This window comes from Malus domestica, chromosome 10 (assembly GCF_042453785.1).
Source record: "Malus domestica chromosome 10, GDT2T_hap1".
Taxonomy (NCBI): Eukaryota; Viridiplantae; Streptophyta; class Magnoliopsida; order Rosales; family Rosaceae; genus Malus; species Malus domestica.
This window is the reverse complement of record NC_091670.1, coordinates 16,294,724-16,366,812: the sequence shown is the minus strand read 5'-3', so window position 1 is coordinate 16,366,812 and position 72,089 is coordinate 16,294,724. Positions and strand designations below refer to the sequence as shown.

The 72,089-nt window shown below is 37.6% G+C and overlaps 2 protein-coding genes and 1 long non-coding RNA gene across 4 annotated transcripts; 1 reads left to right on the top strand and 2 right to left on the bottom strand.

The window, feature by feature from the left end:
* Positions 1-15,780: 15,780 nt before the first annotated feature.
* Positions 15,781-16,338, bottom strand: LOC139188574 (uncharacterized). Its single transcript, XM_070806185.1, has 2 exons — positions 15,978-16,338; positions 15,781-15,914 (listed from the first exon to the last, which is right to left on the bottom strand). Exons 1-2 carry the CDS (start codon positions 16,336-16,338, stop codon positions 15,781-15,783), a joined length of 495 nt encoding a protein of 164 aa, XP_070662286.1.
* A 10,086-nt stretch (positions 16,339-26,424) lies between these two features.
* On the top strand, positions 26,425-29,934 carry LOC139188573 (uncharacterized). The gene is made up of 6 exons (XM_070806184.1): positions 26,425-26,490; positions 26,644-26,721; positions 26,986-27,090; positions 27,233-27,872; positions 28,008-28,138; positions 29,332-29,934. Exons 1-6 carry the CDS (start codon positions 26,425-26,427, stop codon positions 29,932-29,934), a joined length of 1,623 nt encoding a protein of 540 aa, XP_070662285.1.
* Positions 29,935-40,870: 10,936 nt separating this feature from the next.
* Positions 40,871-48,946, bottom strand: LOC139188836 (uncharacterized). 2 transcript variants are annotated; one of them, XR_011572181.1, is made up of 6 exons: positions 48,751-48,946; positions 48,509-48,668; positions 48,335-48,403; positions 47,579-47,637; positions 42,034-42,092; positions 40,871-40,988 (listed from the first exon to the last, which is right to left on the bottom strand). It is a non-coding gene; the product is annotated as an uncharacterized lncRNA (long non-coding RNA). The 2 variants fall into 2 exon arrangements; XR_011572180.1 differs by lacking the exons at positions 47,579-47,637; positions 48,335-48,403; positions 48,509-48,668; positions 48,751-48,946 and adding exons at positions 42,790-42,858; positions 42,964-43,123; positions 43,206-46,041.
* Positions 48,947-72,089: the final 23,143 nt, after the last annotated feature.

Genomic DNA, 72,089 nt, shown 5'->3' with positions numbered 1-72,089 from the left:
TAAAAGGGCTTTCTCTTTAAAATAATTTTTTTTTTTTTAAAAAAAAAGAGAGCATTGTATTGATCATTGATGCTAGAAAACAATAACTTAATTCAAAACAAACTTTTGAACTCGCTAAATTGTAAGTTTACAAATGTCATTAAATAATAAGTACCAAGAGCTGCGAACATAACCTTCACTAAATAGTAAAAAACAATTCAATCTTAAAATTGAAAAAAAAAATCTTGTTTTGGATGTTGTTATTGGTACTCACAATCATTGTGAACTCCAAATTTTTATGTTTAGAAGAAAAAAAAAATATGCACAATGATATTTATGTAATATAGCATTACTACACAATCATTATGTTACTGCACATTTCGCTTTCCAAAGTCGTCACTAGTGGTCACCCACATCTTTGGAAATACTTTTAAATTGATTGATAGTGTTTTTAAGTTTTAAAAACACTTGAAGTGCATTTGGAAGAATTACCAGTTATGTTTTTTTTTTTTTTTTTTTTTTTTTAGGAAGCATTGCAAATGTTTTTTCAATATTCACTTATATTTTTACTAAAGATTGATTTTAAAATCACATCAAAAGCGATGTCAATTATTTTAAAGGTACTTTCAAACACAACGTTAGAAAGAACCAAATTGTGCTAGGATAATCTTATTTCAAATAACTAAAGCAAATTTATGTGTTCTTAATTCTTTACATTGTAATGTGTTATTTTGTTTAGGATACTAACAAAATAATAAGACAGTATAAGCAAGTCCTTGATAGAAAGATCAGTGCTTGGATTAAAGGAAGTAAACTATTCCGGACATGCAAATTTATGCACTTTGGATGCGGTCCCTAACATTAATGTTATTTGACTAAAACCTTTGTGTTTTTTAGTTTTTTATTAAAGTCCGTGACATTAATATAATAACGTATTTCTATGTAGGTTATTTTATTTGTAAACAAAAAATAAAATTTGTAGTTATTTATATTAATGAGATTCTAAATAAAAACTCATAATTTATGGGATTAAAAATATTAAAGATAAATTATACTCTCCAATATATTATGTGTATACATGGGTACGTTCATAAAAAACTAACCAAAACATTATTGTACCAAAACATGGGTACATTTTTCAAAAACACAAAAAAAAGAAAAAGATATTAGGCTTAATAATTATTAAGCATTTCTTCTATTAAACTTGATATGGATACATTCTTAAATCAACGAAATAGAATGTACCCATATAAATTTAAAAAATGGATTAGAGAAAAGATTGAATGAATTTTATATGAAAAATGGATACATTTTATATTAAAAAAAAAGGTACATTTTTCATATAACAAATTGGTATATTTAAGAATGGGTACATATCATTCTTTTATAAAAATTTAATGGGTACAAACTTATTCTGATTTTATTTTTTATATTTTGGAAATGTTTGAATTGAAATTAATAGGAGTTTAATAAGGGTGTGAGTATTAAAACTATAAATCAATTACTAATTTTTATTATAAAAATTATGTAACTTACATATAATTCATTAATATATTAATGCTAGAGACTTTGATCAAAATCTAAAAACTAATAAGGTCTTAGTCAATGAACATTAGAAATTAAGGACCGGATACTAATTTTTCCTTAGTTAAATTAGTTAGCATAATGTGCTCTTCTGTCAACACATAAACTTAGGGATGGACAAACGGGTCCTGTACCCGTGGGTCAAGTATGGGGCGGGCGATCCACATAACTAGTGGGGCGAGATATGGGTCGAAAATTTTAAGGAAACGAGTTCCCACATCGAACCGTTTCCATCGCTGATTTGTGATTTCCTACACATATTTGATAGATATCTCTTTATTCTCTTTCTCTTTCTCAGTCTAGAGAAAATTTTCATTGTGACCGGAACACAGTTGGTACACCACGTGTTTTTATATAAGTGTTTGAAAATTGTACTTTTTTAAGTTATAAACTTTTTTACATATATATCCCACCATTTATACAGTGACACATGATGTATCATCCCGTGTTCCTGTTGACCTTAAAAACTACCAAGCCTACGTGGCACGCATGCCGAGTAACTAATAAGCTAACCATGTCTTTCGGTTGTGTGCGGGGCATGCCAGCTCGTCGGTCAAGTTCGGCCGGGCAATAAAATATGTTGATGTGGCATTGGGCGCGTTGCTACCTTATTGATCTCGCGACTGCAGCCGAGGAAGAAACATGTCTCGGCCTTTGGGTTCTAGAGCCTGAAGACAAGGTTGCTAGTTTCTTCGAAGTTCACAAATAGTTGGTGCCGAGTTAGGTTTCGGTAATTATTTGTGAGAGTATAAGTACGCCAAACTAGTAATGGACTATATGAACACAAATACTCGAAAGAGATAAATGTCTTGATTGTAAATGTGGTTCGGTCGTCAGAATGCCAAACTCTAAAATGTACTTGCGAATATCCAATCATAAAAAAAAACTCAGCTTTTAATGTGCCGAGCCTAGTAACTAGGTAACACCTCACTTCGCCAAGAAGGCTGATGAGATGACCTCTACCAACAAGGACTCAGAAATCATTCTTGACTGAGAATTAGATAAATAACCAGTCGGTCTCGAAGCAGTGTTGTTTATCCAAACTGAAGGTGGTCCTCGATTGACTGATTCTACGACTCCAATGTTGTCTATCCAAACTGAAGATGTCGCCAGTTATCTTCACAGTGTTATCTATCCAAACTGAAGATGTGTTGGCGAAAAGAAAAGGGGAGAGGAAAACATCTCAGGGTTGTTGAGAAGCTCACCCTGAGAAGTGTTGCGCAAGGCAATTTGTGTGTTGATTTGAAGGGGATTTGAATGATGCACTCCCCCCTCTATTTATAGCAGCGAACCCCTTTATGATCGAACTAGAGATTTACTTTGATTAGAACTCCACAACCCAATCTGATCAGGTTTCGGCCAATCTTAACCCCTATAGGAACAAACTCCTCAACCCAAGCTCTTAATTGAACCAGATTCATCCCCTAATTCTAAGTATCTTTAGCTTTAAGACACCTTGTTGCACTAGGATTCGACTACCTCACCCTTATCTAAACTAATTGTTGAGCTATATATTTTCACAAACAAAATATATTAGCAAGTCTTATTAAAAACAGGGAGACTTACAGAAAAAAAAAATAATAATAATAAAACTCTACACTTGCACGTATGTGGACTATGACAAGTGTGATGGAGTTTGTCATCTACGTGGCAACCAAATATAGAGGTCATGTGTGTCTAGAACTCTCCAAAACTCACACGTTCTCCACTCAAGTGATGGCTTTCTCTTAGCATCTCCACACCACAGAAAAATAGCATTCCACTAACTTCAACTGCCATGTCCACCGTTTGCCTATAAAAAGGCATCAAACCAAAGCAAAGGGGGGAAAGGACACAAAAAGCAAAAGAGAGACCTTGCAGAAATTAAGAGAGAAATTGAGAGACAAAAAGAACGTTGTCGAAATTAAGAGACGATGATGAAGAACGGACGGCAAAGAAGAAAAAAGCAAGAATGAAAGGGGAAAACCAACAAAGCATTTAAAAGGTAAAGATCCATTTTTTTTAAGTTTCTTGCTGTTAGTTTCTCCCTAATTTGCAGGAGGAAGAGCAGAATTTTGCTAGTCTCATTCCCGAAGCAAAAATGGGGTGGTGTCATCCTTCTCGCGAATTCCCGAACAAAAAAAAAAAACAGAAAACGCTTATCTTTCCTCTCACCAACGATAGCAAATGTAGCAGCAACGAAAGATGAAGGGGCAGCCTTATCTCCCTTCTCTGCCACCTCTGCAAAACCCATCACTGTACCGCTCGAATCTCAAATAGGCAAACACAGAGGCCTCTATTTCCTCCGCTGCCATGCCGCCAATGGGAGTCAGGTTTGTGTGGAAGAATGGCGCCCGGTGATGGCTCTGAAGAGCTCTCTGTTTTCACGGCAAACTGGAACAGGAAGACGACTTTCTCGCTTGGATTTTGATAGCAGCCCACAGTCATCAAACACCTTTGACTTCTCTGTAATCCTTCGCCAAGATCATAGTACCAGCAACGGCATCGGTAAAGAAAAGCACTACTGTCGTTGCATCTTCGTCGTCATCAACACTTTGCAACTTTTGATGCCCAACAGATGTTCTGCACTAACTCCTCTGAACCGTTACAACATGTTCGAGCTACTCAAATGTGACAGAAGTCTGCAGTGACTGCCACATATGGAGTTGAAATTGTTGCTGCTGCTTGTTGTAGGAGCTCATTGAGAAACCTCAAATCAAAAAGAGAGGAATACGACTTGAAAATTTTGGTATGTTGTTGCTGCTCCGTTCTTCAAATAATTGACTAGAAAAGTGGAAAATGATGTCTTTCAAAGGACTTAAATGTGGTTATCATCTTGATCAAGTATTGGGTCAAAAGTATTAACCAAAAGCATTAAAATAAAATTGATAGATTAACCAAGCGCAATCCATAAATAATATGGTCCCTCATTGCGGATTAACCAAGTAGAATCATCCATGTACCACTGCTACATGGTGCAGACTCGGTGTCACCTAACCCCGTGACACTAGGGTAATAATCCCCTACTAGCCCTCACACTTCTCAACATTTATTTATAACACAATTCATAAACATTTCAATGTGCACTTCAAATCACCTTTTCACAAATATTTCCAATCCATTCACATTTAATAGAAATAGATCGATGGCCAATTATAAAATCACATTTTAATATAAAACACATTTATAAAACCAAGTCATATCCACAAATTGGGTAATAACCATATCACATATGTTAAAGTCACTCACCAAGACAAGTTCGCAAAGCCTCACTGAGTATCTAGTAATACTAATTTTAGTAATTTAAATGGTTCAATACCAATTGACCAAAAGTTAACTTCCAATCAGCGGTGGGGTCCACATCCTTACGTAATTTGATTCGGAAGATCCACAAATTGGATTTTAGATCCGTAACTTTCTAAAGTCCACATTATGCTCATAGAACAACATACCAAAATTCTCATCGAGATCCGATGGCCGGATCTCCGCCAATTTCTAGAATTAAGTGACGGTCAACAATTAGTTTTACAAACTTAGAAATTCAATTCAGGAAAATCCATACATCGGATTCCTGATCCCTCAGTTTCTAATGTCCTCAAATATTATTTGCTATAATACATTAAAGTTTGGAGACGATCCAACAGTCGGATATTCAATTCATATTTTGATCAAGTAATGTATCATAATGAAACTAAGTTCAAACAATCAAATTACGTCATACGGATATCAAACATAAACTCAGGGCATCTAATAGTATATAGAAAGACATCGTCGGTCCACTAGCTACGCGCTACCGCGGGTGGCGGTCGGGCGCCCCGACTTGCCAAAAAATTCAACTATTTCCAAAAAATTACAAATTTTACAGGCAAGTAGATTTCAATGAGAGGAACAACTTTCATACCTGGGCTGAAGTCCAATTCGGCTAGAAAGTGGCTTGAAAACTCCTCGATCTGTTGGAACCCTAGAAATTAGGTACGGTTCAATTCAACGTGAAACTTGAAGGAAATTTTGTGAAAAACATGTTCATTTGAGCAACATCTATATAGCATGCAATTAACAATTAAAGGCGGAATCATGCTTGCATGCACTCAAAACAAAACATTACCCATTAAATTCAAAGCCTAGTAGTTAGGTGAACCAAGACTCAACTCAAAACAAAGTGAGTTGAGAAATTATACATTTGTTGATTCCTCTTTGCATAAGCAAAGGATAATCACCCAAGAGATAGGGCCTTCATTCCTTTCTTCTTAGCTCCATGGATTTGGGTGGAAGAATTGGTTTCTCCAAGTTCTCAAAGATGAGAACCTCTAAGTCTCCACACCAAGGAAAGATTGATGAAGAAATGAGTGACCTAGAGGAAGTAAGATTGCTAGCTATGTTCCTCTAGGGTGGCCGGCCCCTTAGAGAGAAAAGAGAGTTTGTGTTCTCATCTTTTCTCCAAAAGAAACCCTAATGAAGAAAAGGCTATAAAGTCATATTTATACCTTCCTTCATTGGAGTGGCAAACTTGTAATAAGTCCAAAACCCACTCCTTTATCAATATGGCCGGCCATAGGATGTTATTGGGCTATGTGGGCCTTTGTGAATATTTAGTCATTAAGTTGTCATACAACTTAAGTCAATGGGCTTGATGTTCGAAGCCTATTGGGCCTTGAGGCCCAAAACTAACAGGTCTTTAACGAACTTTATTCGTTTAATTAATTAACTTATTAATTAATCATTGCCATAAATAATTAAACCATTTAATTATCCTTACTCATCTCCGTTGTTTCTTCAATCTTTACCTTACACGGTGTACGATCCATTAGGTTCCTTTTAGCGAGACAGTGGGCGATTATAACTCTTTCAAATCGATTGTGAATTGAAACTTACTTTCAATTCTCCCTTTAGTGAGTATACACGTTTAGGGCTTCCACAAACCATGAGTGACACCTAGCAGTATGTCATGGTTACCCAAGCTAATCAGAAGAGGTGGAGAACCTATTCAGTTTAGGATTACAATGCAATACGGTCTTTCTCTAATACAATACTCTTGACCACATTTTTTGGATTGATAGTTTATTCATGTCTACTATCCAATGTGATTCATTCACTTATATGATTACCTTGAATGTGATTTGGAATGACTTCCTAAATCTCATTCATACTCTGGCCATAGATTCTTAATCATATCATAGAGCATTCTCCCTCAAACGGTTTGAAGGTTAGAGATCCCTTGTTGTGCATTCACTTGCCTCCATGGCTAAGTGGCTTAACCCCAACTATGCCGTGGACACCCTCGAATGGAGTGACTTTGACATAGTCAAAGATCAAGGACTTAACCACAAGACAACTATGATGCCTCAGGTCAAAGGACTACTTTGCATTATCCCAACCATGAGTTCTCATGTGACATGAGTATGAGAACTCCTCGTTGATCGTGTTCAGTGGACTCATTCGCTATTGAGCACCTACATGCTTGTCTTGGTGTCAATTACACCAATGACTCGAGACCAGTCACTCTTCATGAGAGAAGACACAACACGTACTGATCTTAATGGACTGTCAATGCCCAATTGGCAATCCTATGATCAGGAACGTTTAGGATATGTATTCGAAAGAGAATGGTCTCATAAATCTAACTTGTTTAAATTACATGCTCCTAATTACATATTCCTTGGACTTATCGTTTAAGCATATAACATTTATATGAGACGGCTTAAAACAATAATCTTTGCCCTTGATATTAAACTAGATTAGTTTAACATGTGAAATGTCCGTAAAGTATCATCATATGATTGGTTTTATGGCACATTTCCAACAAAACCCAACTCCACCGCCTCCAATGTTGATTGGGATTTGTTCCTGGACTCCAAAGACACTTGAGGGTGGTAATGGTTGACTGAAATCCCTTCTAAAATGGGCGGATTGCAACCGTGGCTTCAAAACACCCACCGTCGGTTCTTCACCAAATTACTCCAAATTCGTTCGAATTTTGGGTGAAAATGGAAGAAGGAGTGGCGAGATGAAGCTTGGGCTTGTTAATTCGGTCCAATTCGATGGAAATCCGATGGAAAACCATAAGAAAATATGGAGGAACGGGTCGGGTGCAGGGGTCAAGAGGAAACCCAATTTCCCCCTCTTTCTTTCCTTCCCTCCTTTCCCTCCTTTCCTCCTCCCTCATTCGCCACCTCATTTCTCTCTCCACCTCCCCTTGGCCGAATGATAGGAGCATATTTATGCGACTTAGTTAGCTTGTTTTCTTGTATTTACTCAGTTAGTTTCTATTTATTATAGTGATTTAAGCTATTTTCGTGTGTTTTCAGGTCCAAATAACAAAATTGGCAAGAAAGTGCATTTTGGTGCATTTTTAGAGCAGTTTTGGGCTTGGAATGCATAGCATGTGCATGGAGCAAGGTGGATGGACTAAATTGAAGACCTAAAGATGCTAGGAACATGCTACAAATCTGGAGAAACCAGTTCAAGACAAAGAAGATAAGGAAAGAGCAAGAAACATGGAACATTATCCAAAACATTATCGAAACCAACCTTATCTTATCCTGTCTCTACCCTATCCTATCCCTTTTCTACCTTGATTCCAGCTGCAAGGGGGAATTCTTTTCATATTAGGACATGTAAAACCTGATTTCTAGAGGACTTAGTGATAAGCTCATATTTATATATATTTTACATAAAATTCACTTGTCTTTTCTTAGTTAGTTCCTTATATTTTTGAGCTATTTACTATGTTTTTGTGTTTTGTGTGATTTATCAAGCAAAGAAAAGAAAAGTAGCACAAGTGAATTATTAAGTAACAAATTCGTCAAAACTGCCTGTGCAGATTATCTGACTTTGGAAGCATGTTACAAACAGCTCAGAATGAATGAGAGAATGAGCCTTATATGCGTGGAAAGCTACGGATGTCTATTTTCTGGAGCAATTTACGGATTGTTAATCTCATTTTTCTAGAAGAAGTTATGGGCATTGTAACACTGAAAGGTTAGAAAAGGGCTAAGCAGATTTGGCTAATAAAAAGAGAAAGGCAACACATGGGCAAAGGAAACACACACACATGGGTAGGAATTGTGTGTGTTTTGTGGTTGAAATGATGCAAAGAACATGTGTGTGTGCAAGTGTAACAGCTAGGATGATAACATGGCAGCAAACACATGGCAAAGAAAAGAACATGGCAGCAAACACATGGAGCACACACATGGGCAGAAAATGTGTGTGTTTGGTGGTTGAAATGATGAAGCATGTGTGTGTAAATGTAAAGGGGAAACATGACAACACACACCCACACAAGCTGCACATGCAAAGGAAATGGAGTGGTCCTCTCTCAAGCCAATAAATACCACCTCCCATATTCATCAACAAAAAAACAGATTTTCTCCTTGTTTTGGCCGAAACTTCCCACCACCATTCTCTCTAATTTCAGCCAAAAACCACCCCTAGCCACACCACCCATCAATCCTAAACCTTTCCATACCATTCCCCATCCATTCTACACCATAAAAACCACCCAAAACCGTCCAAAACCTCCAGTGCCACTGCTTGCAAGGAAGGAAAGAGAAGGAACATCTTGTGCCGTGCCTATGCCCAAGCCTTGGGAGTGTTGGAGTGTTTCTAGGTGTTTTCTATCTTTGATTTCAATGTTTAAATTAAGTTATCTTTGTGTAATTGCGAGTATGAGGAACTAAACCCCCCTTGGCTAGGGGGGGATTCAAAACCATGTTTATGCTTGCTATATGATTTGATTACTTCCAATTGCGTTTCATGAATTGTGAATTTAATTTACTTATCTCTATGAATTAAAACTAATTTGTGTATGTTGGTTGAGAGTGCACGCTTAATTTTCATGCATAAGTTTGATGCTAGGATATAAGGAAGTTTCACCTAATCGTTATGAACTTATATTCATAAGTAGTAAAGGTTGTTGATCACAATCGTGTTAAGTAAATTCTTGGCATAAGTTTCATGCAATTCATAGTAACGAGTGCCTCGTCAATGCTTATGTTTTTCATAGAACTTAATGATTCTTGCATATATCTCTATTATGCAATTCATGTAGGGAACTTGTAGGGAATGTTTTGGGTTGTCGTATGCAATCATCCAACCTAATAACTTGTGGAAAAACTGAGGGTTAATTAGTGCAATTCACGGTTAATTTGGGGCGTTGAGTATTCATGGTTTGTCGAAGAGCAATTGGAAATCATTTTGTATGCAAGTATAACATGTGTGGAGAAGAACCCCTTAGCTAGCCTTCTCATCCATTCAATTTGATCAATCTCGTTTTAAAACCTATTTTGTTTTACAAAGTTCTTGTTTTGTTTTCAAATTCGTCTAAAATCAATCCCCCTTTATTTTGTTGAGTCATATTAGTTAGAACTCAATTTAGTTTGTGTTTTTAAGTGTCTTGAGTCAAGTTATAACATATTTTCGTTCAAATTCTTCCTTAGTGTTCAAAACTGCCCAGATTGTGTTTTTAAGTCAGTTTTGAGTGTTTAGGTGCTGTTTTGAGTCTTTTGGTTTGTTTTAGTGTTTTAAAGTATAGTTTTGCATTCTTTGAGTCTAGTTTAGTGTTTTAAACTTTGTTTTTACGTTTTCAAGTCAGTTTCCAAGTGATTTAGCAATCCCTCCTAATCCCCGGCCTAGAACGATCCCTACTTACATACTTTACTACAATTGATAAAAGAGGGTTTAATTTGTGTGCTTATATATTTCGCATCACTTAGTCCTCTCCTACAAAGGTGGCGCCTTATTCCTTTCTAGAAGACCTTGTGTTCCTTCTAGAAACCTGACACAACATATTCCTTCTGGAACCCTATTTTGGTGCCGCACCTTAGCCTTTCTAGAACCCTTTTTCCTAGTTTGTGCCGCACCCTATATCCTTGTTCTTGATGGTTTTTTATGTGTAATCCTTTTTCTACTTGATTTTTGCCAAACCCTAACCTTTTCCCCTAGGATTGTGCAATCCTCTTCCCTTCAAAAATTGTGCATAACCCTAGCTATAAATATATATTTCTGTGGCATAATTCATCATCACCCTCTACCATCAGATCACCACACCACCCGCACATACAAGAGCCTAAATTCAGAAAAAGATACCATTGTGATGCTACAAGGAAGGAAGGGAGAAAGTTGGAGCCGTGACTTGCCATTCAATCTTTGGAGTGCTGGAGCATTTATGGGTTTTTTTTTATCCTTAGTTTTAGTTCAATGTTTGTTTTAATTTGGTTTTATGTTTTCAAAGACATGATGAACTAATTTCTTTACAGTTGAAGGTGAATTCGAAGCCATGATTATATGTTTTATATGAACTGATTACGCCCAGTTATTGTTTCTTGAGTCTTGAATGTTATTTGCTTATCTGAGTTATCAAAACTTGTTTATGTATGTAGGTTGAGGGTCGACACTGAATTTGCATGCATGAATTTGATGCTAGAGTATAAGGGAGTTTCACCTAATCGTTATGAACTTATATTCACAAGTAGTGGAAGTCACTAGTCATGATTGTGTTAAGTAAATGATGCGAAATATATAAGCACACAAATTAAACCCTCTTTTTATCAATTGTAGCAAAGTATGTAAGTAGGGATCGTTCTAAACCGGGGATTAGGAGGGATTGCTAAACACTTGAAAACTGACTTAAAAACGTAAAAACAAAGTTTAAAACACTAAACTAGACTCAAAGAATGCAAAACTAAAATTTAAAACACTAAAACAAATCAGAAGACTCAAAACAGCAACCAAACACTCAAAACTGCCTTAAAACACTTTCTGGACAGTTTTGAACACAAACACAAATTTGGACGAAATTGGGTTACAACTTGAATCAAAACACTTAAAAACACAAACTAAATGGATTTCTAACTAATCTAACACTTTAAAATAAAGGGGGATTTGGTTTTGACGAAATTGAAAACAAGACAAAACGTTGTAATTAAAACAGATTGTAAAACGAATTGGGAGTTTAAATGGATGATGGATTAGTTAGAGGCTCTTTCTCCACTCATGACACGTATGCAAACGACTCGATTTCCAGTTATTCCTTCATAGGATTATGAACGACATTGCCCCAAATTAACCGTGACATCACTAGCTAACTCTCAGATTTTCCTTGTGTTATTGGATTGGATGGCATCATTCGACAACCCAAAGCATTCTTCAAAGGTCCCCTACATGACATCATAATAGAGATACGATCAAAGATCATTATGTTCAATGAAAACCATAAGCAATGACAAAGCACTTGCAACTATGACATCATGTCACTCATGCTAGGAATTGAACTTAACGCGATTGTGACTAGCAACCTTCACTACATATGAATATAAGTTTGTAACGATTATGTGAAACATCCTTATACTCTAGCATCAGATTTATGCATGCCAATTAAGTGTCGACCCCTAATTAACAAACACAAATAAGTTATTAATCAAATAGTTAAACCAATTGCATTCACGATTCAAGAATTCATAACTGGAATTTATCAAATCAAATTGCACATATATAGTCATGGCTTTGAAATCACCCCTAACCAATAGGGGTTTAGCCACTCATGTTCATAGCAAAACGAAAAGAAAAGAAATTACACATTGAAATCATAAAACGAATTACACCTAGAATGTACCAACAATGAAGCTTGAACATCCAAGGGTCCTTCCTTCTGATGCAAATAATATAAGCACACAAATTAAACCCTCTTTTGACAATTGTAGCAAAGTATGTAAGTAGGGATCGTTCTAAACCGGGGATTAGGAGGGTTTGCTAAAACCTCTAAACTGACTCAAAAACAAAAAGAAACAAAGTTAAAAATGTAAACAAAAGACTTTAAAACAAGAAAGTAAAAGGGGGATTTGGGTTGGTGAAGTTGAAAGTAAAACAAATAAACTAAAACTTAAATAGACTTTTAGCTAGGCAGATTATAAAACGAATTTGAGAAATAAGATGATGGATGGATTAGTTAGAGGTCCGTTCTTCACACATGACACACTTGTACATGAATCGATTTCCAATTGCTTTTCAATAAACTATGATGCTCAACACTCCAGATTGACCGTGATGCACAAATTAACCCTCAGATTTTCCTTTACTTATTGAATTGGATGAATGCATGCGACAATCCAAATTATTCTCTAAAAGTCCCCTATATGAATGCATAATAGAGATACAATCAGAGATCATTACGTTCAATGAAAATCATAAGTGTTGACGAGGCAATTGTAACTATGAATGCATGATACGTTTGCCAAGAATTCAATTAACGCGATTGTGACAAGCAACCTTCACTACTCATGAATATAAACTTGTAACAATTAGGTGAAACTCATTTATATTCTAGCATCTAATTCATGTATGAAAACTAAGTATGCATCCTTAATAAACATACAAGAATCAGTTATGAAGAAAATAGATAATTGAATTGCAATCACAACTTATCAAATCACAATTGGAAGAAATCAATTCATATCACAAGCATGTTCATGGCTTCAAACTTCCCCCTAACTAAATAGGGGTTTAGTTCCTCATGTTCACAAAGCAAAGATAAATAGAATTATACATTGAAAACAAAAGAAAGAAAACACCTAAACGTTCCAACGATCCATGTTGGATAGCAAGCACGTACAAGAACTTTCCTCTTCTTCTTTGTTGCAACACAAGGTTGGAGAACGGTTAATTTCTGGATGTCTTCAATGAGGCTGCTGCCATGGATATTTATAGGGAGAGGATGGACTTGTTTAATTCAATTTTCTGGTGTGAAAACAACAAGGATATGCGGCAAGCATGTGGAGAATAATGGTGGGTTAGGTCTTGAATCATTCACTCAATTTTATGGTGTGAAAGCAACAAGAATGCACGACAAGCATGTGATTTTAGGGATGAATCATTTATTCAATTTCCTAGTTGGTTAGGTATTGAATCATTCACTCAATTTTCTGGTGTGAAAGCATCAAGGATGCACGGCAAGGATGTGATTTTTGGTGTGAACATGGTTTTGAGTGGAATTTTGGTCAATCCTTCTAGAAACCTATCCCTTCTTGCAACTTGTATTTGTTTCACCAGATTTTTAGCATGTTCATTTGATGTTTTGACTTCAAATTCGTCCAAACTCCTTGCTCCATGCATATGCACTTCATTCCAAGCCCAATTTTGCTCCTAAAAGCTCCAAAATGCTCCTTTTTGCATACTTTGACAATAAAACCTGAAATTGCACGAAAATGACTTTAAACACTAAACTAACTAAGGAAAAACAACATAAATGCATGAGAACAAGCCAATTAAGTCGCATAAAAATGCTCATATCAAATTCCCCCACACTTAGCTTTTGCTAGTCCTCGAGCAAAACAAAGAAACAAAAGAAAAACAAAACGAAACCAAACAAATAAAAACAACCTAAACCTTCCAACGTTTGCCTTAGGGATTTCCAATGCACATGCATGTTAAAGATTATCATTCCCACAGAATTGAGTCAATTTAGCACTTAAGCACATACTTAATCATAGTCACTACTTACCAATTCACAATTAAGCAATTAAAACAATGTTTTGAATGTAGTAACATGCCTTAGAGAATTCCCTCAATCCTTACAAGATATGCACTCTATTTTCATTCAGATTTTCTAACTACACACCCTATACTAGTTATATGTGAGAGAATTGATGTAGATATAAAAACGAATGCTCACATATATGTATAACAAAGAACACAATTTCTAGAGTTAATAAGTATGTTGAGATATGATCTCATGAATGGAATGCTACTACTTAGATGCGAGAACCAGTGACCATATGCTCATACCAAGTTCAATCTCCACAAATTGAAACACATAACACTCAAGATAGAAGTCAAGGGTGGTAACGGGGCTTGGGGTATTGGCTAACAAAGAAAGGATAAGGAAAACAAACGTTCTTAAAGTGATAGTACGCAAAGCATTGAAATCGACCCTTAGAATTCACTTTTGGGTGCAAGAATCAACTTTTAAACTCAAAGGGGAAATTCATGCAACACTTAGGGTCAAATTCAATGTTTTGGACCCCTTCTTCAACAATCCACACCTTAGAGCTCATTTTCATGCTCTTTTAACTCTTTTTCTCACTTTTCACAACATTTTTCTTTTCTTCTTTCTTTCTTTCTACCCGTGCCTATGGCACACAATTCTTCATGAAAAACACTTCCCCCACACTTGTTTTCTGCACACCCTCAATCAAAAGGAATTCATTTTACGTCATGCTTACTATGCTTTAAGAACAAGGGTATGGATGGTCCTAATCTAGGCTAGGTAAGGAGAACGTGGGTTAACAAACAATATAGGCTAAATAAGGCTCAATGGGGTTAAACCTACAAAAACAAATGACATAGGGATTCACGGCTTTTTGGCTAAGGTGGTGGTCACTACACAACTTTATCTTGAATATGTGTTATGCTAATCAATAACATGCTTTGAATGAAATGGGCATGAGTTCTAGTGTTTGGAACTAAATGATGAAACGCCTTCTAAGTAGCAACCAAGCAAAGAATAATGAGATCATGCAACGACTTTAGAAAACAAAGAATGCACAGATTTTGACTCTCCAAATAAACGTTTAGGCTCAAGTCTCACAAGGTTGTAGCGTTAATTTGAGTTCCTTCCTTCAAGCATGTTACAAAAACTGATTTTTCCTTTATGATTACATGTGAATTCATAAGTTATAACCACAACCAAGCATAAACCAAAGAGTAAATCAAACTTTTATCCATGTTTATAACTTTCTTTAACCGTCATGCAATTACAAACCGAATCCTCATCATTGTGTTGGAAGGTACCCTAAGACACAAACAAACACACAAAAACAACTCTTTTTGGGTTTTTAAAACAATTTTTCAAATTTTTATGGGATTTTCGGATTTTTGACTTAAAACACACTAAAACACACCAAAACAGCTTAAAAAGGCTTAAAAACAGTGAAAAACAACATTAGAAATTATGAGTGAGAAAACCCTACGAATTTGCATCAAAACACTTTGGTTACCCCCCCACACTTGAATCAAACATTGTCCTCAATGTTTCAAGCATAGACTAACACAAATAACAAACAAACAAACAAAACAGCAACTAAGCAATTTAACATGGCATAAAGGAAAACAACAACAAAGAGAAGGGTTTAGGAACGCAAATCTGGAATTTGGAGTGTTCTCTAGGTCTTCCTTTGTTGCATGCATGGGTTGTCTCCCAAGTAGCGCTTGTTTTAACGTCGTACAGCCGGACGAAAAACCCATTCACTCCTCAATGGAGTCCACGGCATGCAAGGGAATGTCATCCACGGTATGCTCCTCAAAGTTCTCGTAGTACGGCTTCAAACGATGCCCGTTAACCTTGAATTTGTGTCCCGTTTTCAAGCTTTGGATTTGGACTGCACCATGAACAAAAACATTAGTAATAACAAAAGGTCCAATCCACTTGGAACGTAACTTACCGGGAAACAAACGTAAACGGGAATTGAACAATAGCACTTTCTGCCCAATTGCGAACGTTTTGCCTCTAATCATCTTATCATGGAACGCCTTGGTCTTTTCCTTGTAAATGCTTGCGTTCTCGTATGCCTCGTGCCGTATCTCATCAAGCTCATTCAATTGGAACTTCCGGTGACTTCCCGCTTCATCGAGGTTCATGTTAAACTTCTTGACGGCCCAATGAGCTTTGTGCTCCAACTCAAAGGGGAGATGGCACGGTTTGCCATAGACAAACTGAAATGGGGACATTCCAATGGGTGTCTTGTACGCCGTATGATATGCCCAAAGTGCATCATCTAACCGTAAACTCCAATCCCTCCTCATTGGCCCAACGGTCTTCTCTAGGATTTGCTTGATCTCACGGTTGGAAACCTCGGCTTGACCATTAGTTTGAGGATGATAAGGCGTAGAAACCTTATGATTGACATTGTATTTCCTCAATAACGCCTCAATGGTCCGGTTGCAAAAGTGTGACCCTCCATCACTAATGATCACTCGTGGCATGCCAAACCTTGCAAAAATGTTAGTTCTAATAAAATCTGCAACCACTTTAGAATCATTAGTCCGGGTGGCCTTTGCTTCCACCCACTTTGACACATAATCAACTGCAAGCAAAATATATATAAAACCATACGAAGAAGGAAAGGGACCCATAAAATCAATACCCCAAACATCGAAAATTTCAACATTTAAGATAGAAACCTGCGGCATTTGGTCCCTAGCACCAATGTTACCCATTCATTGGCATTTATCACATGTTAAGCAAAAAGTTCTAGCATCCTTAAAAATACTAGGCCAATAAAATCCACATTGTAATACCTTAAGGGCAGTTCTTTGTGTGCCAAAGTGGCCACCACATGCATATGTGTGACAAAAACTTAAAATTGAACGAAATTCAAAATCATGCACACAACGACGAACAATTTGATCCGGGCAAAATTTCCACAAATATGGATCATCCCACACATAAAACCGTGCATCATGCCTAAGTTTATCACGTTGGTGCCTAGTGTAAGTGCTTGGAATTTGTTTTGTCACCCAAAAGTTCACCAAATCAGCATACCAAGGCTCACTAACCTTTATGGACATCAATTGTTCATCGGGGAATGTCTCCAAAATCGGCAAAGCCTCCTCATTATGCACCATTCGGCTCAAGTGGTCAGCCACTACGTTCTCACTTCCCTTCTTGTCACAAATCTCTATGTCAAACTCTTGAAGTAGCAACATCCACCGAATTAGCCGTGGCTTGGCCTCCTTTTTGGTGAGCAAGTACTTCAATGCTGCATGGTTAGTGAAAACAATTACTTTAGTACCAATTAGATATGATCTAAACTTGTCTAAAGCAAAAACAATGGCAATAAGTTCTTTTTCTGTAGTGGAATAGTTCAATTATGCATCATTCAACGTCCGTGAGGCATAGTAGATGACGTGTTGCTTTTTGTCCTTCCTTTGTCCCAAAACAGCCCCTAAAGCGTAGTCGGACGCATCGCACATAAGCTCGAAAGGTTGGCTCCAATCTGGTGGAACAATGATGGGTGCCGTGGTTAACAACTCCTTGAGTTGATTGAATGATGTCGTGCACTCCTTGGTGAATTCAAACGCCACTTCTTTTTGTAGGAGACGGCAAAGAGGTTGTGCTATCTTCGAAAAATCTTTGATAAACCTACGATAAAATCCTGCATGACCAAGAAACGAACGAACCTCTCTAACCGTAGTCGGAGAGGGTAAGTGACGTACTAGATCTATTTTGGATTTATCCACCTCAATGCCGTTTTCAGAGATAATATGCCCTAAAACTATGCCTTGTTTTACCATAAAGTGACACTTTTCCCAATTTAAAACGAGGTTAGTTTCCATGCATCGTTTTAAGATTAATGTGAGATTTTCCAAGCAACCATCAAACGAATCGCCAAAGACACTAAAATCATCCATGAATACCTCAATAATATTCTCAATAAAATCTGAAAAAATACTTACCATGCATCGTTGGAACGTGGCCGGTGCATTGCATAAACCGAATGGCATGCGGCGGTAAGCAAAAGTACCAAATGGGCACGTGAAGGTGGTCTTTTCTTGGTCTTCCGGAGCTATGACAATTTGATTATATCCCGAATAACCATCAAGAAAACAATAAAAAGAATGACCGGCTAACCTTTCTAGCATTTGATCGATGAATGGTAGTGGAAAGTGGTCATTCCTTGTGGTGTTGTTGAGCTTCCTATAGTCAATGCATACTCTCCAACCTGTTTGAATACGGGTTGGCACAAGCTCGTCCTCGGCATTCTTCACCACAGTGACTCCGGACTTCTTTGGGACAACTTGAACCGGTGAGACCCAACGGCTATCCGAAATTGGATAAATCACCCCACAATCGAGAAGCTTTATAATCTCCTTTTTCACGACTTCCATCATTGGAGGGTTGAGTCGGCGTTGAGCCTCTCGAGTTGGTTTAGCCCCCTCCTCTAGAAAGATGCGATGCATGCACGTTGTAGGGCTAATTCCCTTTATATCGGCCAATGTCCATCCGATGGCTGTTTTGTGCTCTTTCAACACCCGAATCAACTTTTCTTCCTCTAATGTCGTGAGTGATGAAGAGACAATGATGGGCAACGTCTCTTCCTCTCCCAAGAATGCATACTTTAAATGATCCGGCAACGGTTTAAGCTCAAGAACGGGGGCCTGAATCACAGAAGGTAACAACGTATTAGTGGAAACGGGAATTGGAATTGGGTTAGACGGCTTACCATGATGTTTTGGCAATGATTCCAAGGTAGCCACAAGCTCGGCATGTTCATCATTTGGTACGGCCATGTTGGGTTTTGTGCCAAATCCTTGTGCAATTGTCGTTTCGAGTGGATCGTCTTCCAACATATCAAGATAATCCTGCGCCAATTCATCCAATATATCAATAGAAAAACAAGAATGATCATCTTTAGGAAATTTCATAGCTTCATAAATGTTAAAGTTAATAATCTCCCCATCAAATTCCATTGTCAACGTCCCTTTGAACACATCGATCTTGGTGCGTGCTGTTTTCATGAATGGCCTCCCAAGTAAAATCGGCAATGGGGTGACATTTGGTGAGTCCTCCATCTCTAAAACGTAGAATTCCGCTGGAAATATCAAGTTATCCACCTGCACCAATACATCCTCCAAAACTCCTTTCGGATATGCATTAGAACGATCGGCTAATTGAATTATAACACCATCGTTTTTAAGTTCTCCTAAGTTCATTGATGCATAAATTGAGTATGGCATGACGTTAATTGAGGCTCCTAGATCTAACATAGCATGTTCAAATTTGGTATTGCCTATAACACATGGAATTGTAAAACTTCCCGGATCTTTGCATTTAGGAGGTAATTTTCTTTGCAAAACAGCGGAAACATTCTCACTTACCTGGACAACCTCTTTGTTTGAAATTCTCTTTTTTGTTGTACATAGTTCCTTCAAAAACTTGGCGTACCTAGGTACTTGCTTAATTGCGTCAAGGAGAGGTATATTGACTTGCACTTTCCGGAACGTCTCTAGAATGTCCTTTTCAGCTTCTTCTTTCTTTGTTTGCTTGAACCTACTAGGAAAGGGGACATTCAAAGGAAAATCATTAGTAGGAATGGAATTGGACACGGTTGTACCTTTATTTGGCAGATTGGATGGCTTAGGAGCCATGGAGACTTGCGGCATAGGAAGCTCTTTCCTTGCCGTGGCCAACCCTTGTTCCTTCTCTTCAATTATCACTTCCTCCACCTTGTTTGGGGCTGATTTGGATGGTGGTGGGGCTGTTCCAACTTGTTTCCCGCTTCTTAACATGATTGCCTTGGCAGATTCAAAGCCTCCTTTTGGATTTGCAATGGTTGAGCTAGGCAACCTGCCTTGCTCTCGAAACTGCCCCATGAACTCGGCAATTTGCCCTACTTGTTTCTCCAACTCGTCCACCTTTTTGTCCCTATTTTGCATTCCCTGCGCCATAGAAGTTAGTAAATTAAAATTTTGATCATTATCAATAGACGAACCTGATTTTTGGGCAGGTTGTGCTTGGGGTTGAGTTGGTGCAAACGGCTTTTGATAGAAACCCGGGGGTTGTTGCCCAAATCCGCTTTGTTGTTGGCCTTGTTGGGGTTCTCACCATTTGAAATTTGGATGATCACGCCAACCGGGATTGTAAGTATTGGAAAAGGGGTCATTCCTTGGTTGGTATTGGTTGCCAAATCCCACGGCATTGAGGGTCTCCCACCCTCCATTTTCTATCAACTCTGGGCACTTGTCCGTAAGGTGGCCTTGCATGGAACACACGCCACAAGCTGCCACATTTTGCACTTTTGGACCTTCCACTACCTGAGAAAGCAAAGTAGTAAGGTTAGCCATTTGATTTTGAAGTTCGGTTATGGCACTTACCTCATTGACTTGATGTGGTCGTGGGTTACTCCTTTGTCCAACGCCTTCGTATTGTTGAGCATTCAACGCACGGTTGGAAATTAAAGTCTTTGCTGCCGTGGGGGTCTTGTCCACCAAGGCTCCTCCCGCCGAGGCATCTAGCATTTGACGTTCGATAGGTAGTAGCCCCTCGTAGAAGTATTGCAAAAGAAGTTCCTCCTTCATCTGATGTTGTGGACAAGAAGCAACAAGAGATTTAAAACGTTCATAATAAGTAGGAAAAGATTCACCTTCCTCTTGTTGAATTCCACTTATCCTTTTCCGTAGGAGGATGACTCGAGAAGTTGGGAAAAACTTCTCCAAGAAGGCCCGTTTCATGCTTTCCCATGATGTGACGGTTCCGGGCGCTAATTCGTACAACCAATCCTTCGCCTTTTCCAAGAGAGAAAAAGGGAAGGCTTTCATCTTCAAAATACTCCCATCGACATTGACGGGGGTCATGCTCGAACACACCACCTCGAATTCTTTCAAGTGTTTGTTAGGATCTTCCATGGACAACCCATGGTACTTCGGAATGTGGTGTAACAAGCTTGACTTCAATTCAAATTCTTCTGTCTTTCCTCGGGCTGCTGCGGGGTATTGGATGCATAGAGGTGCGGCATTGTCCAATCCCGAAGCTGAAAGTTCTTTGATTGTTCGATTGTCCACCTCCATGTCTTTTTCTGCCTCCTCATTTTCTTCAAATTCAGATTCAGAACTAGAACTAGGTGGACTAGGTTCTGGTACTTTCCTTTTCCTTCTCAAAGTTCGTTCAAAATTGTCGTCAAACTCCGATATATGTGCACGAACTGGTTGAGAACTACGAGTCATAAACTAGTACCTAAAATAAACAAAATCAAATAAAATTAAAACTAAAATTAAAACACACAAAAAAAAAGAAATAAAAAGAAACAATGGGGATTTAGCAAAGTTGCTAATCCCCGGCAACGGCGCCAAAATTTGATGCGAATAATATAAGCACACAAATTAAACCCTCTTTTGACAATTGTAGCAAAGTATGTAAGTAGGGATCGTTCTAAACCGGGGATTAGGAGGGTTTGCTAAAACCTCTAAACTGACTCAAAAACAAAAAGAAACAAAGTTAAAAATGTAAACAAAAGACTTTAAAACAAGAAAGTAAAAGGGGGCTTTGGGTTGGTGAAGTTGAAAGTAAAACAAATAAACTAAAACTTAAATAGATTTTTAGCTAGGCAGATTATAAAACGAATTTGAGAAATAAGATGATGGATGGATTAGTTAGAGGTCCGTTCTTCACACATGACACACTTGTACATGAATCGATTTCCAATTGCTTTTCAATAAACTATGATGCTCAACACTCCAGATTGACCGTGATGCACAAATTAACCCTCAGATTTTCCTTTACTTATTGAATTGGATGAATGCATGCGACAATCCAAATTATTCTCTAAAAGTCCCCTATATGAATGCATAATAGAGATACAATCAGAGATCATTACGTTCAATGAAAATCATAAGTGTTGACGAGGCAATTGTAACTATGAATGCATGATACGTTTGCCAAGAATTCAATTAACGCGATTGTGACAAGCAACCTTCACTACTCATGAATATAAACTTGTAACAATTAGGTGAAACTCATTTATATTCTAGCATCTAATTCATGTATGAAAACTAAGTATGCATCCTTAATAAACATACAAGAATCAGTTATGAAGAAAATAGATAATTGAATTGCAATCACAACTTATCAAATCACAATTGGAAGAAATCAATTCATATCACAAGCATGTTCATGGCTTCAAACTTCCCCCTAACTAAATAGGGGTTTAGTTCCTCATGTTCACAAAGCAAAGATAAATAGAATTATACATTGAAAACAAAAGAAAGAAAACACCTAAACGTTCCAACGATCCATGTTGGATAGCAAGCACGTACAAGAACTTTCCTCTTCTTCTTTGTTGCAACACAAGGTAGGAGAATGGTTAATTTCTGGATGTCTTCAATGAGGCTGCTGCCATGGATATTTATAGGGAGAGGATGGACTTGTTTAATTCAATTTTCTGGTATGAAAACAACAAGGATATGCGGCAAGCATGTGGAGAATAATGGTGGGTTAGGTCTTGAATCATTCACTCAATTTTATGGTGTGAAAGCAACAAGAATGCACGGCAAGCATGTGATTTTAGGGATGAATCATTTATTCAATTTCCTAGTTGGTTAGGTATTGAATCATTCACTCAATTTTCTGGTGTGAAAGCATCAAGGATGCACGGCAAGGATGTGATTTTTGGTGTGAACATGGTTTTGAGTGGAATTTTGGTCAATCCTTCTAGAAACCTATCCCTTCTTGCAACTTGTGTTTGTTTCACCAGATTTTTAGCATGTTCATTTGATGTTTTGACTTCAAATTCGTCCATACTCCTTGCTCCATGCATATGCACTTCATTCCAAGCCCAATTTTGCTCCTAAAAGCTCCAAAATGCTCCTTTTTGCATACTTTGACAATAAAACCTGAAATTGCACGAAAATGACTTTAAACACTAAACTAACTAAGGAAAAACAACATAAATGCATGAGAACAAGCCAATTAAGTCGCATAAAAATGCTCCTATCACATTCTTCCTTCTTGCTGCAGCACACAAGTGGGTGAGTGTATGGATTGTGTTTAGGGTCAGAAGTTATGGAGATTGGTGAAGGATGGGCACGGCAAAGGGAGGTTGGATGGTTTCTGCGTGAATGTGAGTGAATGGATATAGGTTGGTTATGGTGAAAGGTGGAATGTGGAATGGCTGATCAGAAGAGCCCCCAGAACTTGCGACAAAGGGTGGTATATATAGGCTAAGGCACGGTTTTGATGTGTTATAGGGAAAGAAATAACTTAGCTATCTTGTCTTATAATTAAAAGTCAGAAATCAATGGAAAATAGGCAAGAAAGGTGCATGAATTAAAGATAGGTAAGAAAGAATCAAGAATTGTAGGAAAGGGAAATTCGGCAGAAATTGTAGGACAGATTTAGGAATGTGTTTTGAGGCACAAAATAGGTAAGAATGCTCTCCCCTTGTGCAGCAAGAATTGAAACAAAAGGGAATGTAATTTTGGGTCAAAAATAGGTAAGAAAGAATCAAAAATTAAAGAGAAATAGGTAACAAAGATGTGGCACAATATAGGAAAGGTACTTAAGGTCAGAAATTAAAAGGGAAAGAGGATGTATGGTGCGGCAAGGGACAAGGGAGAAAGGGAAAGGTGTTTTTGGTTCAGAAATTAGGGAAACATGGCAAGGGAAATTGTTGCACAAGAGGAGACAAGGATGAAGCACAAAGGGGACAAGGCGCCACCTTTGTAGGAGGTGCTGAAATTGTGTCTTCTAAGCTTCCAAACTGACTTCTAACATCCTTTAGGCCTTCAATTTCGTCAATCAATATTACTCCAAGCATAAGATATTCAATTCATGCCCAAAACTGCTCCAAAAGGCTCCAAAATGCATCTTTTTGCATACTTTGTCCTTAGAACCTGAAATTGCACGAAAATGACTTTAAACACTAAAATAACTAAGGAAAACAACATAAATGCCAAGAAACAAGCTAACTAAGTCGCATAAATATGCTCCTATTAGTAAATTCTAGGCAGAAGTATCATGCTTTTCATAGTTACGAATGCTTTGTCAATGCTTATGGTTTTCAAAGAACTTAATGACCCTTGATATGTCTTTCTATCATGCTTTTCATAGTTAGGGAACTTGATAAGGATAATTTGGTTGCGATGCGTATTCCATCCAATTCAATAAGTTAAGGAAAATCTGATGGTTAATTTGTGCTATCACGGTTAACTTGGGGTGTTGTGATTCATAGTCTAAAGGAATAATAAATGGAAATTGGTTTGTATGTATATGTCATGTGTGGAGAAGGACCCTCTAACTAGCCTTTAACCCTTTTCAATTCCCCAAATTCGTTTTTATAAAGTGTTTTATGCAAAGTTTTTGTTTTCTATTTCAAATTCGTCAAAAACAATCCTCCTTTCATTGAGTTTTGTTATTTGGGTCAAAATCTGTTTTCTTTTAGTCTTTTAGTCAAGTTAAGTCTTATTTTCGTCGAAATCACTTGTTAGGTCTAGAGTTGAGTCTTTTTGATTGTTTGTTGCTGTTTTAAGTGTTTTGAGTCAGTTTTGAGTCTATAGAGTCTAATTTAGTGTTTTTAAGTCTTATTTGTGTTGATTAGCATCCCTAGTTAATCCCCGGTCTAGAACGATCCTTACTTACATCTTTACTACAATTGTCAACAATAGGGTTTAATTTGTGTGTCAAGTTAATTTTCACATCAAATTTTGGTGCCGTTGTCGGGGATTAGCAAACTTGCTAATCTCTTTTGTTCGAGTTGTGTCAAAGTGTGTCCATGTGTTTGTGTGTGTTTATGTTTGTCTTTGCCGTGCCTTCTACTTGGTTGCTGAGTTGTTTTTGTTCCTTGTTTTGGGTACTATTTTATGACTCGTAGTTCTCAACCTATTCATGCAAACATCTTGGAGTTTGACAACGATTTTGAATGAACTTTGAGAAGAAAGAGGAAGCAACCAGAACCTAATCCACCTAGTTCAAGTTCAAAGGCCGAATTTGAATTTGAAGAAGAAGAAGAAGAAGAACAAGTCATGGCAGCAGACAATCGTACAATCAAAGAACTTTCAGCCTCGGGGTTGGACAATGTCATGACCCTTTGCATTCAATACCCCGTGGCTGCCAAAGGAAAGACCGATGAGTTCGAATTAAAGTCTAGCTTGTTGCATCACATTCCCAAATACCATGGGCTGTCCATGGAAGATCCAAACAATCATCTTAAGGAGTTTGAAGTGGTATGATTGAGCATGACACCCATCAATGTCGATGGGAACATTATGAAGATAAAGACCTTTCCATTCTCTCTTTTGGAAAAGGCTAAAGATTGGTTATACAAATTGGCACCTGGAACCGTCATTTCTGGGGAAAGCATGAAGTGAGCATTCTTAGAAAAGTTTTTCCCAACTTTGAGAATCATTCTCTTAAGGAGGAGAATTAGTGGCATTCAACAAAGCCAAAGAGAATCCTTTCGAAGGTATTATGAGCGTTTTAAGACTCTAGTTGCATCATGCCCTCAATATCAAATGAAGGAAGAACTTTTGCTTCAATATTTCTACGAGGCACTCCTTCTAATTGAGAGACAAATGTTAGATGCGGTGGCTGCCAAGATCTTAATTGCAAACTGAGCCTTGAATGCACAACAATACGAAGGTGTTGGACAAAGAGACATCCCATGGCAGCAAGTCCATGAGGTAAGTTCAATAGCTGAAATTCAATCTCAATTAGCTAACCTCACTATGCTTGTATCTCAGGTTGCCGAATGATGTAAAATGCAAAGAATTACACCAAGTGTGTGTGGAGTGTGCTATATGCAAGGACATCTTAATGATCAATGTCTTCAATTGATAGAGAATGGAGGATGGGAAAGTGCCAATGCCATAGGTTATCAAGGCTAAAATCAGCAAAGGAATGATCCATACTCAAAGACATACAATTCGGGATGGAAATATCACCCAAATTTCAAGTGGAGGGAGCCTCAACAACCTCAACAAGGAGAATTTCAATAGCCACCCCCTGGGATATATCAAAGGCCATTCGCACAATCTCAACCTCAATCACAAACAGCTCAATCAAACTCAGGTTCGCTATTTGATAATGATCAAGCTATTCAATTACTAACTTCTGTATCATAGGGATTACAAAATCAAAATAATCGAATAGCAAATCAAGACAAGGAGATGAGTGACATGAAGAAGCAAATAGGGCAGATTTCAAAGTTCCTTGGGTACTTTAGAGAACATGGCAAACTTCCTAGTTCAACTATTGTGAATCCAAATGGAGGCTTTGAAACTGCCAAGGCCATTACGTTGAGAAGTGGCAAGGAGCTTGAAAATCACCCAAAACCATCCAAACAAGGCTTTAATGAGGATGAAAAGATGCTGCAAGAAGAAGAATAGGAAGTAAGGGCCATGGCAGGGGAAGACCAACCCTTATTGCAGCCCCCTAAGGCCTCAAAACTGTCCCAAACCACCAAGGTAAGTCCAAATTTGAATTTTTCTAGTTCTATTCCACTAAATATGCCCTTTCCTAGTAGGTTTAGACAACCAAAGAAATAAGAGAATGAGAAAGACATTCTGGAAACCTTTAGGAAAGTTCAAGTCAATATCCCGCTCCTTGATGCAATCAAGCAAGTTTCTAAGTATGCCAAATTCTTGAAAGAGCTTTGCACAACAAGGAAGAAGATTTCGAACAAGGAAGTGGTCCAGGTAAGTGAGAATGTTTGTGCGGTGTTACAAAGCAAACTACCACCTAAATGCCAAGATCCGGGTAGTTTTACAATTCCTTATGTTATTGGCAATACTAAGTTTGAACATGCTAAGTTAGACTTAGGAGCTTCAATTAATGTCATGCCTTATTCAATTTATGCATCTATGAACTTAGGAGAGCTTAAAAATGATGGTGTGATTGTTCAATTGGCCGATCGTTCTAATGCATATCTGAAAGGAGTTTTGGAAGATGTTTTGGTGCAGGTTAACAATTTGATCTTTCCAGCGGACTTCTACATGCTTAACATGGAAGATTCAGCCGATTCTACCCCATTGCTGATCCTCCTTAGGAGACATTTCATGAAAACAGTCTGCACCAAGATTGATGTGTTCAAAAGGACTTTAACGATGAAATTTGATGGCGAGATTATTGATTTTAATATTTTTGAAGCTATTAAATACCATCAAGATGATCACTCTTGTTTTTCGATTGATGTGTTTGATTGCGCAGGATTATCTATATTTGTTGGACAAAGATCCCCTTGAAACAACAATTGCCGGGGGATTGGGCCTAGAACCCAATATGGCCGTGCTTAATGATGAAACTAGCGGGATGGTGGCTGCCCTAGGGGCATTGCCACAACATCCTGGTAAATCTCCGATCCTAATTTCAATTCCCGTTTCTATTAATAAGTTGTTACCTTCAGTGATTCTGGCCCCGATTCATAAACTTAAACAGTTGCCAAATCATTTGAAGTACGTCTATCTGGGAGACAAAGAAACATTTCCGGTCATAGTCTCTTCAACACTCACGGCATTAGAGGAAGAAAAACTGATTCGAGTGTTGAAAGAGCATAAAACAGCCATAGGATGGACCTTGGCCGACATTAGAGGTATTAGCTCTACAACTTGCATGCATCACATACTTTTAGAAGAGGGGGCTAAACCAATACGAGAGGCTCAACGCCGACTCAACCCTCCGATGATGGAAGTTATGAAGAAGGAGATTATCAAGCTTCTCGATTGTGGAGTGATTTATCCTATCTCGGATAGCCATTGGGTTTCACGGGTTCAAGTTGTTCCAAAGAAATCGGGCGTTACAGTGGTGAAGAATGCCGAGAATGAGCTTGTGCCAACCCGTATCCAAACAGGTTGGTGAGTTTGCATTGATTATAGGAAGCTCAACACCACCACCAGGAATGAGCACTTCCCTTTGCCGTTCATTGATCACATGCTTGAAATGTTAGCCGGTCATTCTTTTTATTGTTTTCTTGATGGTTATTCAGGATATAATCAGATTGTCATAGCTCCGGATGACCAAGAAAAGACCACTTTCACGTGCCTCTTTGGTACCATTGCCTATCGACGCATGCCATTCGGTTTATGCAATGCACCTGCCACATTTCAACGAAGTATGGTAAGCATCTTTTCAGATTTCGTTGAGAAGACTATTGAGGTATTAATGGATGATTTTAGTGTATTTGGTGATTCATTTGATAATTGTTTGGACAATCTCACATTAATCCTGAAACGATGCGTTGAAACTAACCTTGTTTTAAATTGGGAGAAATGTCACTTTATGGTAAAACAAGGTATAGTTTTAGGTCATATCGTTTCAGAAAGAGGAATTAAGGTTGATAAATCGAAAATAGATCTTGTATGCTACTTACCCTATCCTACTTTGGTTAGAAAGGTTCGTTCTTTTCTTAGACATGCAGGATTCTATAGGTGATTCATCAAGGACTTTTCAAAGATTTCAAACCCCCTTTGTCGTCTCTTTCAGAAAGATGTGCCTTTCAAGTTCGATAAGGAATGTGAGAAGGCCTTCAAACACCTCAATGAGATGCTCACTTCGGCCCCCATCATTGTTCCACCAAATTAGAGCCTTCCTTTTGAGCTTATGTGCGATGCTTCTGATTATGCATTAGGGGCTGTTTTAGGACAAAGAATGGACAAGCAGCCACACATCATATACTATGCCTCTCGGACCTTGAATGACGCTCAATTGAACTATTCCACAACGGAAAAAGAACTTCTTGCTGTTGTTTTTACTTTAGATAAGTTTCGTTCTTATTTACTTGGTACTAAAGTTATAATCTACTCTGATCATGCAGCGTTGAAGTACTTACAAAGAAGGAGGCCAAACCAAGGCACATTCGTTGGATGCTTCTTCTCCAAGAGTTCGATATCGAAATTCGGGACATGAAAAGAAGTGAAAACGTGGTGGCTAACCACTTGAGCGGTATGGTGCATGAAGAGGATGTCGTGCCTATCCCAGAGACATTCCCAGATGAGCAGCTGTTGTCCATCGAGATAAGTGAGCCATGTTATGCCGATTTAGTTAACTATTTGGTCACTAAACAACTTCCAAGCACTCTAAATAAGCACCAACGTGATAAAGTTAAGAAAGAAGCTCGTTTTTATGTGTGGGATGATCTTTATTTGTGGAAATACTATGCTGATCAAATCATTTGTAGGTTTGTGCATGATTCTGAATTTCATTCGATTTTAACTTTTTGTCACTCTTATGCATGTGGAGGTCACTTTGGCACTTAAAGGACTGCACGTAAAGTACTTGAACGTGGTTTTTATTGGCCTACTATCTTTAAGGATGCTAGAACGTTTTGCATAACATGTGATCGTTGTCAAAGAACCGGAAATATTGGTTCAAAAGATCAAATGCCGCAGGCCCCTATCGTTTGTGTCGAAATGTTTGATGTTTGGGGCATTGATTTCATGGGTCCTCTTCCTTCATCTCATGGTTTTGTTTATATTTTACTTGTAGTTAATTACGTTTCGAAATGGGTGGAAGCAAAAGCCACCAGTACTAATGATTCCAAAGTGGTTGCAGATTTTGTGAAAACTAACATATTTGCTAGATTTGGAATGCCAAGAGTTCTTATAAGTGATGGGGGTTCCCATTTTTGCAATCGAACCATTGAGGTGCTGCTCAAGAAGTATAACGTCACGCATAAGGTGGCAACACCTTATCATCCTCAAACAAGTGGGCAAGTCGAGGTTTCTAATCAAGAAATCAAACAGATTTTGGAGAAGACCGTTAGGCCAAACCGGAAAGATTGGAGCTTGCATTTGAATGATGCATTGTGGGCGTATCGCACAACCTACAAAACCCCAATTGGGATGTCTCAATTTCGGCTTATCTATGGGAAACCATGCCATCTTCTGGTTGAATTGGAGCACAAAGCACATTGAGCCGTCAAAACGTTCAATATGGACCTTGATGCGGCTAGAATTAATAGGAAGCTTCAATTGAATGAACTTGAAGAGATTCGGAACGAGGCGTATGAGAACGCTTTTATTTACAAAGAGAAGTCGAAGGCATTCCATGACAAGATGATTCGTTCCCAGACGTTTGTCGTAGGGTAGAAAGTGTTACTCTTTAATTCATGCCTTTGATTCTTTCCAGGTAAGTTACGTTCTAAATGGATGGGCCCATTTGTTGTTACTAATGTCTTTCCTTATAGTGCAGTCTAAATTCAAAGTTTAAAGACCGGAAACGATTTCAAAGTGAATGGACATCATTTGAAGCCATATTATGACCACTTTGAGGAGCATGTTGTGGAAGACATACCCCTCCAGGCCGTGGGCTCCAACGAAGCTTAAAATGAGGTATCGTCCGGCTAGAAGACGTTAAAGCAAGCGCTTCTTGGGAGGCAACCCATGCAAATAAAGAAGAACTAGGAAGCTCCGACATCACAACCAGATTTGAGTTCCTAAACCCTACATTTTATTGCTTTATCTTTGCCATGCTTGTCATGTTTGTTAGTTGTGTCATTTGCTTGCTTATGTGTGAGTTTATGTTTAAAATATTGAGGATAATGTTTGGTTTAAGTGTTGGGGGGGAGGGGGTAAACAAGTGTTTTTGTTGAAAATTCGAAGGATTTTACCACCTAGCATTTCTTGAGTTGTTTTTCACTGTTTTTGAGTGTTTTTAGTGTGTTTTGGTGTGTTTTTAAAAGAAAATATGAAAATTCAAGACAAAAATTTGAAAAAGTTCTAAAAAACCCAAAAAGAGTCGTTTTAGAGTCATTTTTATGTGTTTGTCTTAGGGTACCTTCCAACACAATGATGAGGATTTGATTTTTAATTGCATGACTGTTAAAGAAAGTTACAAACATGGATGAAAGTTTGATATGCTCTTTGGTTTATACTTGGTTGTAGTTGTCATTAACGAATTCACATGTACTCAACAAACATGGAAAAAAAATTAGTTTTTGTAACATGCTTGAAGGAACTCAACTTACGCTACAACCCTAAGAGACTTGAGCCTATACTTTATTTGGAGAGTTATTAATCTGTGAATTTGTTGTTTTCTAAAGTCGTTGCATGATCTCATCATTCTTTGCTTGGTTGCTACGTAGAATGCGTTTCATCATTTAGTTCCAAATACTAGAACTCTTGTCCGTTTCATTCAAAGCATGAAATTGAGTGCATAACATATAACAAGATGAAGTTTTAGTTAGACCAGAACCAAAAAGCCTTACCCTTAGCATATGTATTGTAGGATTAACCCCGTTGAGCCTTATTTAGCCTATTTTCTTTGTTAGCCACATTATCCTTACCTAGCCTAGAATAGGACTATCCATATCCTTGTTCTTAAAGGATTAAGAAGCATAACTTAGAAAGAATTCCTTTTATTTGACATTATGCAAAAAACAAGTGTGGGGGAAGGTCTTTTGTTGGAAAGCTATAAAGTAGTACATTTAGTGTGCCAAACAATGAATAGGGCACGGGGAAAAGGAAAAAGAAAAAAAAATGTGTGAAATAAGTGAGGAAGAGCTCACAAGTATTGGTTGTTGAAGAAAGGGTCCAAAAAGTTTGAATATGACCCTAAGTTGTACGAAATCCCCTTAGTGTTTCAAGTTATTTGCTGCATTCAAGAGTGAATTCTAAGTTGATTTCATTGCTTCGCTTACTATCGCTTTAAGAACGTCTGTTTTTACTTACCTTTCTTTGTTAGCCAATACTCCTTAGCCCCGTTACAACCCTTAGGTTGTTATTTCTTAGTTAAATTAGTATTTCAAGCCATTTTCGTGTGTTTGTAGGTCCAAAGGGTTAAAGAGGCAAACAAGAGCATTTTGGAGCTTTTTAGAGCAGTTTTAGGCTTGGAATGGATATCACATGCTTGGAGCAAGGGAGATGGATGAAATTAAAGACCTAAAGATGCTAGGATTCCTAATTGAAGATGGATTCCTACAAGAAGAAGGAATGTTAAGCCAAGGTTTCCTACTTTGGTTTTAACCTTTCCTAATCCTCAAAGTCCCTAAGTTCTAGCAACAAAGAAGACTCGTAATCATATTTAGTATCTAAATAAGAACTTCTAGAAGACTTAAATCCCTGCCCTCGTGGTGCCGCACCTCTCCTTTCCCTTTCTCTTCCTTGCCATGCAAGGGAGAGTGTTTCTTTCCTATTCCCTACATCAAATCACATTCCCTTTCTTTAAAAAACATCCAGCCGCAATTCCTTTCCTTTTCTCTCTAAAATTCTGACTTTAATTCTGATTTCCCTTTAGGTTTTGACTTAATTTCTGTTACCTAAATAAGTTAGGGTTTTTGATTTCCAAAAACCTTAAATACTACCATCCTTAGCCACATCAGGGATCCATTGATCATTTTATACACAAGAGCCACACCCATACACATCCAAAAACCATACACACACATCCTTGCCATAGCCATCCACCCTAGACCACCTTCCTAACCCCTAAACACATCTCATACACTCTATCCACCTTTGTGCCACAACAAGAAGAATGAATGAAGGACTCTTGGATGTTCAAGCTTGATTGTTGGAGCATTCTAGGTGTAATTCGTTCTATATTTACAATGTTTAATTTATTTTCCTTTCGTTTTGCTGTAAACATGAGTGGCTAAACCCCTCTTGGCTAGGGGTGATTTCAAAGCCATGATTATGTGTGCAATATGAGTTTATAAATTCCAGTTATGAATTCTTGAATTATGAATGCAATTGGCTTAACTGTTTGATTGATAACTTATTTGTTTTTGTTGATTGAGGGTCGACACTTAATTAGCATGTATAAATCTGATGCTAGAGTGATGCTATGAAAGTTAAGCACTCAAATTAAACCCTCTTGTTGTCAAATTGTAGTATAAATGCAAGTAGGGATCGTTCTAAACTAGGGATTAGGAGGGCTTGCTAAAACCTCTAAACTTACTCAAAAACATAAAAACAAAGTTAAAAACGTTTGAATAGACTCAAGTGACTCAAAACAGATTCTAAAGACTCAAAACAACTTAAAAACACTTAAAACTGCCTAAAAACACAAACTGGGCAGATTTGACTCTAACACAACTTTGGACGAATTTAGTGTTTTGACTTAAATCAAAACACTCTAAAACACAAACAAAACAGATTTTAAACACTTTGGAACAAGAAAGTAAAATGGGGGTTTTGATTTGGATGAATTTGAAATAAACAAGCAAGTTATAAAACTAGGCAGATTATAAAATGAATTTGAGAAATAAAATGATGGATGGATTAGTTCGAGGTCCGTTCTTCACACATGACACACTTGTACATGAATCGATTTCCAATTGCTTTTCAATAAACTATGATGCTCAACACCCCAGATTAACCGTGATGCACAAATTAACCCTCAGATTTTCCTTTACTCATTGAATTGGATGAATGCATGCGACAACCTAAATCATTCTCTAAAAGTCCCCTATATGAATGCATAATAGAGATACAATCAGAGATCATTACGTTCAATGAAAATCATAAGTGTTGACGAGGCAATTATAACTATGAATGCATGATACAATTGCCAAGAATTCAATTAACGCGATCGTGATAAACAACCTTCACTACTCATGAATATGAACTTGTAACAATTAGGTGAAACTCATTTATATTCTAGCATCTAATTTATGCATGAAAACTAAGTATGCATCCTTAATAAACATACAAGAATCAATTATGAATAAAATAGATAATTGAATTGCAATCACAACTTATCAAATCACAATTGGAAGAAATCAATTCAAATCTCAAGCATGTTCATGGCTTCAAACTTCCCCCTAACTAAATAGGGGTTTAGCCACTCATAATTGCAACAAAATTAGAAAATAACAAAGTATACATTGAAAGCAAGAACGAAGTACACCTAGAACGCTCCAAAGTTCCAAGCTTGAAACGCCAAGGACCTTTGTTTTCACCACCTTGTTGTAGCACAAGTGTCTAGGATGTGTATGGATATATGGATGGAATGGATTTGCACGGCTAAGAGATGAAAGTGTATGGATTGGTGAGATGTAAAATGTAGTGTCTTTGGATGATCGCCCCCAAATTATGGTGAAGGGTGGATGTATTTATAGGCTAGGGAGAGGAGTGTATGGAGTTGTAATGAGTGGATGTAATGGGTGTAGTGGGCGAGTGTTGTGGTAATGAGTGGATGTAATGGGTGTAGTGGGTGGATGTTTGGTAATGAGTGGATGAATGTTTGGTAATGAGTAGTGTTTGGTAATGAGTGGATGTAATGGGTGTAGTGGGTGGATATTTGGTAATGAGTGGATGTAATGGGTGTAGTGTTGGAAATGTGCCCTAAAACCAATCATATGATGATACTTTACGGACATTTCACATGTTAAACTAATCTAGTTTAATATCAAGGGCAAAGATTATTGTTTGAGCCGTCTCATATAAATGTTATATGCTTAAACGATAAGTCCAAGGAATATGCGATTGGGAGAATGCGATCTAAAGAAGTTAGATTCATGAGACCATTCTTTCGTAGACACATCCTAAACGTTCCTAATCATAGGATTGCCAATTGGGCATTGACAGTCCGTTAAGATCAGTACGTGCTGTGTCTTCTCTCAGGGAGAGTGACTAGTCTCGAGTCATTGGTGTGTGTGACATCAAGACAAGTACGTAGGTGCTCAATAGAGAATGAGTTCACTGAACACGATCAACGAAGAGTTCTCATATTCATGTCACATGAGAACTCATGGTTGGGATAATACAAAGTAGTCCTTTGACCTGAGGCATCACGTTTGTCTTGTGGTTAAGTCCTTGATCTTTAATTATGTCAAAGTCACCCCATCTGCGGGTGTCCACGGCATCGTTGGGGTTAAGCCACTTAGCTATGGAGGCAAGTGAATGCGCAAGAAGGGATCTCTAACCTTCAAACCGTTTGGGGGAGAATACACTATGATATGATTTAGAATCTCTGGCCAGAGTATGAATGAGATTTAAGAAGTCGTTCCAAATCACATTCAAGGTAATCATATGAGCACACGAATTACATTGGATAGTAGACATGAATAAACTATCAAACCAAACAATGTGGTCAAGAGTATTGTATTAGAGAAAGACCGTATTGCATTTGTAATCCTAAACTGAATAGGTTCTCTACCTCTTCTGATTAGCTTGGGTAACCATGATATGCTGCTAGGTGTCACTCATGGTTTGTGGAAGCCCTAAACGTGTATAATCACTAAAGGGAGAATTGAAAGTAAGTTTCAATTTACAATCGATTTTAAAGAGTTTTAATTGCCCACTACCTCGCTAAAAGGAACCTAATGGATCGTACACCGTGTAAGGTGGAGATTGAAGAAACAATGGAGATGAGTAAGAATAATTAAATGGTTTAATTATTTATGGCAAGGATTAATTAATATGTTAATTAATCAAACGAATAAGTTCGTTAAAGACCTCGGGATAGTTTTGGACCTTAAGGCCCAATGGGCTTCGAACGTCAAGCCCATTGACTTAAGTTGTATGACAATTTAATGAATAAAGATTCACAAAGGCCCAAAAGCCCAAATCCCTATGTGGCCGGCCATGTGTGTTGAATTAGGGTTTTTGGTTCTTTAGGTCATTTAAAGAAGTGACTATATAAAGAACTTTATAGCCTAAAATTCATAAAGGGTTCTTTTGGAGAAAATTAGAGAGAACATGTCTCTCCTTTTCTCTCTAGGAGGCCGGCCCCCTTAGAGGGTGTATCTAGCAATCCTACTCCTCCAAGGTCACTCATTTCTACTTAAATCTAACCTTGGTGTGGAGACTTAGAGGTTCTCTATTTTTGGGAACTTGGAGAACCATATTCTTCCATCCAAATCCATAGATTTTAGATGCAAGGAATGAAGGCCCTCTCTTTGGGTGATTAGCCTTTGCTTATGCAAAGAGGAATCTACAAAGGTATATATTTCTCAACTCACTTTGATTTGAGTTGAGTCTTGGTTCACCAATCTACTAGGCTTTGAATTTCATGGGTAATGTTTTGTTTTTTGAATGCTTGCAAGCATGATTTCGCCTTTTAATTGTTAAATGCATGCTATAGATGTTATTCAAATGAACATGTTTTCACAAAAGCATCCTTCATGTAGTGGGTGGATGTTTGGTAATGAGTGAATGTAATGGGTGTAGTGGATGAGTGTTTGGTAATGAGTGGATGTAATGGGTGTAGTGGGTGGATGTAATGGGTGTTGTGGATGAGTGTTTGGTAATGAGTGGATGTAATGGGTGCAGTGGATGGATGTTTGGAGAATGGATGTGTTGGGTGAAATGAGTGGATGTAGTGGTAGGTGAATGTGTTGGGTGAAATGAGATGTAGTGGTAGGTGAATGTGTTGGGTGAAATGAGTGGATGTAGTGGTAGGTGAATGGATGTGTTGGGTGAAATGAGTGTGCTAAAATGGTTATTTATAGGGAGAGGATGATGCACAAACTTCAAATTTCATCCATTCCTTTTGCTCCAAGCATATGCCATCCATTCCATGCCCAAAAATGCTCCAAAATGCTCCAAAATGCACTTCTTAGCCACATTAACCCTTTGGACCTACAAACACACGAAAATAGCTTTAAATACTAAAATAAGCAATAACTAAGTAAGTGCAAGAAAACATGTTAACTAAGTCGCATAAATATGCTCCTATCAAATTCCCCCACACTTAGCTTTTGCTAGTCCTCGAGCAAAATAAAGAAAACAAAACACAACCTAAACCATCCAACGTTTGCCTCAGGGATATCCAATGCACATGACATGTTAAAAATCATTATTCCCACAAATTTTAGATATCTTCACACTTGAGCACATACTTAATCACAGTCACCACTTACTAGTTCACATTTAACCAATTAAAACAATGTTTTGAATGTAGTAACATGCCATAGAGAATTTGCTCAATTCCTTACAAGATACTCTCTATTTTCTCACATTTTCTGACTACACACCCTACACTAGTTATATGTGAGAAGATTGATGTAAACATGAAAACGAACACTCACATATATGTATAACAAAGAAAGCAAATTTCTGGAGTTATTAAGCATGTTTAGATAAGATCTCATGAATGGAATGCTACTACTTAGATGCAAAAACCAGTGACACCATAAGCTCAAACCAATTCCAAACTCCACATATTGAAACGCATAACACTCAAGATAAAGTTAAGGGTTGTAACGGGGTTTAAGGGTAATGGCTAACAAAGAAAGGATAAGGATAACAAACGTTCTGAAAGCAATAGCAAGCAAAGTAATGAAATAGACACTTGGAATTCACTTAATAATGCAAACATTAACTTTTAAACACAAAGGGAAGATTCAAGCAACACTTAGGGCCGAATTCAATGTTTTAGACCCTTTCTTCAACAAACAACACTTTAGAGCTCTTTTTTCACATATTTTTCAACTGTTTTTCACTCTTTTCACAACTTTTCTTCTTTTCATTCTATTTTCCACGAATGTTTCTTTTTTTCTTTTTCTTTTCTACCCGTGCCTTGTTAAGGACTTTGGCACACACACATGCACGCACAAGAATCACTTCCCCCACACTTGTTTTTCTGCAAAAGTTCAACAAAAGGAATTCCTTCTAAATTATGTTTTACTGAGCTTCAAGAACAAGGGTATGGATGGTCCTAATCTAGGCTAGGTGAGGATAGTGTGGGTTAACAAAGAACATAGGCTACAAAAGGCTCAACGGGGTTAAACTTAAACACATAATGAAATAGGGCACGGCAATTTGGCTGTGGTGGTCACTACACAACTTCATCTTGAATATGTGTTATGCAAATCAATAGCATGCTTTGAATGAAATATGCATGAGTTCTAGCATTTGGAACTAAATGATGAAACGCCTTCTAAGTAGCTACCAAGCAAAGAATAATGAGATCATGCAACGACTTTAGAAAACAATAGTGCACAGATTATTAACTCTCCAAATAAACGTTTAGGTTCAAGTCTCACAAGGTTGTAGCGTTCATTTGAGTTCCTTCCTTCAAGCATGTTACAAAAATTGATTTTTCCTTTATGATTGCATGTGAATTCATAAATTATAACAACAACCAAGCATACACCAAAGAGTAAATCAAATTTTCATCCATGTTTATAACTCTCTTTAACAGTCATGTAATTAAAAACCAAATCCTCATCATTGCGTTGGAAGGTATCCTAAGACACAAATAAACATACAAAAACAACTCTTTTTAGGTTTTTCAAAACAATTTTTCAAATTTTTATGAGATTTTCGGATTTTTATGTCAAAACAGCTTAAAAACACTTAAAACAGCAAGGAACAACCCTAGAAGTAATGGGTGATAAACTCCTACGAATTTCATGCAAAACAATGGTTACCCCCCACACTTAAATCAAACATTGTCCTCAATGTTTCAAGCATAAACTCACAAAAAACAAGCAAATAAACAAACAACGAATAAACATGACAAGTATAGCAAAGTAAAAAAAAAACAGACAGAGTAGAGTTTAAGAACGCAAATCTATTTTTGGAGATAGATGATCTTGTTGACTTTCCACAGCTTTGATCTTGAACTGGTATGGAATTCTGAGCGAGGAATATCAGAGTTCCTTGGTTTCAAATTACACTCCTTCTGCTGGGTTGATTTGATTGTGCAGTCTGCATTCTTCTCTACTTGTTTCTTCTGCACGGCAGGCAGGCACGAGGTAGAGGTGTTGGTCTGTTTCTTTCTTCAATCTTTCCAAGTGCCCACCTCTTGCTTTCTTTCTCCTTGTCCCTAGCTAAGGATGAATTGGTAAATTGTCTCCACATGCTTCGAGGTATCATTTTCACTTCCCTTATCTGTTCCCCAAGTAGATGTGGTAGATGAAGATGAGTACTCGAGAGCAAGGCTAGGTAAGCAATCAGGAAGGGGTTCTAGGTAGTCAGTTCCAGATCGGAAGATTGATTCCAAGTGTTGGTTGATTGCTCTCTTTCTCCTTGTCCCAAAACAAGGACAGGGAAAAAGCATGATATGAGATACTCTTGCTTTCAACCTTCATGATATGAAATACTTTTGCTTTGGATGAGTTGTTTGCAGAGGTACCCCAAGGAATAGGGAACACTGAGTGACTCGAGAGGGTTTGTTGGAAAGGCATTCTCGGAGAAGAAGAAGGGTTATGTATGTATGCCTTGCAATGGAGGGTGAAGGTGACATGTATAGAAATTAATAACCGGTACTATTCTTTCGCTCTGGTCAGCAACCATTGGATGATTTAATAGTAAACTTCACGCGTTTTCTACTTCACACGAGTGATCGGATGATATTTATATATATTTTTACTTCAAATTCACTCGTCTTTTCTTAGTTAGTTCCTTATATTTTTGAGCTATTTATATTATTTTTGTGTTTATAGGTTTTGTTATGCAAAGAAAATAAAAATAGAACAAGTGAAATTTTATGTAATAAATTCGTCAAAAGCAAAATTAAATTACAATATTGCCAACCCATTGTGACGCTAAATGATAAACCAATATTTAAACTATATATTTCATCCTTTTATATTTCTTTTCTTGTCTTGTCTAATTTAGTTAAAGCTTTAAGTATTTATGATACTTTTAATTTATTGTGTTTGTAGGAGAAGAAAGTGGAGAGACAGCGTGAGCAATAGAGAAAAGCAGAAAACGTGAAAGGGATCCAAGAGAGAGAGCTGCTTTGCAGCTGGACGCGGAGAAGGAATCCAAGGAGTCAAAAGCAGAGAACAAGAGGAAAGAAAAGAATAAAAAAAGCTAAAGCTTTGCAGCTGGAAAGAAAGATGGAATAAAAAAATAAAGATAGAGGGCAGGTTAGGGAGAGTCCACACGGGGACGGTGAAAGAATAAAAGGGAAAGAAAAGCTGCTTTGGCAGCTGGGGGGGAGAGAGGGACGGAAAGAAGCAGCCGAGCTGCCTTTGGCAGCTTGAGAGACAGGTGGAAGGAGAGAGCTGCCTTTGGCAGCGTGCAGCAGGACAGGAACAGAAGCAGCTGAGCTGCGTGGAGATAGAGACACGGGGGGAATAACGCTGTCCTTTGGCAGTGAGGTCAGGGAGAGACGGAAAGCAGAAGGAAGTCAGGGAGCTGCTTTTGCAGCTGGGGGAGATTGACGCGGAGAGACTTGGAGAAGCGGAAAAGACGCAGAAAAATAAGCTGCCTTTGGGCAGCGTGAGGCTGCACAGAAAAATAGGAGAGACTGACGGAAGTCAGAGGGCAGGTCAGAGGCGCGGCAGCAGAGCAGAAGCAGTGCGCAGGGACAGACAGAACACTGAAGCACTCTCTCTTTCGGTTTAATTTTTCCAAACTTCTCTTTTATTTCTGTTTTTAATAATGTGTAATTAAATTTATGTTGGTTAGAGGTTAATTCGAAACCATGAATATATTTGTAATATGAATTGATTATCTTCAGTTGTGAGTTATAAGTTGTGAATTCAATTTACTTATCCGTTCGTATAAAAACTGATTTGTGTATGTTGGTTGAGAGTGCACGCTTAATTTACATGCATGAATTTGATGCTAGAATATAAGTGAATTTCACCTAATCGTTATGAACTTATTTTCACAAGTAGTAAAGGTTGCTAGTCACAATCACGTTAAGTAAATTCTTGGCAAGAGTATCATGCTTTTCATAGTTACGAATACCTCGTCAATGCTTATAGTTTTCACAAAGTTTAATGATCTTTGATTGTATCTCTATTGTGCTTTTCACGTAGGGGACTTTTGAAGAATGTTTTGAATTGTTGTATGTGTTTTCCCGTCCAATTCAATAACTTAAGGAAAACTTGAAGATTAAAAAAGTGCTGTTCACGGTTAATCTGGAGTATTGAGATTGACACACCCCGTCCCGAAGGAGGGCATGCTGGCCGTCACGTGAGAGTGACGTAACCATTTGCACAGTACGGAAGCTTTAATTATACAATTTATAAGTTGATACACCCGAAGGTGAGTCCTAATTTTGTCCAATCTGTCAGAACACCGTCGAATTCCTCGTAGTCACCACACCTTTGTGATTCCTGAACCTGGAGGGGCGCAAAACCAAAATTGAGTGGGTCAGTAAAACAATTCTTTTTCCAAATCCAAACATTTCTCAAAACGTTGTAACCCCTCTCCGTAAAACCTGTATACTTTCCCAGAAATGTAAAATATAAATATACATATATATTCTCAAAACTTCATTTTTACTATCTCAACATTATCTCTTTATCAATCATGCCATGCCATGTCATCTCAACATTTCTCATATTAATTATGCCATGCCACATTATCTCAACAGTAATAAGGTATGAATGCATCAACATAATCATATCAGGTGCAAGAAAGTAATCAACCGTAGGCCCTCTAATAGCCCTATACGGTTGAACCTAGAGCTCAAAATCTATCATTATCACTCTACCGGAGTCACCTCTGTGACCCGTCCGGCCTTCTGCACACAAGTTACGCTCTAGTGCTTCTCATAAATCATCTGTGCACATAATCTAAGGTCACCCACCAGTCGGAATCTCACTAACACTCTCGCGACTGGCCTGTCGTACCCACTCCGCGTGGACTGTACGACTAGCATCTACTTGGATCCAAGGCGAGCGTGCGATGCGGTGAATACTATAAGCACTAAACCATGGTGCAGGATTTGAGCTCAATATATATCATCATCATCATAACAGTAATTAAATACTCATCTGTGCGTCCACCGCACCATTTCATACATATGCATCATAAATCAATTCTTACCTGTGCGTCCACCGCACCAATTCATACATATGCATCATAAATCAATTCTTACCTGTGCGTCCACCGCACCAATTCATACATATGCATCATAAATCAATTCTTACCTGTGCGTCCACCGCACCAATTCATACATATGCATCATATATTAATTCATGCATGGCATTTCAACTCACATTTCTATATACTTTTCATATCAATTCTATGCATGGTATTTCACTTCCCGTTTTTCCACATAACTCATATGCATTTCATTTTAAACATAATTTCATGCATTTTCAATTTCTGGGAAAACGTTAAGTATATATATATATACGGAAAACAAAACTGCCCACTCACCTGGAGTTCATCCAACAACTCCCTAGCACCACACATCAAGGCGTCACGACGATCGCCGCCTAGAATAGAAATCAAATCCAACCTCAGAATTCATATCGATATAATATTTAACTTATATAAAATACGTCACTACGTAGTTCGATCCGGAAGATCTGCCACTCAGATTTTAAATCCATAACTTCCAGAGGTCCACAGTATATCTCTAGGATAACATCCTAAAATTTCATTACTATCAAACGGTTGGATTTCCGTCAATTTCCAAAACTAAGTGACGGTTAACATTCTATATTATGGACTTACAACTCCAATTTCGGAAGATCCGCAAATCGGATTCCCAATCTGTAAGTTCCTATAATCCTCAAATATTACGTATTACAACGTATCAAAGTTTGGTGATGATCCAACGGTCGGATCATCAATTCACATTTTCACCTAATGTGAAAACTATAAAACGTTATTTGAACACCTAACCAACAATCCTTAATAACTTTCTCATACGGTGTTCAATTTAGGTATATGAATATACCACAGTGATCTACTCGACGTCACGGACGTCGACATATTTTTAAAATAATTTTATTTTTATTTTTTATTTTTACTGTAGCACCTTCTTCTTCCTTGGGTCGCCGGACTGGTTTTTCCGGCGGCCGTTTTCCGGGCAGTTTTTCAAATTGCCATAACTTTGTCATTTCTCAACGAAATCAAGTGATTCAAAAACGAAAGTTGTAGCCCTTGAAGAGACAAAGAGAATGGTACCTTGCACAACACCTAGTTCGCTGTTTTTTGGCCGGAAACTGCCTCGAAAGCCTCGGAGGTCGCCGGAAACTGGGTATTTTTCAAATGAGTATAACTTCTTCAATACTCAACGAAATTGAGTGAAACAAAAAGGAAAGTTGTATTCCTTGACGAGACGAAGAGATTGATACCTACCTCGACTCCTAACTCGCCGGGGATTCGCCGGAAAACGCCTCGAAAGCTCCGGCCAAACTTTGAACTTGTCGATCTCCGTGTTCTTACGTCCAAAAACTTCCAACGAAGCACTCCGAGCTTCCTTGGGACCTTACTAAACTCGCTGTGATCTTGTTTTAGCCTAAAACGTAACCAATTCAAAGCTCATGAACAGTGTCATCTCACGGCAACTTTAGAACTAGGGTTTTCGAAGTGAAACTCACCTGAAATTGGTATCCCCGTGCTCGTGAAGTCCCCAGGATCACGATGGTGGTCTTAAATGGAACGTTGGTATAGGTTTTAGGTGGTTTTGGTGGTTGCCCGTGCGTTCGAGAAGAAGAGAGAGAATGAGAGTTTCTGAGGAAGAGCTGAGGAAGAGAGAGAGTATGAAGGACAGTATACGGGAAATGGGGAGGGTTTTGAGGTGTGGGGATCCCACATGTCCAAACCAATCCCAATTTCATAAAATTCCAACATAAAATTTAAGTCTAAGTCTCCACTCCAATTACCAAATTTTTTTGGAGCTTAGATATAACGAACGTGAAAATTATACCTTAGTCACGTATTAGGGACATTTCCGTAATTTCATGTCCTCGGAATTAAAAATTCCGGCGCGGGCTGTGACAATCTCCCCTCCTTATAGAATTTCGTCCCCGAAATTCCAGCAACCAACCAAATCATCTATACTCATACAATAGCCTCGGATAAATCTCTCTCATCCGATTCTCTTTCTCCCACACAATTTTCTACTGAATGATTTCCTTCACAAAGCTTTTACTACTTACTCTGTCTTAATTCTTAGGACCTTCTTTTTCCAATCCAAAGTCGACATTAGTTCCTCACCAATCATATCCGGCTTAATTCTCAATAGTTGCACCAAAGTCCCATGTAACGACCCTGCCACTTAGTGACAACGCATCGAACACAAAATACATTATGTGCCTTAGCCAATTCTGAAGGCATCACAAACTTGTATGCAACTTTATTGATTCCTTTAGTGAGAAAAAAAAAATGGTCTGATGTGTCTAAATCTTATCTTGTCTCTTTTCCAATTCTCGTCATTTCTGTTCGCGGTGAATTTTCCAAAAATATCAAACCATTTACCTTACACACTCGATTAGTGGCATATCCATCTGTTGATCTCTTTTGCCATTCCTGGTTACTTCAAGTTAACTTAATCACCTGAATACTTTGAGGAGACTCATCCATAGTCTCAGGGTCTACTAAAACTCTTTCTTGATCGAATCTTTCTCTACCCAGAAACATTCCATTCACAAGTCATCAAAAACCGACTCACGTGACACATTTCATGGTCCTTATGACGTTACTTCGGAAACTGCACAACCAACATACTTAAGAAACTTAGCAGTTCCGTAATCCAATTCTCTTTTCCATAAAACAAATAAGTAATGGTGCACTGTCTGGGAAAGGTTGTTACTCAACACTGGAGTAAATGTACTAACTTGTTACTTAACAAGTATAACTTCTTCTCGATCTTCCATTCTTAATTTTTCTTCCGTTGGTTTTCAATCCACAAGATGATACTCTTGGCAAACGTGCCAGACATTAATCTTACTGTAGTCTTCTCACCAAGTGCTTGAGCTAGAACAAACTTTACGATCACCCTGATCGTACAATCATGTTCATTAAGCAATACAATTCACTTTCGCTGCCTCATATCAAAATCCTTCCAAGTAATGGATATTGAAGACTTTTTGGATTCGTAAAAATCTTGCATTCTTACCAAATATAATGCCTTCATAACTTCACAGCAAGAATGGTAATCATGACTTCCAAGTCACCCGTAGGGTAATTCATCTTATGAGATTCCATTTATCGTGAAACGTATGCAATCACCCTAACATTTGCATCAACATGCCTCCAATACCATTCAAGAAACATCACTAAAAATTTATGATTACCACTATTCTTTGGGAATACCAAAATACGTGCATGAGTGAGGAAATACTTCAGTTGTTGAAACCTTTGCTCACAATTTCCTTCCCACTCATACATAACCTCCTTTCTCAACAGTCTCGTCAATGACAAAGCAATGACTGAAAAATCTTTCACAACCATCCAAGATAGCCTGGTAAGCTAAGAAATTCCGAATCTCAATTACAGTTCGTGGTTGTTCCAATTCCTCAATTTCTGCTATCTTTTAAGGATTCACTTGAATACCTTAAGAATATATAACAAATCTCAGAATGCCACCTGATTCATCTAACTTTAGCATTTGCTACTTAGCATACAACCGACATTCTTCCAATCTTTGTTCCACCGACTTAATACATTTACATGCTCTGCTCTGGCTCAGAATATGCCAGAATATCTTCAATGAAAATGATATCTATTTATCAAGGCATTATTGGAATACTTCATCCAATAACTCATAAAACAGCATGAGTATCCATATAGCATCACCAAACTTCATAAAGACTATAACGAGTCCAGAAAACCATCTTATGATCAATGTCACTTATAATATTCAATTGGTAGTAACCAGATCTCAATTCAATCTTTGAATCTTCGCAATTACTTATGAGCTGGTTAAATAAACATCAGTACATCACCATGGATAACGGTTCTCAATCGTTACCCGACTCCATTGTCTATAATCAATGAACAGTCTCAAGATCCATTTTTCTTCCTCACCAACAAACTGGGCTCCTCAAAAGTGTTGTACTAGGTTGAATAAAACTTTTATCAACCAATTCTCTCAACTGAATTTCCAATTCCCTTAACTCATCCTGAACCAATCTCCAATATAAATTTATACCTGGCAACAAATCAATAATGAACCTCATATCTCTGCCTGAAGGCAATCCAGGTCTACTTTCAAGGAAGACATCAAGAAAAGTCTAACTCTTTCGACATTATTCACACTACTCCAAACAACATCATTTAGCACCACATGAGCTAAGTATTTTTGACAGCCTTTCGAAAACAATCTCTTTGCTCTCCAGCATAAATAACAGCCTGACTCAATCCATTTTGCATACTTACAAAAGTAATCTCTGTTCATCCAGATCGATGGAAAGTACTGGTTTCCCATAACATTTCGTCTTGTCACAATTATAACCAACCAATCTAATGGAACATAATTAACTGATACAATATATATTTCTTATTATGTATGTTATTACCTAGAGAGTAGTAAATAAATGTAGTTGAGACGAGTGTATGTATTTTGCATTGAGTGACAAAATAGTAATGTTATATCTTTGAAAGTGGTTGCCTACTTATCGAGACAACGATGATTTATCAGTATTGCGGGCTGCAGACCGTAATATTAATAACTCATTCGTGGATTCGTTAAGCAAGCAAACCGGTAGATTATTTTATGTTAGTATTGTACTTATTTGGAATGCTCAATTTTGGTTTTGCGCCCCTCCAGGTTCAGGAATCACAAAGGTGTGGTGACTACGAGGAATTCGACGGTGTTCTGACAGATTGGACAAAATTAGGACTCACCTTCGGGTGTATCAACTTATAAATTGTATAATTAAAGCTTCCGTACTGTGCAAATGGTTACGTCACTCTCACGTGACGGCCAGCATGCCCTCCTTCGGGACGGGGTGTGTCAGTAAAACAATTCTTTTTCCAAATCCAAACATTTCTCAAAACGTTGTAACCCCTCTCCGTAAAACCTGTATACTTTCCCAGAAATGTAAAATATAAATATACATATATATTCTCAAAACTTCATTTTTACTATCTCAACATTATCTCTTTATCAATCATGCCATGCCATGTCATCTCAACATTTCTCATATTAATTATGCCATGCCACATTATCTCAACAGTAATAAGGTATGAATGCATCAACATAATCATATCAGGTGCAAGAAAGTAATCAACCGTAGGCCCTCTAATAGCCCTATACGGTTGAACCTAGAGCTCAAAATCTATCATTATCACTCTACCGGAGTCACCTCTGTGACCCGTCCGGCCTTCTGCACACAAGTTACGCTCTAGTGCTTCTCATAAATCATCTGTGCACATAATCTAAGGTCACCCACCAGTCGGAATCTCACTAACACTCTCGCGACTGGCCTGTCGTACCCACTCCGCGTGGACTGTACGACTAGCATCTACTTGGATCCAAGGCGAGCGTGCGATGCGGTGAATACTATAAGCACTAAACCATGGTGCAGGATTTGAGCTCAATATATATCATCATCATCATAACAGTAATTAAATACTCATCTGTGCGTCCACCGCACCATTTCATACATATGCATCATAAATCAATTCTTACCTGTGCGTCCACCGCACCAATTCATACATATGCATCATAAATCAATTCTTACCTGTGCGTCCACCGCACCAATTCATACATATGCATCATAAATCAATTCTTACCTGTGCGTCCACCGCACCAATTCATACATATGCATCATATATTAATTCATGCATGGCATTTCAACTCACATTTCTATATACTTTTCATATCAATTCTATGCATGGTATTTCACTTCCCGTTTTTCCACATAACTCATATGCATTTCATTTTAAACATAATTTCATGCATTTTCAATTTCTGGGAAAACGTTAAGTATATATATATATACGGAAAACAAAACTGCCCACTCACCTGGAGTTCATCCAACAACTCCCTAGCACCACACATCAAGGCGTCACGACGATCGCCGCCTAGAATAGAAATCAAATCCAACCTCAGAATTCATATCGATATAATATTTAACTTATATAAAATACGTCACTACGTAGTTCGATCCGGAAGATCTGCCACTCAGATTTTAAATCCATAACTTCCAGAGGTCCACAGTATATCTCTAGGATAACATCCTAAAATTTCATTACTATCAAACGGTTGGATTTCCGTCAATTTCCAAAACTAAGTGACGGTTAACATTCTATATTATGGACTTACAACTCCAATTTCGGAAGATCCGCAAATCGGATTCCCAATCTGTAAGTTCCTATAATCCTCAAATATTACGTATTACAACGTATCAAAGTTTGGTGATGATCCAACGGTCGGATCATCAATTCACATTTTCACCTAATGTGAAAACTATAAAACGTTATTTGAACACCTAACCAACAATCCTTAATAACTTTCTCATACGGTGTTCAATTTAGGTATATGAATATACCACAGTGATCTACTCGACGTCACGGACGTCGACATATTTTTAAAATAATTTTATTTTTATTTTTTATTTTTACTGTAGCACCTTCTTCTTCCTTGGGTCGCCGGACTGGTTTTTCCGGCGGCCGTTTTCCGGGCAGTTTTTCAAATTGCCATAACTTTGTCATTTCTCAACGAAATCAAGTGATTCAAAAACGAAAGTTGTAGCCCTTGAAGAGACAAAGAGAATGGTACCTTGCACAACACCTAGTTCGCTGTTTTTTGGCCGGAAACTGCCTCGAAAGCCTCGGAGGTCGCCGGAAACTGGGTATTTTTCAAATGAGTATAACTTCTTCAATACTCAACGAAATTGAGTGAAACAAAAAGGAAAGTTGTATTCCTTGACGAGACGAAGAGATTGATACCTACCTCGACTCCTAACTCGCCGGGGATTCGCCGGAAAACGCCTCGAAAGCTCCGGCCAAACTTTGAACTTGTCGATCTCCGTGTTCTTACGTCCAAAAACTTCCAACGAAGCACTCCGAGCTTCCTTGGGACCTTACTAAACTCGCTGTGATCTTGTTTTAGCCTAAAACGTAACCAATTCAAAGCTCATGAACAGTGTCATCTCACGGCAACTTTAGAACTAGGGTTTTCGAAGTGAAACTCACCTGAAATTGGTATCCCCGTGCTCGTGAAGTCCCCAGGATCACGATGGTGGTCTTAAATGGAACGTTGGTATAGGTTTTAGGTGGTTTTGGTGGTTGCCCGTGCGTTCGAGAAGAAGAGAGAGAATGAGAGTTTCTGAGGAAGAGCTGAGGAAGAGAGAGAGTATGAAGGACAGTATACGGGAAATGGGGAGGGTTTTGAGGTGTGGGGATCCCACATGTCCAAACCAATCCCAATTTCATAAAATTCCAACATAAAATTTAAGTCTAAGTCTCCACTCCAATTACCAAATTTTTTTGGAGCTTAGATATAACGAACGTGAAAATTATACCTTAGTCACGTATTAGGGACATTTCCGTAATTTCATGTCCTCGGAATTAAAAATTCCGGCGCGGGCTGTGACAGAGATTCACAATTTATTAAATGAACAATTGGAAATCATTTTGTATGCAAGTATAACATGTGTGGAGAAGAACCCTCTAGCTAGTCCGTCATTTATCATTTTACCTTAATTTTATGTTTTTATCAATTCTGTAATTTAATTAAGTTTAATTTACTTTTCATCAAAACCAAACACCCATCCATTATTAAATTATATTATTTAGTTAGTTTTCTTTATTGTTAGTCTTTTAATTCAATTTCCGTCCATTTCAGTTCCTAGTGTTTAATTTAATTGTTTTCATTATTTTGAGTCATTTTAAGTGTGTTTCGAGTTATTAGAGTTTTTAGCCTAATTTTGTGTCCTTGAGTCTTATTTAATATTTTTAAATTAATTTAGAATAGATTAGCAATCCCTCCTAATCCCCGGCCTAGAACGATACCCTACTTACATCTATACTACAATTGTCAAAAAGAGGGTTTAATTTGTGTGTCAAGTAATTTTCACATCAAATTTTGGCGCCGTTGCCGGGGATTAGCAACTTTGCTAATCCTTTTATTTTTGTTTTTGTTTATGTTTATATTGGTGTTTGTGTATTTTACTTTTGATATTTGATTTATTTTTCTTTCTTTGATTTTAGGTTCAAATGGAGCCGAGGGAAATTTAAAGGAAAGATGCGTCCGGCTAAAGACGTTAAATCAAGCGCTTCTTGGGAGGCAACCCAAGCATTCAACGAAGGGAGACTTTGGAATCACTAACCCAATCAGCTTTGCATTCTTCCACCCTTATCTTTACTGCTTTCATTTTGTTTTGTTTAGTTAGTTGTGTTATTTGGTTGATTTCTGTGAGTTTGTGTTATTTAGTTTAAGTGTGGGGGAAGGTTAACCAAAGTCTCTTTACATTAATTTACACATTAAAAAAAAAAAAAAAAAAAAAAAAAAAAAAAAGATAAAATTTAAAATTAATGCAAAAAAAAAAAAAAATTTAAAAATTAAAAAAAAAAAAAAGTACAAATATTTTACAATAATGTAAACTAATAGTATTCATTGGTCGGGTGGTGCTTCAGTAGTAGGCGGGGCTTCAGCAGTCGGCGGGGCCACAGAAGGAGGAGGCGGCAGAGGTTGATCAGTTGGAGCTTCACTACGCGGTGCCGCTCCAGAAGACGAAGGCAGATGTTGTTGGAACAAACCCACAAACCTCCGATGATCAAGTAAAATTTGACCATCGGTGTCCTGCATCTGGTCAATCTTCCTCTTCATGGTTGTGGCATAGTTGTGTGCAAGCTTGTGCAATTGTTTATTTTCATGCTTGAGTCCTCTAATCTCCTCTTTGAGACTCTGTATTTCAGCCACCAACGATTCAACGTGACGGGTTCGGGCATATAGGCGTTGGGCCATGTTGGATACGGAACTCGCACACTGCACGCTAAGAGCCAGAGACTCCTTCACAGCCAACTCATCAGACCGTCTAGCGAGCAGTCGGTTATCTCTGGGAGTGACAAGGTTTCGGGCCACCACCGCAGCGGTCATGTCATTTTTTATCACCGAATCCCCCACGGTAAGAGGACCGGTAGGGGATATGAAGGATGGGCGCCATATATTGTCTGGTGAAGGCGGAGCTGCCTCTTCACCAATGTTCAAGTCAAAACGACGATCGGAAGGGCCAGACATTTTTCAGAGGTGGTGAAGAAAGAAGAGAGTCGGAATGATCAAGATTAAACAAGTGCAAGAAGAGAGTGTTTACAGGAGGGTGCTCAAGTGTGTTGTGGAACAAGCTTAACGCCTCTATAAAAAGAAGAAATCGGAGAGGCGCTCCTCAGAGAAGCGTCCTCTCGCAAATCGAAGAGTCGGGGCTCCTTTCTCAAAAGCCGGATTCTTTTCTCAAAAGAGGCGTTTCATTTCTTAAAGGCTGGGCTTGCTCAGAAACCACGAGCCGAACCCCGGATTTCAAAAGATCAATTTGTCCAGACGTGTCGTCACTTGTCACACGTAAATTGCTTTGCGAAATTCTCGGGCAGTTTGTCGAAGCACCAATTCAGAAATCGAAGAGGGAAATTCAACAGTCAAAGACACGCTAGCTTTCTCAAAAGCTGGGCTTCAACCCACGGGCAAATCTTCTTTTCCAGATTTATCCGCACGTGTCACATGCTACCTCTACAATCGACGTTGCTCAGAGCTCGAAGCGCCGATTCCAGATATCAATGAGGAATCTGCTTTGCGGAAATTACGGGCAGCTTTGTCAGAAAGCGCGTAATGTGTACTATTCATCCATCCACCGGCTGCCGACAATGAGTGAGAGAATAGTTCCGGTTGTGAAGAAAAGCCCTATAAGTTTCTACCTTCGCCTTCCACAGCAAAAGCACACTCTCTCAGCACACCCTCTCAACACTTCTTCATCTCCGAAAATGCATTCCCAAAGAATCCTCCTAAGTTACTCTGTGTTCCTCATTCCTTGGGATACTCCTGCGAACAACCCATTCAAAGCAAAAGTATTTCATATCATGAAGGTTGAAAGCAAGAGTATCTCATATCATGCTTTCTCCCTGTCCTTTCTCCAGCCAGCACTTGCTCTCGAGTACTCATCATCTTGTGTTTCCTCTTCGTCTCTTACGTATAAGGGAAGTGAAGATGATACCTCGAAGCATGTGGAGACAACGTGCTGATTCATCCTCAACTAAGGACAAGGAGAAAGAGAGCAAGAGGTGGGCACTTGGAAAGATTGAAGAAAGAAACAGACCAACACCTCTCCCTCGTGCCTGCCCGCCATGCAGAGGAAACAAGCAGAGAAGAATGCAGCTTGCACAATCATCCCAGCAGAAGGAGTCTGAGATGAAGAACTAGAGAAGCTGCCACATCTGCTTGGAGAACAAATAAGGAACTGCAACATTCCCAAAGAGCAAAGCCTTGCAGTACAATAGCATAAAATCATCACTTGCAAGTGAAAAGCTAAGTGTCACCCTGTTCAAGAGGAAAGCTGTGGAAAGTCAACAAGCACGACCAATGATTACTTATTAGTTTTATTCATTATCTTTTATCGTAATTTTCAATTTTTCGTTTGCAATTTTTTTTTTTTTAATTAATTTTCTTGCGTACTTAACTGAATTATTTCTTTTCTTTGCAGGAACTTTTAGTTATTTCCACCCTTGAAGTTGATTGCAGAATTTTAGCTTGGGGGTCATCGCTTGATTTTACTGCAAATTAGGGAAGTTTTCAGTCCAATTGTTTTATTTTGTTTCTTATTATTTATTTATTTTATTTTTATTTGCATTATAGTGTTTTCTGACATTGGGGACAATGTCCAGTTTAAGTGTGGGGGTAGAAATCTCTAGAATTTCATTTGTTTCTGTGTTGTTAGTTTTTGTTTTCTTAAAAAAAAAAAAAAAAAAAAAAAAAAAATCGGAAAATTTAAAAAATCCAAAAATATTGTCTTGTTTCCCTTATTGTTTTGAATTAGATTTTTTTTTTGTTAGTTTCCCTACCCAATGATATAATTGGATCAAATTTGAACCATGATCATCAAGAACTTAGTTAACATGTATTTTGTGAAATTCCTAATTCTCTTGTTAGTTTTGTACATGTTTGACCATCTTTGAAAAACCAAATGCACATAGCCTTGTTGATGTGAAACTAAAGTATGAATTAAAGCTTCATATGTGAATTTAGTGACCATATATAATTCCTATGTGAGTTTTTGAGCCTATTGAAAGTGTGTGCATTTTTCATACACTCCTATTCTTTCATGTGTGATGAACTTATGTGAGATACATCTCTAGAACTTGCGTAACGATCTTTCGAAATGTTTGTCATTGATTGCATGAACTTGGAAATGATAGAGGCATTAGGTTTACCACTATGGCCCAAATAACCATGTTTCCCAAAGAAAAATGATATCATTAGATTGCCAATTTGAGCCATGTATGTTGAGCCTTTTATTTCTTATCACCAGATATGTCTACCCTTATACCTGAAACATTTTTCCTTACCCTTTCCAAGCAAGCTAGTGAGCAATGTGAGATTGTTTTATGAGAAACGTTTGTGAAGTATTGTGAAGATGTTTAGCAAAAGATTAAGTGTGGGGGTATTTCATGTTTGTAAAAAAAAAAAAAAAAAAAAAAAAAAAAAAAAAAAAAAAAAAAAGAGAGAAAAGAAAAAGAAAAAGAAAGATTGTATACGAAGAAAAAAAAAAGGGAAGAAAATAAAAAGTTTTTTTTAAAAGTTTCAGTTTAAGGGTATGGTTGGAGGTGCTAGAAGAATCGCTGGAAAAATTGAGTTCTTATAAATCTAAACAAAAGAATTGCTTGCAATATAGCTTGGAACTTGTGTTTTCCTATTCTTTCATTTCAATAACCCTCTCCCTAAACCTCATTACATCCAATAAAAGTCCTCTTGATTTAAGTTTTGCAATTATGACTGTGGAGAAGTGATCTTTATGCAAGCTTATGGTAGAAATTTCACATTTGTTTCTTTGAGCGAAACACATTAAAACTAAACACATGTGTGATTGAGTGCATATCCCGTGAGAAGGTCACTAGTTTGCATATGATGATTTTAAAAATAAAAACTTGAAATTGCATTAGCATGGCTATCTCACACACTACACTTCAAGGATGATTTGAAGACTACTGCTAATATTTGAATAAGGAAGATGAACTTGGATTAGTTCCTTGATGCTAGCTATGGTTCTTGATGATTTGTTTTCTTAAATGAAATTCTATGAGGGTCAGATAGGGAGAAACTAATGTTTTTCTTGTTACTTCTTGTTCTTGTTGTCTTTGTTTTGCTTGAGGACTAGCAAAAGTTAAGTGTGGGGGTATTTGATCGGATGATATTTATATATATTTTTACTTCAAATTCACTCGTCTTTTCTTAGTTAGTTCCTTATATTTTTGAGCTATTTATATTATTTTTGTGTTTATAGGTTTTGTTATGCAAAGAAAATAAAAATAGAACAAGTGAAATTTTATGTAATAAATTCGTCAAAAGCAAAATTAAATTACAATATTGCCAACCCATTGTGACGCTAAATGATAAACCAATATTTAAACTATATATTTCATCCTTTTATATTTCTTTTCTTGTCTTGTCTAATTTAGTTAAAGCTTTAAGTATTTATGATACTTTTAATTTATTGTGTTTGTAGGAGAAGAAAGTGGAGAGACAGCGTGAGCAATAGAGAAAAGCAGAAAACGTGAAAGGGATCCAAGAGAGAGAGCTGCTTTGCAGCTGGACGCGGAGAAGGAATCCAAGGAGTCAAAAGCAGAGAACAAGAGGAAAGAAAAGAATAAAAAAAGCTAAAGCTTTGCAGCTGGAAAGAAAGATGGAATAAAAAAATAAAGATAGAGGGCAGGTTAGGGAGAGTCCACACGGGGACGGTGAAAGAATAAAAGGGAAAGAAAAGCTGCTTTGGCAGCTGGGGGGGAGAGAGGGACGGAAAGAAGCAGCCGAGCTGCCTTTGGCAGCTTGAGAGACAGGTGGAAGGAGAGAGCTGCCTTTGGCAGCGTGCAGCAGGACAGGAACAGAAGCAGCTGAGCTGCGTGGAGATAGAGACACGGGGGGAATAACGCTGTCCTTTGGCAGTGAGGTCAGGGAGAGACGGAAAGCAGAAGGAAGTCAGGGAGCTGCTTTTGCAGCTGGGGGAGATTGACGCGGAGAGACTTGGAGAAGCGGAAAAGACGCAGAAAAATAAGCTGCCTTTGGGCAGCGTGAGGCTGCACAGAAAAATAGGAGAGACTGACGGAAGTCAGAGGGCAGGTCAGAGGCGCGGCAGCAGAGCAGAAGCAGTGCGCAGGGACAGACAGAACACTGAAGCACTCTCTCTTTCGGTTTAATTTTTCCAAACTTCTCTTTTATTTCTGTTTTTAATAATGTGTAATTAAATTTATGTTGGTTAGAGGTTAATTCGAAACCATGAATATATTTGTAATATGAATTGATTATCTTCAGTTGTGAGTTATAAGTTGTGAATTCAATTTACTTATCCGTTCGTATAAAAACTGATTTGTGTATGTTGGTTGAGAGTGCACGCTTAATTTACATGCATGAATTTGATGCTAGAATATAAGTGAATTTCACCTAATCGTTATGAACTTATTTTCACAAGTAGTAAAGGTTGCTAGTCACAATCACGTTAAGTAAATTCTTGGCAAGAGTATCATGCTTTTCATAGTTACGAATACCTCGTCAATGCTTATAGTTTTCACAAAGTTTAATGATCTTTGATTGTATCTCTATTGTGCTTTTCACGTAGGGGACTTTTGAAGAATGTTTTGAATTGTTGTATGTGTTTTCCCGTCCAATTCAATAACTTAAGGAAAACTTGAAGATTAAAAAAGTGCTGTTCACGGTTAATCTGGAGTATTGAGATTCACAATTTATTAAATGAACAATTGGAAATCATTTTGTATGCAAGTATAACATGTGTGGAGAAGAACCCTCTAGCTAGTCCGTCATTTATCATTTTACCTTAATTTTATGTTTTTATCAATTCTGTAATTTAATTAAGTTTAATTTACTTTTCATCAAAACCAAACACCCATCCATTATTAAATTATATTATTTAGTTAGTTTTCTTTATTGTTAGTCTTTTAATTCAATTTCCGTCCATTTCAGTTCCTAGTGTTTAATTTAATTGTTTTCATTATTTTGAGTCATTTTAAGTGTGTTTCGAGTTATTAGAGTTTTTAGCCTAATTTTGTGTCCTTGAGTCTTATTTAATATTTTTAAATTAATTTAGAATAGATTAGCAATCCCTCCTAATCCCCGGCCTAGAACGATACCCTACTTACATCTATACTACAATTGTCAAAAAGAGGGTTTAATTTGTGTGTCAAGTAATTTTACGCATCAACGAGATCTTCGAAGATTGCCCGTAATTTTCGCAAGGCTGAGTCTGCATGTGACAGGCGCTGACATATTTGAAAAAAAATAAGTGCCTCTTCGATATCTGGAATCGGCGCTTCGACAAACTGCCCGTGATTTCTGCAAAGGTGACTCTGCATGTGACAGATGCTGACACGTCTAGAAAAGCGTTTCGACAAATTGCCCGTGATTTCCGCAAAGCTGACTCTGCATGTGACAGATGCTAACACATCTGGAAAAGTAGATGCTTATCTGATATCTGAGTTTGCCTCTTCGATCTCTGAAATCCCTCGAGTGCAGAGGTTGCATGTGACAATTACGGACAAATCTGGAAAAGAAGATTGGCCGTGGTTTCTGAGCAAGCCTAGCTTTTGAGAAAGCTAGAGCATCTTTGATTTTTGAGTTGGCCTCTTCGATTTCTGAGCTCGCCTCTTCGATCTCTGAAATCCCATCGAGTGCTGATTTTTTTAGAGGTACGCAGGACGTTCAAAGCACACTTGAATTTTTGCCTATAGAAACTTCATTCTTGCACTTCTACGATCTTGACTTGTCCGACCTCTTCTTTCTTTAACACCTCTGAAAATGTCTGGCCCCTCCGACCGTCGTTTTGACTTGAACCTTGGTGAAGAGGCAGTCCCGCCTTCTCCAGACAACATATGGCGCCCATCCTTCATATCCCCTACTGGTCCCTTTACCGTTGGGGATTCGGTGATGAAGAATGATATGACAACTGTGGTGGTGGCCAGGAACCTTGTCACTCCCAAAGATAACAGACTACTTGCCAAACAGTCTGATGACTTGGCTGTTAAGGATTATCTGGCTCTCAGTGTGCAGTGTGCAGGTTCCGTGTCTAATATGGCCCAACGCCTATTTGCCCGAACCCGTCAAGTTGAATCATTGGCGACTGAAGTGATGAGTCTTAAGCAGGAGATTAGAGGGCTTAAGCATGAGAATAAACAGTTGCACAGGCTCATACATAACTATGCTACAAACATGAAGAGGAAGATTGACCAGATGCAGGAATCTGATGGTCAGATTTTACTTGATCATCAGAGGTTTGTGGGTTTGTTCCAACAGCATTTGCCTTCGTCTTCTGGGGCTGTACCGTGTAAAGAAGCTCCAAATGATCAACCTCCGATGCCTCCTCCTTCTGGGGCTCCGCCAACTGCTGAGGCTCCGCCGACTACTGAGACTTCTCCTAAGCAGCCTTTGTGAAGGCTCCCTCTGGTATTTATCTGCTTAATGTTCCTTTCTTTTTTATGAATGTAAAAATACCTTGCATAACTGTCAGTGTTTCAAAAATAAACCCACACAAAAAACAACTAAACAAGCAACAAATAAAAATGACAATCATGGAAAAATAAAACTACAAAAAAGGGAAGGTTTTTAGAAACGCAAAACTGATTATGGAGCAATTAAAAAATCTTCCTTATTTGAATACATGGGTTGCCTGCCAAGAAGCGCTTGCTTTAACGTCTTCCAGCCGGACGAAACTTCCTGCTAAATTTGGATAGGGCCCATAGCATGGAATTGATCCTTGAATGGACGATGATACTTGACGTGATCCGGCAATGGTTTAAATTCTAGTGTAGGTGCCTGAATCATCAAAATCAGCAAGTTAGTATATAATAAAATCGAAGTTGGAGAAGATGGCTTACTTGCTTGCTCCAACACAAACTCAATTACGAACACCACATCTTTGAAGGTTGCAGGGATATGATACTTGGCCAGATTTGGTGTTTTGAGAGTTATGACTTTTCCTATCTCATAAAATCCAACTTGTTTGGGAGTTTTCGTCTCAAGGGTATCTTCTTTGATGAATTGTAGACACTCCCCATCCACTTCTTGCTCTTGATTCTTTGGAAAGGTTCCGAAGATGCCTTTCTCACCCTCTTCCTCCTTGGATTGCATGATCCTGCAAGGAATACAGACATTTGGTGAAACGGGGTCAGGACGAATTGAATTTAGGCTTACCTTGGTTGTAGTGGACGACATAGAGGGCATATGGGGCTGCGGCAAGGGTGGTTCTTTCCTTGCCGTGGCCTTGTTACTCTCTTCCTCTTCGAGCATCAGCTGTTCATCCATGTTTTGGCTTGGTTTTGATGTCTTCGGTTCACCTCCAACCTCCATAGCACTTCCCAAAGTGATAGCATCATGGATTTCAAAATCTTCCTTCAAATTTTCAACAGTTGAGTTGGAGAATTCACTTTGCTCTTGAATTTGTGCCGTGAACTCCATAATTTGCCCAAATTGCTTTTCCAATTCGCCCGTCTTCTTGGCTTGATTTTGCACCTCTTTGTTTCGGTTTTCTACATCCTGGTTGAAAGAGGTGAGTAACTTATTAAACATATCATTATCCAAAGATGTACCTGAATTGATTTGGGCAGATTGTTGTGGTGGCTGTGATGGTTCATATGGCCAGTGATAGAACTCCTCTTCTTGCAGCCAATATCCATCTTGTTGGAATTGTTGCAGTTCTCCACACATGTAATCTGAATAATCTCTGGGTTCGAAAACATGTTGTCCCCTGATTGGCTATGGCCTTCATAACCCCAAGCATCTTCATTCGCAGCGAATTGAGAACATTGATGAGTTGGATATCCTTGCCCATAGGACACACCATCTGTAGGGACACTTTGCGTTGTGGTCCTTTCGGGATATTGTGACAATTGAGAAGTAAGTTTCGCCAATTTAGCTTGAATGGTAGCAAAATCCATGTCTTAGTTCTCTAGTACTTGAAATCAAGGAAACAAAATTAAATCAAATATCATAAGTAAAAATAAAAGACACAAATAGAAACAAAGTCAGTAACTAAAACATAAAACATGAAAAAGAAACAACGGGGGATTAGCAAAGTTGCTAATCCCCGGCAACGGCGCCAAAATTTGATGCTATGAAAGTTAAGCACTCAAATTAAACCCTCTTGTTGTCAAATTGTAGTATAAATGCAAGTAGGGATCGTTCTAAACCGGGGATTAGAAGGGCTTGCTAAAACATCTAAACTTACTTAAAAACATAAAAACTAAGTGTTGACGAGGCAATTATAACTATGAATGCATTATACAATTGCCAAGAATTCAATTAACGCGATTGCGATCAACAACCTTCACTACTCATGAATATAAACTTGTAACGATTAGGTGAAACTCATTTATATTCTAGCATCTAATTCATGCATGAAAACTAAGTATGCATCCTTAATAAACATACAAGAATCAATTATGAATAAAATAGATAATTGAATTGCAATCACAACTTATCAAATCACAATTGGAAGAAATCAATTCAAATCTCAAGCATGTTCATGGCTTCAAACTTCCCCCTAACTAAATAGGGGTTTAGTGATGCGTAAAATTACTTGACACACAAATTAAACCCTCTTTTTGACAATTGTAGTATAGATGTAAGTAGGGTATCGTTCTAGGCCGGGGATTAGGAGGGATTGCTAATCTATTCTAAATTAATTTAAAAATATTAAACAAGACTCAAGGACACAAAACTAGGCTAAAAACTCTAATAACTCGAAACACACTTAAAATGACTCAAAATAATGAAAACAATTAAATTAAACACTAGGAACTGAAATGGACGGAAATTAAATTAAAAGACTAACAATAAAGAAAACTAAATAAATAATATAATTTAATAATGGATGGGTGTTTGGTTTTGATGAAAAATAAATTAAACTTAATTAAATTACAGAATTGACAAAAACATAAAATTAAGGTAAAATGATAAATGACGGACTAGCTAGAGGGTTCTTCTCCACACATGTTATACTTGCATACAAAATGATTTCCAATTGTTCATTTAATAAATTGTGAATCTCAATACTCCAGATTAACCGTGAACAGCACTTTTTTAATCTTCAAGTTTTCCTTAAGTTATTGAATTGGACGGGAAAACACATACAACAATTCAAAACATTCTTCAAAAGTCCCCTACGTGAAAAGCACAATAGAGATACAATCAAAGATCATTAAACTTTGTGAAAACTATAAGCATTGACGAGGTATTCGTAACTATGAAAAGCATGATACTCTTGCCAAGAATTTACTTAACGTGATTGTGACTAGCAACCTTTACTACTTGTGAAAATAAGTTCATAACGATTAGGTGAAATTCACTTATATTCTAGCATCAAATTCATGCATGTAAATTAAGCGTGCACTCTCAACCAACATACACAAATCAGTTTTTATACGAACGGATAAGTAAATTGAATTCACAACTTATAACTCACAACTGAAGATAATCAATTCATATTACAAATATATTCATGGTTTCGAATTAACCTCTAACCAACATAAATTTAATTACACATTATTAAAAACAGAAATAAAAGAGAAGTTTGGAAAAATTAAACCGAAAGAGAGAGTGCTTCAGTGTTCTGTCTGTCCCTGCGCACTGCTTCTGCTCTGCTGCCGCGCCTCTGACCTGCCCTCTGACTTCCGTCAGTCTCTCCTATTTTTCTGTGCAGCCTCACGCTGCCCAAAGGCAGCTTATTTTTCTGCGTCTTTTCCGCTTCTCCAAGTCTCTCCGCGTCAATCTCCCCCAGCTGCAAAAGCAGCTCCCTGACTTCCTTCTGCTTTCCGTCTCTCCCTGACCTCACTGCCAAAGGACAGCGTTATTCCCCCCGTGTCTCTATCTCCACGCAGCTCAGCTGCTTCTGTTCCTGTCCTGCTGCACGCTGCCAAAGGCAGCTCTCTCCTTCCACCTGTCTCTCAAGCTGCCAAAGGCAGCTCGGCTGCTTCTTTCCGTCCCTCTCTCCCCCCCAGCTGCCAAAGCAGCTTTTCTTTCCCTTTTATTCTTTCACCGTCCCCGTGTGGACTCTCCCTAACCTGCCCTCTATCTTTATTTTTTTATTCCATCTTTCTTTCCAGCTGCAAAGCTTTAGCTTTTTTTATTCTTTTCTTTCCTCTTGTTCTCTGCTTTTGACTCCTTGGATTCCTTCTCCGCGTCCAGCTGCAAAGCAGCTCTCTCTCTTGGATCCCTTTCACGTTTTCTGCTTTTCTCTATTGCTCACGCTGTCTCTCCACTTTCTTCTCCTACAAACACAATAAATTAAAAGTATCATAAATACTTAAAGCTTTAACTAAATTAGACAAGACAAGAAAAGAAATATAAAAGGATGAAATATATAGTTTAAATATTGGTTTATCATTTAGCGTCACAATGGGTTGGCAATATTGTAATTTAATTTTGCTTTTGACGAATTTATTACATAAAATTTCACTTGTTCTATTTTTATTTTCTTTGCATAACAAAACCTATAAACACAAAAATAATATAAATAGCTCAAAAATATAAGGAACTAACTAAGAAAAGACGAGTGAATTTGAAGTAAAAATATATATAAATATCATCCGATCAAATACCCCCACACTTAACTTTTGCTAGTCCTCAAGCAAAACAAAGACAACAAGAACAAGAAGTAACAAGAAAAACATTAGTTTCTCCCTATCTGACCCTCATAGAATTTCATTTAAGAAAACAAATCATCAAGAACCATAGCTAGCATCAAGGAACTAATCCAAGTTCATCTTCCTTATTCAAATATTAGCAGTAGTCTTCAAATCATCCTTGAAGTGTAGTGTGTGAGATAGCCATGCTAATGCAATTTCAAGTTTTTATTTTTAAAATCATCATATGCAAACTAGTGACCTTCTCACGGGATATGCACTCAATCACACATGTGTTTAGTTTTAATGTGTTTCGCTCAAAGAAACAAATGTGAAATTTCTACCATAAGCTTGCATAAAGATCACTTCTCCACAGTCATAATTGCAAAACTTAAATCAAGAGGACTTTTATTGGATGTAATGAGGTTTAGGGAGAGGGTTATTGAAATGAAAGAATAGGAAAACACAAGTTCCAAGCTATATTGCAAGCAATTCTTTTGTTTAGATTTATAAGAACTCAATTTTTCCAGCGATTCTTCTAGCACCTCCAACCATACCCTTAAACTGAAACTTTTAAAAAAAACTTTTTATTTTCTTCCCTTTTTTTTTTCTTCGTATACAATCTTTCTTTTTCTTTTTCTTTTCTCTCTTTTTTTTTTTTTTTTTTTTTTTTTTTTTTTTTTTTTTTTTTACAAACATGAAATACCCCCACACTTAATCTTTTGCTAAACATCTTCACAATACTTCACAAACGTTTCTCATAAAACAATCTCACATTGCTCACTAGCTTGCTTGGAAAGGGTAAGGAAAAATGTTTCAGGTATAAGGGTAGACATATCTGGTGATAAGAAATAAAAGGCTCAACATACATGGCTCAAATTGGCAATCTAATGATATCATTTTTCTTTGGGAAACATGGTTATTTGGGCCATAGTGGTAAACCTAATGCCTCTATCATTTCCAAGTTCATGCAATCAATGACAAACATTTCGAAAGATCGTTACGCAAGTTCTAGAGATGTATCTCACATAAGTTCATCACACATGAAAGAATAGGAGTGTATGAAAAATGCACACACTTTCAATAGGCTCAAAAACTCACATAGGAATTATATATGGTCACTAAATTCACATATGAAGCTTTAATTCATACTTTAGTTTCACATCAACAAGGCTATGTGCATTTGGTTTTTCAAAGATGGTCAAACATGTACAAAACTAACAAGAGAATTAGGAATTTCACAAAATACATGTTAACTAAGTTCTTGATGATCATGGTTCAAATTTGATCCAATTATATCATTGGGTAGGGAAACTAACAAAAAAAAAATCTAATTCAAAACAATAAGGGAAACAAGACAATATTTTTGGATTTTTTAAATTTTCCGATTTTTTTTTTTTTTTTTTTTTTTTTTTTAAGAAAACAAAAACTAACAACACAGAAACAAATGAAATTCTAGAGATTTCTACCCCCACACTTAAACTGGACATTGTCCCCAATGTCAGAAAACACTATAATGCAAATAAAAATAAAATAAATAAATAATAAGAAACAAAATAAAACAATTGGACTGAAAACTTCCCTAATTTGCAGTAAAATCAAGCGATGACCCCCAAGCTAAAATTCTGCAATCAACTTCAAGGGTGGAAATAACTAAAAGTTCCTGCAAAGAAAAGAAATAATTCAGTTAAGTACGCAAGAAAATTAATTAAAAAAAAAAAAAAAAAATTGCAAACGAAAAATTGAAAATTACGATAAAAGATAATGAATAAAACTAATAAGTAATCATTGGTCGTGCTTGTTGACTTTCCACAGCTTTCCTCTTGAACAGGGTGACACTTAGCTTTTCACTTGCAAGTGATGATTTTATGCTATTGTACTGCAAGGCTTTGCTCTTTGGGAATGTTGCAGTTCCTTATTTGTTCTCCAAGCAGATGTGGCAGCTTCTCTAGTTCTTCATCTCAGACTCCTTCTGCTGGGATGATTGTGCAAGCTGCATTCTTCTCTGCTTGTTTCCTCTGCATGGCGGGCAGGCACGAGGGAGAGGTGTTGGTCTGTTTCTTTCTTCAATCTTTCCAAGTGCCCACCTCTTGCTCTCTTTCTCCTTGTCCTTAGTTGAGGATGAATCAGCACGTTGTCTCCACATGCTTCGAGGTATCATCTTCACTTCCCTTATACGTAAGAGACGAAAAGGAAACATAAGATGATGAGTACTCGAGAGCAAGTGCTGGCTGGAGAAAGGACAGGGAGAAAGCATGATATGAGATACTCTTGCTTTCAACCTTCATGATATGAAATACTTTTGCTTTGAATGGGTTGTTTTCAGGAGTATCCCAAGGAATGAGGAACACAGAGTAACTTAGGAGGATTCTTTGGGAATGCATTTTCGGAGATGAAGAAGTGTTGAGAGGGTGTGCTGAGAGAGTGTGCTTTTGCTGTGGAAGGCGAAGATAGAAACTTATAGGACTTGTCTTCACAACCGGAACTGTTCTCTCACTCATTGTCGGCAGCCGGTGGATGGATGAATAGTACAAATTACGCGCTTTCTGACAAAGCTGCCCGTAATTTCCGCAAAGCTGTGACGAGTGACAACACGTCTGGACAAATTTATCTTTTGAAATCCGGGGTTCGACTCGTGGGTTCTGAGCAAGCCCATAATTTCGAGAAATAAAACGCCTCTTTTGAGAAAAGAATTCGGCTTTTGAGAAAGGAAACTCCTCTTTTGAGAAAAGAATCAGGCGTTTTGAGAACGGAGCCCCGACTCTTCGATTTGCGAGAGGACGCTTCTCTGAGGAGCGCCTCTCCGATTTCTTCTTTTTATAGAGGCGTTAAGCTTGTTCCACAACACACTTGAGCACCCTCCTGTAAACACTCCCTTCTTGCACTTGTTTAATCTTGATCATTCCGACTCTCTTCTTTCTTCACCACCTTCAGAAAATGGCAGGCCCTTCTGATCGACGTTTTGACTTGAACATTCGTGAAGAGGTAGCTCCGCCTTCACCAGACAATATATGGCGCCCATCCTTCATATCCCCCACCGGTCCCCTTACCGTGGGGGATTCGGTGATGAAAAATGACATGACTGCTGCGGTGGTGGCCCGGAACCTTGTCACCCCCAGAGATAACAGACTGCTCGCTAGGCGGTCTGATGAATTGGCGGTTAAGGAGTCTCTGGCTCTTAGCGTGCAGTGTGCGGGTTCTGTATCCAACATGGCCCAACGCCTATTTGCTCGAACCCGTCACGTTGAATCGTTGGTGGCTGAAATACAGAGTCTCAAAGAGGAGATTAGAGGACTCAAGCATGAAAATAAACAATTGCACAAGCTTGCACACAATTATGCCACCAGCATGAAGAGAAAGATTGACCAGATGCAGGACACCGATGGTCAAATTTTACTTGATCATCGGAGGTTTGTGGGTTTGTTCCAACCGCATCTGCCTTCGTCTTCTGGAGCGGCACCGCGTAGTGAAGCTCCAACTGATCAACCTCTGCCGCCTCCTCCTTCTGTGGCCCCGCCGACTGCTGAAGCCCCGCCTACTACTGAAGCACCACCCGACCAATGAATACTATTAGTTTACATTATTGTAAAATATTTGTACTTTTTTTTTTTTTTTATGTATTTTTTTTTTTTTTTTTTTTAATTTTTAAATTTTTTTTTTTTTTTGCATTAATTTTAAATTTTATCTTTTTTTTTTTTTTTTTTTTTTTTTTTTTTTAATGTGTAAATTAATGTAAAGAGACTTTGGTTAACCTTCCCCCACACTTAAACTAAATAACACAAACTCACAGAAATCAACCAAATAACACAACTAACTAAACAAAACAAAATGAAAGCAGTAAAGATAAGGGTGGAAGAATGCAAAGCTGATTGGGTTAGTGATTCCAAAGTCTCCCTTCGTTGAATGCTTGGGTTGCCTCCCAAGAAGCGCTTGATTTAACGTCTTTAGCCGGACGCATCTTTCCTTTAAATTTCCCTCGGCTCCATTTGAACCTAAAATCAAAGAAAGAAAAATAAATCAAATATCAAAAGTAAAATACACAAACACCAATATAAACATAAACAAAAACAAAAATAAAAGGATTAGCAAAGTTGCTAATCCCCGGCAACGGCGCCAAAATTTGATGCGTAAAATTACTTGACACACAAATTAAACCCTCTTTTTGACAATTGTAGTATAGATGTAAGTAGGGTATCGTTCTAGGCCGGGGATTAGGAGGGATTGCTAATCTATTCTAAATTAATTTAAAAATATTAAACAAGACTCAAGGACACAAAACTAGGCTAAAAACTCTAATAACTCGAAACACACTTAAAATGACTCAAAATAATGAAAACAATTAAATTAAACACTAGGAACTGAAATGGACGGAAATTAAATTAAAAGACTAACAATAAAGAAAACTAAATAAATAATATAATTTAATAATGGATGGGTGTTTGGTTTTGATGAAAAATAAATTAAACTTAATTAAATTACAGAATTGACAAAAACATAAAATTAAGGTAAAATGATAAATGACGGACTAGCTAGAGGGTTCTTCTCCACACATGTTATACTTGCATACAAAATGATTTCCAATTGTTCATTTAATAAATTGTGAATCTCAATACTCCAGATTAACCGTGAACAGCACTTTTTTAATCTTCAAGTTTTCCTTAAGTTATTGAATTGGACGGGAAAACACATACAACAATTCAAAACATTCTTCAAAAGTCCCCTACGTGAAAAGCACAATAGAGATACAATCAAAGATCATTAAACTTTGTGAAAACTATAAGCATTGACGAGGTATTCGTAACTATGAAAAGCATGATACTCTTGCCAAGAATTTACTTAACGTGATTGTGACTAGCAACCTTTACTACTTGTGAAAATAAGTTCATAACGATTAGGTGAAATTCACTTATATTCTAGCATCAAATTCATGCATGTAAATTAAGCGTGCACTCTCAACCAACATACACAAATCAGTTTTTATACGAACGGATAAGTAAATTGAATTCACAACTTATAACTCACAACTGAAGATAATCAATTCATATTACAAATATATTCATGGTTTCGAATTAACCTCTAACCAACATAAATTTAATTACACATTATTAAAAACAGAAATAAAAGAGAAGTTTGGAAAAATTAAACCGAAAGAGAGAGTGCTTCAGTGTTCTGTCTGTCCCTGCGCACTGCTTCTGCTCTGCTGCCGCGCCTCTGACCTGCCCTCTGACTTCCGTCAGTCTCTCCTATTTTTCTGTGCAGCCTCACGCTGCCCAAAGGCAGCTTATTTTTCTGCGTCTTTTCCGCTTCTCCAAGTCTCTCCGCGTCAATCTCCCCCAGCTGCAAAAGCAGCTCCCTGACTTCCTTCTGCTTTCCGTCTCTCCCTGACCTCACTGCCAAAGGACAGCGTTATTCCCCCCGTGTCTCTATCTCCACGCAGCTCAGCTGCTTCTGTTCCTGTCCTGCTGCACGCTGCCAAAGGCAGCTCTCTCCTTCCACCTGTCTCTCAAGCTGCCAAAGGCAGCTCGGCTGCTTCTTTCCGTCCCTCTCTCCCCCCCAGCTGCCAAAGCAGCTTTTCTTTCCCTTTTATTCTTTCACCGTCCCCGTGTGGACTCTCCCTAACCTGCCCTCTATCTTTATTTTTTTATTCCATCTTTCTTTCCAGCTGCAAAGCTTTAGCTTTTTTTATTCTTTTCTTTCCTCTTGTTCTCTGCTTTTGACTCCTTGGATTCCTTCTCCGCGTCCAGCTGCAAAGCAGCTCTCTCTCTTGGATCCCTTTCACGTTTTCTGCTTTTCTCTATTGCTCACGCTGTCTCTCCACTTTCTTCTCCTACAAACACAATAAATTAAAAGTATCATAAATACTTAAAGCTTTAACTAAATTAGACAAGACAAGAAAAGAAATATAAAAGGATGAAATATATAGTTTAAATATTGGTTTATCATTTAGCGTCACAATGGGTTGGCAATATTGTAATTTAATTTTGCTTTTGACGAATTTATTACATAAAATTTCACTTGTTCTATTTTTATTTTCTTTGCATAACAAAACCTATAAACACAAAAATAATATAAATAGCTCAAAAATATAAGGAACTAACTAAGAAAAGACGAGTGAATTTGAAGTAAAAATATATATAAATATCATCCGATCAAATACCCCCACACTTAACTTTTGCTAGTCCTCAAGCAAAACAAAGACAACAAGAACAAGAAGTAACAAGAAAAACATTAGTTTCTCCCTATCTGACCCTCATAGAATTTCATTTAAGAAAACAAATCATCAAGAACCATAGCTAGCATCAAGGAACTAATCCAAGTTCATCTTCCTTATTCAAATATTAGCAGTAGTCTTCAAATCATCCTTGAAGTGTAGTGTGTGAGATAGCCATGCTAATGCAATTTCAAGTTTTTATTTTTAAAATCATCATATGCAAACTAGTGACCTTCTCACGGGATATGCACTCAATCACACATGTGTTTAGTTTTAATGTGTTTCGCTCAAAGAAACAAATGTGAAATTTCTACCATAAGCTTGCATAAAGATCACTTCTCCACAGTCATAATTGCAAAACTTAAATCAAGAGGACTTTTATTGGATGTAATGAGGTTTAGGGAGAGGGTTATTGAAATGAAAGAATAGGAAAACACAAGTTCCAAGCTATATTGCAAGCAATTCTTTTGTTTAGATTTATAAGAACTCAATTTTTCCAGCGATTCTTCTAGCACCTCCAACCATACCCTTAAACTGAAACTTTTAAAAAAAACTTTTTATTTTCTTCCCTTTTTTTTTTCTTCGTATACAATCTTTCTTTTTCTTTTTCTTTTCTCTCTTTTTTTTTTTTTTTTTTTTTTTTTTTTTTTTTTTTTTTTTTTACAAACATGAAATACCCCCACACTTAATCTTTTGCTAAACATCTTCACAATACTTCACAAACGTTTCTCATAAAACAATCTCACATTGCTCACTAGCTTGCTTGGAAAGGGTAAGGAAAAATGTTTCAGGTATAAGGGTAGACATATCTGGTGATAAGAAATAAAAGGCTCAACATACATGGCTCAAATTGGCAATCTAATGATATCATTTTTCTTTGGGAAACATGGTTATTTGGGCCATAGTGGTAAACCTAATGCCTCTATCATTTCCAAGTTCATGCAATCAATGACAAACATTTCGAAAGATCGTTACGCAAGTTCTAGAGATGTATCTCACATAAGTTCATCACACATGAAAGAATAGGAGTGTATGAAAAATGCACACACTTTCAATAGGCTCAAAAACTCACATAGGAATTATATATGGTCACTAAATTCACATATGAAGCTTTAATTCATACTTTAGTTTCACATCAACAAGGCTATGTGCATTTGGTTTTTCAAAGATGGTCAAACATGTACAAAACTAACAAGAGAATTAGGAATTTCACAAAATACATGTTAACTAAGTTCTTGATGATCATGGTTCAAATTTGATCCAATTATATCATTGGGTAGGGAAACTAACAAAAAAAAAATCTAATTCAAAACAATAAGGGAAACAAGACAATATTTTTGGATTTTTTAAATTTTCCGATTTTTTTTTTTTTTTTTTTTTTTTTTTTAAGAAAACAAAAACTAACAACACAGAAACAAATGAAATTCTAGAGATTTCTACCCCCACACTTAAACTGGACATTGTCCCCAATGTCAGAAAACACTATAATGCAAATAAAAATAAAATAAATAAATAATAAGAAACAAAATAAAACAATTGGACTGAAAACTTCCCTAATTTGCAGTAAAATCAAGCGATGACCCCCAAGCTAAAATTCTGCAATCAACTTCAAGGGTGGAAATAACTAAAAGTTCCTGCAAAGAAAAGAAATAATTCAGTTAAGTACGCAAGAAAATTAATTAAAAAAAAAAAAAAAAAATTGCAAACGAAAAATTGAAAATTACGATAAAAGATAATGAATAAAACTAATAAGTAATCATTGGTCGTGCTTGTTGACTTTCCACAGCTTTCCTCTTGAACAGGGTGACACTTAGCTTTTCACTTGCAAGTGATGATTTTATGCTATTGTACTGCAAGGCTTTGCTCTTTGGGAATGTTGCAGTTCCTTATTTGTTCTCCAAGCAGATGTGGCAGCTTCTCTAGTTCTTCATCTCAGACTCCTTCTGCTGGGATGATTGTGCAAGCTGCATTCTTCTCTGCTTGTTTCCTCTGCATGGCGGGCAGGCACGAGGGAGAGGTGTTGGTCTGTTTCTTTCTTCAATCTTTCCAAGTGCCCACCTCTTGCTCTCTTTCTCCTTGTCCTTAGTTGAGGATGAATCAGCACGTTGTCTCCACATGCTTCGAGGTATCATCTTCACTTCCCTTATACGTAAGAGACGAAAAGGAAACATAAGATGATGAGTACTCGAGAGCAAGTGCTGGCTGGAGAAAGGACAGGGAGAAAGCATGATATGAGATACTCTTGCTTTCAACCTTCATGATATGAAATACTTTTGCTTTGAATGGGTTGTTTTCAGGAGTATCCCAAGGAATGAGGAACACAGAGTAACTTAGGAGGATTCTTTGGGAATGCATTTTCGGAGATGAAGAAGTGTTGAGAGGGTGTGCTGAGAGAGTGTGCTTTTGCTGTGGAAGGCGAAGATAGAAACTTATAGGACTTGTCTTCACAACCGGAACTGTTCTCTCACTCATTGTCGGCAGCCGGTGGATGGATGAATAGTACAAATTACGCGCTTTCTGACAAAGCTGCCCGTAATTTCCGCAAAGCTGTGACGAGTGACAACACGTCTGGACAAATTTATCTTTTGAAATCCGGGGTTCGACTCGTGGGTTCTGAGCAAGCCCATAATTTCGAGAAATAAAACGCCTCTTTTGAGAAAAGAATTCGGCTTTTGAGAAAGGAAACTCCTCTTTTGAGAAAAGAATCAGGCGTTTTGAGAACGGAGCCCCGACTCTTCGATTTGCGAGAGGACGCTTCTCTGAGGAGCGCCTCTCCGATTTCTTCTTTTTATAGAGGCGTTAAGCTTGTTCCACAACACACTTGAGCACCCTCCTGTAAACACTCCCTTCTTGCACTTGTTTAATCTTGATCATTCCGACTCTCTTCTTTCTTCACCACCTTCAGAAAATGGCAGGCCCTTCTGATCGACGTTTTGACTTGAACATTCGTGAAGAGGTAGCTCCGCCTTCACCAGACAATATATGGCGCCCATCCTTCATATCCCCCACCGGTCCCCTTACCGTGGGGGATTCGGTGATGAAAAATGACATGACTGCTGCGGTGGTGGCCCGGAACCTTGTCACCCCCAGAGATAACAGACTGCTCGCTAGGCGGTCTGATGAATTGGCGGTTAAGGAGTCTCTGGCTCTTAGCGTGCAGTGTGCGGGTTCTGTATCCAACATGGCCCAACGCCTATTTGCTCGAACCCGTCACGTTGAATCGTTGGTGGCTGAAATACAGAGTCTCAAAGAGGAGATTAGAGGACTCAAGCATGAAAATAAACAATTGCACAAGCTTGCACACAATTATGCCACCAGCATGAAGAGAAAGATTGACCAGATGCAGGACACCGATGGTCAAATTTTACTTGATCATCGGAGGTTTGTGGGTTTGTTCCAACCGCATCTGCCTTCGTCTTCTGGAGCGGCACCGCGTAGTGAAGCTCCAACTGATCAACCTCTGCCGCCTCCTCCTTCTGTGGCCCCGCCGACTGCTGAAGCCCCGCCTACTACTGAAGCACCACCCGACCAATGAATACTATTAGTTTACATTATTGTAAAATATTTGTACTTTTTTTTTTTTTTTATGTATTTTTTTTTTTTTTTTTTTTAATTTTTAAATTTTTTTTTTTTTTTGCATTAATTTTAAATTTTATCTTTTTTTTTTTTTTTTTTTTTTTTTTTTTTTAATGTGTAAATTAATGTAAAGAGACTTTGGTTAACCTTCCCCCACACTTAAACTAAATAACACAAACTCACAGAAATCAACCAAATAACACAACTAACTAAACAAAACAAAATGAAAGCAGTAAAGATAAGGGTGGAAGAATGCAAAGCTGATTGGGTTAGTGATTCCAAAGTCTCCCTTCGTTGAATGCTTGGGTTGCCTCCCAATAAGCGCTTGATTTAACGTCTTTAGCCGGACGCATCTTTCCTTTAAATTTCCCTCGGCTCCATTTGAACCTAAAATCAAAGAAAGAAAAATAAATCAAATATCAAAAGTAAAATACACAAACACCAATATAAACATAAACAAAAACAAAAATAAAAGGATTAGCAAAGTTGCTAATCCCCGGCAACGGCGCCAAAATTTGATGCGTAAAATTACTTGACACACAAATTAAACCCTCTTTTTGACAATTGTAGTATAGATGTAAGTAGGGTATCGTTCTAGGCCGGGGATTAGGAGGGATTGCTAATCTATTCTAAATTAATTTAAAAATATTAAACAAGACTCAAGGACACAAAACTAGGCTAAAAACTCTAATAACTCGAAACACACTTAAAATGACTCAAAATAATGAAAACAATTAAATTAAACACTAGGAACTGAAATGGACGGAAATTAAATTAAAAGACTAACAATAAAGAAAACTAAATAAATAATATAATTTAATAATGGATGGGTGTTTGGTTTTGATGAAAAATAAATTAAACTTAATTAAATTACAGAATTGACAAAAACATAAAATTAAGGTAAAATGATAAATGA

What these genes read in the sequence shown, in the direction of transcription:
- LOC139188574 (XM_070806185.1), bottom strand. Translation starts at nt 16,338, where the DNA reads ATGAGGAGGGATTGGAGTTTACGGTTAGATGATGCACTTTGGGCATAT. An exon ending in CCGTTTACGTTTGTTTCCCG is followed by an intron (nt 15,915 to 15,977) that starts GTAAGTTACGTT and finishes TTCATGGTGCAG; the next exon opens with TCCAAATCCAAAGCTTGAAA.
- LOC139188573 (XM_070806184.1), top strand. Translation starts at nt 26,425, where the DNA reads ATGGCAGGGGAAGACCAACCCTTATTGCAGCCCCCTAAGGCCTCAAAA. An exon ending in CGAACAAGGAAGTGGTCCAG is followed by an intron (nt 26,722 to 26,985) that starts GTAAGTGAGAAT and finishes GTTTTGGTGCAG; the next exon opens with GTTAACAATTTGATCTTTCC. An exon ending in GGAGACATTTCATGAAAACA is followed by an intron (nt 27,091 to 27,232) that starts GTCTGCACCAAG and finishes TTGATTGCGCAG; the next exon opens with GATTATCTATATTTGTTGGA.